This window comes from Hylobates moloch, unplaced genomic scaffold (assembly GCF_009828535.3).
Source record: "Hylobates moloch isolate HMO894 unplaced genomic scaffold, HMol_V3 SCAFFOLD_2, whole genome shotgun sequence".
NCBI classification, from domain to species: Eukaryota; Metazoa; Chordata; class Mammalia; order Primates; family Hylobatidae; genus Hylobates; species Hylobates moloch.
This window is the reverse complement of record NW_026652277.1, coordinates 134,595,591-134,667,679: the sequence shown is the minus strand read 5'-3', so window position 1 is coordinate 134,667,679 and position 72,089 is coordinate 134,595,591. Positions and strand designations below refer to the sequence as shown.

The 72,089-nt window shown below is 36.3% G+C and overlaps 1 protein-coding gene across 3 annotated transcripts; it reads left to right on the top strand.

Moving 5' to 3' along the window:
* The first annotated feature begins 35,944 nt into the window (after positions 1 to 35,944).
* On the top strand, positions 35,945 to 66,864 carry GPRC6A (G protein-coupled receptor class C group 6 member A). 3 transcript variants are annotated; one of them, XM_032165586.1, is made up of 6 exons: positions 35,945 to 36,208; positions 49,008 to 49,311; positions 51,672 to 52,508; positions 58,085 to 58,297; positions 63,102 to 63,225; positions 65,693 to 66,864. In XM_032165586.1, the coding sequence occupies exons 1-6, from the start codon at positions 36,015 to 36,017 to the stop codon at positions 66,805 to 66,807; spliced, it is 2,787 nt and encodes a 928-aa protein (XP_032021477.1). In that variant the 5' UTR covers positions 35,945 to 36,014; the 3' UTR covers positions 66,808 to 66,864. The 3 variants fall into 3 exon arrangements, with proteins under 3 accessions (XP_032021477.1, XP_032021493.1, XP_032021486.1); XM_032165602.1 differs by having other exon boundaries at positions 35,971 to 36,208; positions 51,672 to 51,983; XM_032165595.1 differs by lacking the exon at positions 58,085 to 58,297 and having other exon boundaries at positions 35,971 to 36,208.
* Positions 66,865 to 72,089: the final 5,225 nt, after the last annotated feature.

The window sequence follows — 72,089 nt, the reverse complement described above, 5'->3', positions numbered from 1 at the left end:
GCAGTTCATCAAATGCGTGAAATGAATATTAGCAACAGAGTATCATATTTTATAAATTTCTCATATTTGTACAAGGAAAATTGTCCTTTAGAATATGTGAGGGAAGAGAATGTTTCCCAGCCTAAGCCATGGTCTAAAATCTTAAGAGACAATAAAATTGGCCTTCGGCAAGGTTATAATTTAGCATTGGTTCCTTCAGAAGGGCAGTGTAAAGAAGAGAGTTGGGGGATTGGGTAAGGAGGAGCAGGTTGAAGGAGACAGTAATCACAATTCATCTGTTGTCTCAGCAGTATTTCCCTGGTATTTCAGATCACAACATGTAGAAAACGACAATGTTATATGCAGCACACTGGGACAAGCAGATGAGTCTGTTCACAAATACAAGCAAGTACACCAGATACTTTGTATGCCAGAAAGAGACTAAGTGGATCAATGCCATCCCCTTGGGGACACCTGTTGGGAAATTTCACCAGGCAACATCCATCATTCTGTGAATGTGTTTATCACTAAATGCTTTCAGAATTGCTTGGGCATTGGTTTTACTTTCTCTACTTTGTAGAGTGGAGGGGCTAGTACCAGAAGTTGCTGAGTCATTCTGCAGCTTCTTTTAAAGAACATGAGATACGTTATTTTCATTTCCACAGTCAATTAGTGAACACGATTTAATGAAGATGATATTGCATGTAGAATTTTTTCTTGATTGTTGTATCAGAAAGCACATGCAATTCACCTGTATTGTCTTTTCAGTTAACAATCTACAATGCTGTGAAGTGAAATTTCAATTTTGATGACTCCACATAAAATAAGAAAAAATATAAGTGCAAAATAAATAGAACAGTGATAGATAGAATCCACTTTTATTTATCCTTAGATGACAATTGTTTGCTAATCATGTTTACATTAAAAAAAAAAAAAAAACAAGCAGGCTGGGCGCAGTGGCTCACACCTGTAATCCCAGCACTTTGGGAGGCCTAGGCAGGCAGATCAGTTGAGCTCAGGAGTGGAAGACCAGCCTGGGCAACATGGTGAAAGCCTATCTCTATTAAAAATACAAAAATTGGCCAGGTGTTGTGGTGGGCGCCTGTAATCCCAGCTGCTCGGAGACTGACGTAGGAGAATCGCTTGGGCCCTGGAGGTGGAGGTTGCAGCAGTGAGCTGAGATCATGCCACTGCACTCCAGCCTGGGCAACAGAGCAAGTCTCTAACTCAAAAAAAAAAAAAAAATAGAAAGAAAGAAAGAAAAAAGAAAAATAAGCAAACATGCAATCCAGGTAAAATTAAAATAAAATAAAATAAAGATGATGGCAATTAGAAGCAGAGACATCAAAAGATGGCTTTGACACTAAATTTTAAAAATCAAAATCACTAAATGTACCAAGTGTATTAGTCCGTTTTCATGCTGCTAATAAAGACATACCCAAGACTGGATAATTTAAAAAGAAAAGAGGTTTAATTGACTCACAGGTCAGCATAGCTGGAGAAGCCTCAGGAAACTTAATAATCATGGTGGAAGGGGAAACAAACACATCGTTCTTCACATGGCAGCAGGAAGGAGAAGTGCCAAGCAAAGGGGGAAAACCCCTTATAAAACCGTAAGATCTCATGAGAACTCACTCACTATCACGAGAACAGCATGGGGGTAACTGCCTATGATTCAATTATCTCCCACTGGTCCCTCCCATGACATGTGAAGATTATGGGAACTACAATTCCACATGAGATTTGGGTGAGGACAAAGCCAAACCGTATCACCAAGTTACTAATATTTCAGATAAAAAGGCTTCTTGATTATTCTCCCAAATTCTGAAGAACTAAAAATGTGGGTTTCCATATATAATTCAAAATATGATGAATTTTAGCCATATATCTTTCAGTATTAATTGGATGCATCAAAATATTACAAAATAAATCAGAAAATATATAACTTTGAAAATCATATGTCAACTTTTAAAAAAATTAAATGGCACACAGAGCTAAAAGTAAACTGTAATAACATTTACACTAACATGGGAAGCAAATAATTTGATTACACATTTGGGGTTGATCTATTTGTAATTTCTATTTACTCACATTTCCAGAAACTTCAATCACTGACAAGTAGGAAAACATAAAATCAGATGTAAAACCAAAGTACATATTAAGTCTATTCACAAACTTGCAGCAAATGCAAACTAAGCTTCAATTTTATGAGGTGAAACACTTCATCCTTAAAGCTTACCTGTTATCACTACTGATTTATTACTTCAATCACATAAAATATGTGGCTGATTATTTGTTTATAACCATGAGTTAATTTTGAAGGAACACATGAGAGAGATGTATGTCAATTGGTCCCTATAGAGATAATATGTAAATTATCAAGGTTATATAACTTACTGGTTGATCACATAAGGAAAATTAAACTAATTGAAAATTCTCCTATGATGAGTTTCCATTAAATACTCTATGGATTGCCAGCTGCCTTCAACATTCACTTACTAGTAGATGTAAAAGTACTCAGGAAAACTCTACAAAATAAAGAAATTGTAATGGTTGATGCAGGAAGTGATTAAGGTAAAAATGAGGATTGTAGGGTCATGATCATGGTAAGGATAATTTCTATTTTGACTCTGTTCCAGTGTATTGATAATTACAAGCCTATGAAGATAAAAAGTAAGTCTGTACTGCCAACAATAAACGTATGTTAGAATTCCAATAATTTCTTCATCCACCTTGATGTGAATGAATCCAAATGGTTTAAGCTAGAGTAATTACTGATCATGAAAGCTTTTGGAAATATGAATCCAAGTCATATATAATAAAATTCTGAGTTTTAGAGTTATGATTGTAAAATGCCCTTTTCAAACTCATGACCTTCCCATATTTTATCAAGATCACTCCATCAGGGAATGGAAGGATATGATCTCTTCATTGCTTCATTCAGTAAGCCCCAGGCATGTTATGCTCACTGGGTGGGTAGCTTTGTAGAAAACTCCAGAGGAAGTAAAGCTCTCTCTCCCTGTCAGGGATACACTTTAACACTTGCAGTGAAAGGACACATGCAGACTTGCTGAGGAAGCAGTCTGACTCGTCTCACCCAAACAAGCAATCTCTTCCCTACAGTGGCTTCGTGATGTCCAAAGAGACCTGGAAACTCATATTTACCTGTGTTTAGTCCTGTGTTTCAGCAGGAAAACAAGAAATGCTGAAGAGAATATGGAGAATGAGAGAAAAGTAAACAGAATAAACAAAAACTAAGCATCTGATATATTTGAATGCAAATTCAAGACCCAGAGGATATAACCAAGACAAACTGAAAAAAGTCTAATTTAGCATAATTGGAAAAAACACATGGTGGAATAAAAGCACATGAATCTTATGACAGCTAGAATGGAGGTGTAAGTTCTTCAGAAATGAAAGGATAAATACAAAGCATTTATCAATTTCTATGTCATTAACAGTATGTAACACTTTGCTCAGAACTGGTGCTCAATATTCAATATAGGAATTAATGACTCTATTAGGTTTTAATAATAATATATCATATAGGAAACATTTATTATGTTATGTATTTTAGGTACTATGTTAAGTATTTTATATGTTACAGTTTTTTTGTTCTCACTGATTCTATGAGGTAGATGTGGATATGATCTTTTACTGACGAAGAAACTGATACTCCAAAAATTTAAGTAACTTGCCCAATTTTCCATGGTTAGGAAATAAAGAGCCAAAACCAAACCCAGCCTTGCTTGGTTTAAAGTTTCCTGTTCTTATGCAGTATAACGCCAACCTTGTTAGACTTCCCACCCAATATATTGGCCAAGTCTCTGTCTCCTACTTGCTTGGACCAGTGGTTCTAATCCCTATCAACTCATATCCACATACCCCTTTTTATAATAAATACTAGGTAGATAAGCTGTTTATCTTACTTGGGATTAATTATTCAGTTTACTATGTATTGTCAAGGAAGAAAGGAACATAAGAAAAATGGGGGAGGAAAGTTGAAGAACAGCCACAGTTCTCTTTCTTCTTTTTTTGCATAAGAATGTACACACCAAGAAAATGTCTTAATTCAGGGAGTAAGGCAATGGGAGGGAGGGTCGTATAATTCTTCCTTGAGTATCAAATTTTCCAACTATTCTCTTCATGAAAGGAATAACAACAGACTAAAGTGAAGAAATACAGAATTATACCAAAAACTAAAAAATCAAATAGGAAGAACTTATTCCAGGGATGATGAATTAGGTAATTCAAATAAACCTTTCCACTGAGAACAAGTAGAAAAGCTAAAACAAGACAAAACAAAATTTTTAAAGCTTTAGAAAAATCTCTTTAAATACACTGGAGACCTTACAATATAGTGAAGACAATTTGAATAAGATTCAAGGGAAGAAGCAACCCAGAGAAGAAAGCTCAACTTTTAGAGCTGCTTCTTCCCCAGGGATGTCTAATGGTTGAAGAAGAGATGCCTGACAGCTGGATAATGTACTGACAGTATCACAAAACTCAGTGAACACAAACTAAAGTTCAGATCCTACTGAAGAAAGAAGTTCCTGACAAAGAGGCTTGTTGTGGTACAGTAGAAGATCCATTTCCCCTAAAGAAATGGTAAACTGAAAATAGGCCCCAGAAGAAACTGAAGGTCAATTTCAGATACTCTCAGATCATAAATTTGAATTATTTGAATTGCTGCTATTTATTGCTATCCAACTACCAAAGACAAAGTTAAATCCCTTCTAGGGGAAGAAAACATTACCCTAGGCCTCAATTATTTCTAAAATAAAATTTTCTTATACAATAACTGGCATTCCACTAAAATAAATCTGGATATCACAAGGAAATAAGAAAGTATAATTTTAAAAACCACAAGAACAAAGGCAACTGAAACAAATTCACAGAAGATGCAGAAAGAGAGTAATCAGACACTTAAAATTACCATGTTTAATATACTCAATAAGTAAAATACAAGATTGGTAACTTTTATTCTATAAAAAAGAAATAAGTAAAAATTCTAGAAATAAAAAATGCAATCAGTGAAATTAAGAATACAGCTGAAGATAGAATTAGTGAACTAGAAGGTAAACCACAAGAGACACAGCTGAAGATAGAATTAGTAAACTAGAAGGTAAATCAGGAAAATATCCAGACTGAATCAGTGAGAGACAAAAAAAAAAAAGGCAAAAATACAAGAATTAGGCTGAGATTGACTTAGTGTTCTCCAGAGAGATAGGAAAAATGGGATATACAAAAATATAGAAAGAAATTCACTGGGCTCACACAATTATGGAGGCTGACACGTTTCAAGATCTGCAGTCAGCAAGCTGGTAAACCAGGAAAGATTATGTTGTAATTCCAGTCCAAGACCAAAGGCCTGAGAACCAGGAAAGCCAAGGGTATAGTTATGGACCAAATGCTAGCAGTCTTGAGACTCAGAAAGAGCCAGTGCTTCAGTTTGAATCTGAGATAGGAAAAAAAAAACAATGTTCCAGCTCAAGGAAGCCAAACAGGAAGAGTTCCCTCTTATTCTCAAAAGCTAAACCTTTTTGTTTTACTCAGGTCCTCAACTGAATAGATAAGGGCTACTCACATTAGGGAAGGCAATCTGCTTTACTCTGTCTACCAATTCAAATGTTAGTCTCATCTATAAACACCCTCTCAGACACACCCAAAATAATGTTTGACCAAATATCTAAGCACCTATCTCCCAGTGAAGTTGGAGGAGGTATCACACTACCCAACTTCAAACTATACTGCAAGGCTACAGTAATTAAAACAGCATGGTACAGGTACAAAAACAGACACATAGACCAATAGAACAGACACATAGACCAATAGAACAGAATAGAGAACTCAGAAGTTTTAACTACTGTTCTATTGGTCTATGTGTCTGTTTTTGTACCTGTACCATGCTGTTTTAATTACTGTTATCCAAGAGGAAGAAAGAGAAAAAAATCAAAAGTAATATTTAAAAATATAATGGCTTCAGTACTTTCTAACAGTGACAAAAGATATAAAACCACAAATTCAAGAAGTGCTATAAAACTCAGGATAAATAAGAAAACTATAATATGTATCATGCAAACACAAATAATAAGGCAGGTGAAGAGCTTTAGATTAAAACAAAGGAGACTTTAGGATGGAATATTATCAGAGATAATGAGATATTTTATATTGATAAAAAGGTCAATTATTTAAGATTTAATATGTATGCATCTAATACAAAGGTTTAAAATTTATGAAGCAAAAACTTAAAAAAATTAAAGCAAAAAACAGAAAATCAATCATCAAAGTTGGAGATTTTAACATTCACATCTTTATGGTTGGAAGAATAAGTAGACAAAAAGTTATTACAGATATAGATGGTCTGAACAAAACTATTAGGCAACTTGGCCTAATTGATATTTACAAACACTACACCCAACAACTACAAACACACTCTTTTCAAGTGCATATGGAACATTTATCAAATATGCTGAGCTATTAAGAAACAATCTCAGTTTATTTTAAAAGGCTGAAATCATACAGATTAGTTCTCTCAATGAAATTAAACTTAAATTTGAAAACAGCAAGTTATCTTGAAAATTCTCATGTATTTAATAATTAAACAATATACTTCTAATGTGGGTCAAAGCAAAATAATTGCAAGAAAAAATATTTTGAACAGAATGATGATAAAAACATACTCTATTAAAATTTGATTTGGATCCAACTTTGAGGTATTTGGTTAAAGCAGTACTTAAAAGCAGATTTGTAGCTTTAAGTAATTAAACTATTGAAGAAAAAAAGTTTAAAATCAGTGATCTAAGTTACCATCTTAAGAAGTTAGCAAAAATTAACTCAAGATGGATTAAAGACTTAAATGTAAGACCTAAAACCATAAAAACCCTAGAAGAAAACCTAGGCAATACCATTCAGGACATAGGCATGGGCAAAGACTTCATGACTAAAACATCAAAAGCAATGGCAACAAAAGCCAAAATTGACAAGTGGGATCTAATTAAAGACCTTCTGCACAGCAAAAGAAACTATCATCAGAGTGAACAGGCAACCTACAGAAAGGGAGAAAATTTTTGCAATCTATCCGTCTGACAAAGGGCCAATATCCAGAATCTAAATTAAAGAATTTAAACTAATTTACAAGAAAAAACAAACAATCCCATCAAAAAGTGGGCAAAGGATGTTTTTGCAAAAGAAAACATTTACACAGCCAACAAACATACGAAAAAGAGCTCATCATCACTGATCATTAAAGAAATGCAAATCAAAACCACAATGAGATACTAAATCTCACACCAGTTAGAATGGCGATCATTAAAAAGTCAGGAAACAACAGATGCTGGGGAGGATGTGGAGAAATAGGAACGCTTTTACACTGTTGGTGGGAGTGTAAATTAGTTCAACCTTTGTGGAAGACAATGTGGTGATTCCTCAAGGATCTAGAACTAGAAATACATATGTAACAAATCTGCACATTGTGCACATGTACCCTAAAACTTAAAGTATAATAATAATAAAAAAAGAAAAAAAAAGAAATACAATGTGACCCAGCAATCCCATTACTGGATATACACCCGAAGAATTATAAATTATTCTACTGTAAAGACACATGTACACATATGGTTTATTGCAGCACTGTTCGTAATAGCAAAGACTTGGAGCCAATCAAAATGCCCATCAATGATAGACTGGGTAAAGAAAATGTGACACATATACACCAAGGAATACTATGCAGCCATAAAAAAGGATGAGTTCATGTCCTTTGCAGGGACATGGATGGAGCTGGAAACCATCATTCTCACAAACACTGGAACAGAAAACCAAACACTGCATGTTCTCACTCATAAGTGGGAGTTGAACAATGAGAACATATGGACACAGGAAGGGGAACATTACACACCAGGGCCTGTTGGTGGGTTGGGGGATAGAATTAGGAGAAATACCTAATGTAGATGACAGGTTGATGGGTGCAGCAAACCACCATGGGACGTGTTTACCTATGTTACAAACCTGCATGTTCTGCACATGTACCCCAGAACTTAAAAGTATAATAATAAAAAAAGAAATTAGCAAAAGAAAAGCATATTAAAGCCAAGCAAGTGACAGGAAAAACAAAATAAATAGAAGAGAAAAAATCATTTCAATAAAAAAATTAAAGAATAGTTGAAATGTTGGTTCTTTGAAAAGAGTAAAATTATAAACTTCTAGCAAGGCAAGAATTATTTTAATAAGTAAGCTGAAACATAAATTATTAATATCAAGTATAAAAGAGAGGACATCATTATAGATTCTAGATATAAGAAATGGTGAATAAGGACAATTTATGAACAACTTTTGGCTAATAAATTTAAAAACCTGGATGAAATGAATAATTTCATCAAAACAACTTGTTAACACTGATTAGATACAAAATCAAAAATAAAAATAGCCTTATTTTATTTTTAAAAATTAAAATCACAATCAAAACTTTTCTACGAAGAAAACATCAGGTCTGAATGGTTTCATTAGTGACTTCCATTAAATATTTCAGAAAGAAATAATACCATTCTTACACAAATTTTCAGAAAAAGGACATGGGAATACGTTCTATATTAGTCTGTTCTCATACTGCTATAAAGAACTACCTGAGATTGGATAATTTATGAAGAGGCTTAATTGACTCACAGTTCTACAGGCTTAACAGGAAGCATGACTGGGAGGCCTCAGGAAACTTACAATCATGGCATAAGGTAAAGGGGAAGCAAGCACGTCTTTTTTTTTTTCCACTTTTTTTTTCTTTTTTTTTGAGACAGTGTCTTGCTCTGTCGCCCAGGCTGGAGTGCAGTGGTGCGATCTTGGCTCACTGCAAGCTCCACCTACCGGGTTCCCACCATTCTCCTGCCCCAGCCTCCCGAGTAGCTGGGACTACAGGCACCTGCCACCATGCCCAGCTAATTTTTTGTATTTTTAGTAGAGATGGGGTTTCACCATGTTAGCCAGGATGGTCTCGATCTCCTGATGTCGTGATCCGCCTGCCTCGGCCTCGCAAAGTGCTGGGATTACAGGTGTGAGCCACCGCACCTGGCCCCAACTTTTGTTTTAAGTTCAGGGGTACATGTGTAGAATGTGCAGGTTTGTTACATAGGTAAACATGTGCCATGGTGGTTTGCTGCACAGATCATCCCATCACCTATGGATTAAGCCCAGCATCCATTAGCTATTCTTCTTGGTGCTCTCCTCCTTCCCCATACCCTCTGACAGGCCCCAGTGTGTTGTTTCCTGCCATGTGTCCATGCCTTCTAATCATTCAGCTCCCACTTATAATTGAGAACATGTGGTATTTGGTTTTCTGTTCCTGTGTGAGTTTGCTGAGGGTAATGGCTTCCAGCTCCATCTGCATCCCTGCAAAGAACATGATCTCATTCCTTTTTATGTCTGCATAGTATTCCATGGTATATATGTACCATATTTCCTTTATCCAGTCTATCATTGATGGGCATTTAGGTTGATTCCATGTCTTTCCTATTGTGAAGAGTGCTGCAATGAACATACACATGCATGTGTCTTTTTGTTAGACTAATTTATATTCCTTTGGGGATATACACAGTAATGGGATTGCTGGGTCAAATGGTATTTCTACCTCTAGGTCTTTGAGGAATCACCACACTCTCTTCCACTATAGGTGAACTAATTTACATTCTCACCAACAGTGCAAAAGTATTCCTTTTTCTCCACAACCTCACTAGCATCTGTTGTTTTTTTGACTTTTTAATAACAGCCATTCAGCTGGTGTGAGATGATATCTTATTATAGTTTTAATTTGCATTTCTCTAATGAGCAGTGTTGAGCTTTCTTTCATATGTTCGATGGCCACATATGTCCTCTTTTGAGAAGTGTCTGTTCATGTCCTTTGCCCACTTTTTAATGTGGTTGGTTGTGTTTTTCTTGTAAGTTTGTTTAAGTACCTTGTGGATGCTAGATGTTAGACCTTTGTCAGATGGATAGATTGTAAAAAGTATCTCCCATTCTGTAGGTTGTCTGTTCACTCTGATTATAGTTTCTTTTGCTGTGCAGAAGTTCTTTAGTTTAATTAGGTCCCATTTGTCAATTTTGGCTTTTGTTGCAATTGTTTTTGGCGTTTTCATCATGAAATCTTTGCCCATGACTGTGTCCTGAATAGTATTACCTAGATTTTCCTCTACAGTTTTTATAGTTTGGGGATTTACATTTAAGTCTTTAATCCACCTTGAGTTAATTTTTGTATAGTGTGTGAGGAAAGGGTCCAGTTTCAATTTTCTGTATGTGGCTAGCCAGTTCTCCCAGCACCATTTATTAAATAGGGAATCCTTTCCCCATTGTTTGTTTTTGTCGGGTGTTGAAAATAAGATGGTTGTAGGTGTGCAATCTTACTTCTGAGTTCTCTATTCTGTTCTATTGGTCTATGTGTCTGTTTTTGTACCTGTACCATGCTGTTTTAATTACTGTAGCCTTGCAGTATAGTTTGAAGTTGGGTAGTGTGATGCCTCCTCCAGCTTTTTTTTTTTTTACTTTTTTTTGCTTTTTTTTTGGCTTGGGTTTGTCTTGGTTATTCAGGCTCTTTTTGGGTTCCATATGAAATTCAAAATAGTTTCTTCTAATTCTGTGAAGAATGTCAATGGTAGTTTAATGGGAATAGCATTGAGTCTATAAATTACTTTGGGCAGCATAGCCATTTTCACAATATTGATTCTTTCTATCCATGAGCATAGAATGTTTTTCCATTTGTTTGTGTCCACTCTGATTTCCTTCATTAGTAGTTTTCCTTGAAGAGGTCCCTCACTTCTCTTGTTAGCTGCATTCCTAGGTATTTTATTCTCTTTTTAGCAATTGTGAATGGGAGTTCATTTATAATTTGGTTCTTGGCTTGCCTGTTGTTTGTGTGTAGGAATTCTAGTGATTTTTGCACACTGATTTTGTATCCTGAGACTTTGCTGAAGTGTTTGTCAGCTTTAGAGGCCTGTGGACTGAGACAAATGGGTTTTCTAGATATAGGATCATGTCATCTGCAAACAACGGTAGTTTGAATTCCGGTCTTCCTATCTGAATACCCTTTATTTTGTTCTCTTGCCTGATTGCCCTGGCCAGAACTTCCAATACTACGTTGAATAAGAGTGGTGAGAGAGGGAATCCTTGTCTTGTGCCTGTATTCAAGGGGAATGTTTTCAGCTTTTATTAGCTATGGGTTTGTCATATATGGCTCTTGTTATTTTGAGGTATGTTCCTTCAATATCTAGTTTATTGAGAGTTTTTAACATAAGGGATGTTGATTTTTATTGAAGAACTTTTCTGCATCTATTGAAATAATCATGTGTTTTTTGTCTTTAGTTCTGTTTATGGGATGAATCACATTTATCGATTTCGATATGTTGAACCAACCTGGCATCCTAAGGGGATAAAGCTTACTTAATCATGGTGGATAAGATTTTTGATGTCCTGCTGGATTTGGTTTGCTAGTATTTTATTGAGGATTTTTTTTTTGAGATGGAGTCTCACTCTGTCCCCCAGGCTGGAGTGCAGTGGCATGATCTCAGCTCACTGCAACCTCTGCCTCCCAGGTTCAAGTGATTCTTCTGCCTCAGCATCCTGAGTAGCTGGGATAATAGGTACTCACCACCATGCCTGGCTAATTTTTTTGTATTTTTAGTAGAAATGGGGTTTCGCCATGTTGGCCAAGCTGGTCTCGAACTCCTGACCTCAAGAAATCCACATGCTTTGATCTCCCAAAGTGCTGGGATTACAGATATGAGCCACTACACCCATCCTTTATTGAGGATTTTTGCATCAATGTCCATCAGCAATACTGGCCTGAAGTTTTATTTTATTGTTGTATCTCTGCCAGGTTTTGGTATCAGGATGATGCTGGCCTCATAGAATGAGTTAGGGAGAAATTCCTCCTTTTCAGTTTTTTGGAATTGTTTCAGTAGAAATGATACCAGCTTTTCTTTGTACCTCTGGTAGAATTCAACTGTAAATCCATTTGGTCCTGTGCATTTTTTTCTTGGTAGGCTATTTATTACTGCCTCAATTTTAGAACTCATTATTCATCTATTCAGGGATTCATTTTATTCCTGGTTCAGTCTTGGGAGGGTGTGTGTGTCTAGGAATTTATCCATTTTTTTCTAGATTTTTTTTTAGTTCATGTGCATCCCAGAGATTCTGGTATGTTGTATCTTTGTTCTCACTAGTTTCAAATAACTTCTTGATTTCTGCCTTAATTTTATTATTTACCCAAGTCATTCAGGAGCAGGTTGTTCAATTTTCATGTAGTTGTGTGGTTTTTAGTAAGCTTCTTAATCTTCAGTTCTGATTTGATTGCACTGTGGTCTGAGAGACTGTTATGATTTCAGTTCTTTCACATTTGCTGAGGAGTGTTGTACTTCTGATTATGTGGTCAATTTTAGAGTAAGTGCCATGTGGCAATGAGAAGAATCTATGTTTTGATGTTTTGGAATGGAGAATTCTGTAGATGTCTATCAGGTCCACTTGATCCAGAGCTGAATTCAGGTCCCGAATATCTTTGTTAATTTTTTGTCTTGATGGTCTGTGTAATATTATCAGTGGGGTGTTAAAGTCTCCCAATATTATTGCATGTGAGTCTAATCTTTTTAAAGGTCTCTACAAACTTGCTTTATGAATCTGGGTGCTCCAGTATTGGGTGCATATATATTTAGGATAGTTAGCTCTTCTTGTTGAATTGAACCTTTTGTCATTATGTAATGCCCTCTTTGTCTTCTTTGATATTTGTTGATTTAAAGTCTGTTTTGTCAGAAACTAGGCTTGCAACCCCTGCTTTTTGCTGTTTTCCATTTGCCTGGTAAATTTTCCGCCATCCCTTTATTTTGACCGTATGTGTGTCTTTGCATATGAGATGGATCTCTTGAAGACAACATACCAATAAGTCTTGGTTCTTTATCCAGTTTGCCATTCTGTGCCTTTTAATTGGGGCATTTTGCCCATTTACATTTAAGGTTAGTATTGTTATGTGTGGATTTATTCCTGTCATAATGATGCTAACTTGTTATTTCAGCAATCATGTCTTACCACAGTGGAGCAGGAAAGAGAGAGCAAGGGGGGAACTGCCACATACTCTTAAACCATCATATCTCATGAGATCTCACTCACTGTCACAAAAACAGCATAGGGAGGACTGTCCCATGATCCAATCAGCTCCCAACAGGTCCCTCTCCTAACACATGGGGATTACAATTTGACATGAGTATTGGGTTGGGACACAGAGCAAACCATATCATTCAGCCCCTGGCACCTTTCAAATCTCATGTCCTTCTCACATTCCAAAATAAATTATGCCTTGTCAACAATTTCCCAAAGTCTTAACTCATTCCAGCATTAACTCAAAAGTCCAAGTCCAAAGTCTCATATGAGACAAGGGAAGTCCCTTCTACCTATGAGCCTGTAAAATCAAAAACAAGTTAGTTACTTCCAAGATGCAATGGGGGTACAGGCATTGGATAAATTCTCTAAATCTTCCTGTTCCAAATGGGAGAAATTGTCCAAAATAAAGGGGCTACAGGCCCCATGCAAGTCCAAAATCCAGCAGGACAATCATTAAGTCTCAAAGCTCTGAAATAATATGCTTTAACTGCATGTCTCACATCCAGGGCATGTTGATGCAAGGGTTGGGCTTCCAATGCCTTAGGCAGTTCCACTCCTGTGGCTCTGCAGGGTACAGACCTCACAGCTGCTTTCATGGGCTGGCATTGAGTGCCTGCAGCTTTTCTAGGCACATGGTGCAAGCTGTTGGTGGATCTATCATTTTGGGATCTGGAGGCTCATGGCCCTTTTCTCACAGGTACACAAGGCAGTGTCCCAGTGGGGACTCTGTGTGGGGGCTCCAACCCCACATTTCTTCTCCTCATTGTCTTAGTAGAGGTTCTCCATGAGGGCTCTGTCTCTGCAGCAGACTTCTGCCTGGACATCCAGGCATTTCCATACATCTTCTAAAATCTAGGTGGAGGCTCCCAAACTCTTGCTTTTTCTGCACTTGCAGGCCCAACACCATATGGAAGTCACCAAGGCTTGGAGCTTGCACTTTCTGAAGCAACAGCCTGAGCTGTTCCTTGGCCCCTCATAGCCACAGCTGGAGCTGGAGCAGCTGGGACACAGAGCACCATGTCCCAAGGCTGCACAGAGCAGTAGGGCCATGGGCCTGGCCCACAAAATCAGTTTTTCCTCCTAAGGCCTCCAGGCCTGTGAGGGGAGGGGGTGCCATGAAGATCTCTGAAGTGTCCTGAAAACATTTTCCCCATTGTCTTGGTGATTAACTTTTGGCTCTTCTTTACTTAGGCAAATTTCTGCAGCCAGCAGCTTTAATTTCTTTCCAGAAAATGGGTTTTTCTATTCTACTACATGGTCAGGCTGCAAAGTTTCCAAACTTTTATGCTTCCCTTTAAAACATAAGTTCCAATTTCAGTCCATATGTTAACCCATATAACTGTATGCTATTACAAACAGCCAGGTCACCCTTGAATGCTTTGCTACTTAGTGTTTTCTTCCACCACTGTATTAGTCAGGGTTCTCCAGAGGGAGAGAACTGATAGGATATATGTATATATGAACTAGAGTTTATTAAGGAGAATTGACTCACATAATCACATGGTGAAGTCCCACAATAGGCCGTCTGCAAGCTGAGGAGCAAGGAAGCCACTAGTGGCTCAGTCCAAGTCCCAAAGCCTCAAAAGTAGGGAAGCCAACAGTGCAGGCTTCAGCCACAGACTGAGAGCCCCTGGCAAACCACTAGTGTCAGCCCAAGACTCCAAAGGCCAAAGAACCTGGAATCTGATGTTCAAAAGCAGGAGACATCCAGCACAAAAGAAAGATGAAAACCGGAAGACTCAGTAAGCCAGTTTATTCTACCTTCTTCCACCTGCTTTTTCTAGCCAAGCTGGCAGCCAGTTGGATAGTGCCCACCCACACTGAGAGTGAATCTTCCTCTCCCAGTCCACTGACTCAAATGTTAATCTCCTCTGGCAACACCCTCACAGGCACACTCAGAAATAATACTTTGCATCCTTCAATCCAATCAAGTTGACACTTAATATTAACCATCACAGCCAGATACCCTAAATCATCCCTCTCAAGTTCAAAGTTCCACAGATGTAGTATGGGGCAAAATGCCACCAGTCTCTTTGCTAAAGCATAGCAAGAGTGACCTTTACTCCAGTTCCCAATAAGTTCCTCATCTCCATCTGAGGCCACCTAAGCCTGGACTTCATTGTCTATGTCACTATCAGCATTTTGGTCAAAGCCATTCAACAAGTCTCTAGAAAGTTCTGAACTTTTCCACATTTTCCTATCTTCTTTTGAGCCCTCCAAACTATTCCAACCTCTACCCATTACCCAGCTCCAAAGCTGCTTCCACATTTTCAGTTGCCTTTATAGCAGTGTCCCACTCCCAGTACCAATTTTATGTATTAGTCCATTATCACACTGCTATAAAGAACTACCTGAATCCAGGTAATTCATGAAGAAAAGAGGTTAAATTGACTCACAGTTCTGCAGGTTTAACAGGAAGCATGACTGGGAGAAATTTCTAAGCCTCAGGAAACTTACAATCATGACAAAAGGCAAAGGGGAAGCAAGGCACATCTTACCATGGCATAGAAGGAGAGAGAGAGCAAGGAGGGAACTACCACACACTTTTAAACCATCAGATCTTGTAAGAACTCTTGTTCTTGTGAGATCCAATCACCTCCTACCAGGTCTCTCCCATGACACGTAAGGATTACAATTTGACACGAGATTTGAGTGGGGACACAGAACCAAACCATATCAATTTCCAACTCATTTTATGAAGTCAGCATAACCCACCTGTCAAAAACTGACAAAGACATTACAAGAAAAGCAAATTACAGAATATCACTTATGAGCATAGATGCAAAAAATCTCAACAAAATGGATACAACAATATATTTAAAGGATAATACATTATGCAATACCATAATTTTCTAAAATTAATCAATATAATGTATCACATTAATACAATAAAGAAAAGTCAGCACCTCAATAAACATAGAAAAGGCATTTGACATAATTCACCAACCACTCATGTAAAAGCACTCAGCAGACTAGAAAAAGAAGGAAATTTAATAGGGCTCTGTGTCAGGCTTTTCTTGCACTGCTATAAAGAAATACCAGAGACAGGGTAATTTATAAAGAAATGAGGTTTAATTGGCTCAAGGTTCTGCAGGCTTTACAGGAAGCATGGTGCTGGCATCTGCTCAGCTTCTAAAGAGGCCTCAGGAAGCTTATAATCATGGTGGAAGACAAAGGGGGAGCAGGAATGTCACACGGCAAAAGCAGAAGCAAGGAGAGAGAGTGGAGCAGGGGGAGGTGCCACACTCTTTTAAATGACCAGATCTTGCCAGAACTCACTATCACAAAGACAGCACCAAGACATGAGAGATCCACCCCAATGATCCAAACATCTCCCACCAGACCCCGCCTCCAGCATTGGGGATTACAATTAAGCATGAGATTTGGGTGGGAACAAATATTGAAACCATATCAGGCTCTAAAAGGAAGGCTGTTACAAAATTAATGAATGAAAATAAGCTGAAACAATGCTTTGTCTATTGTCTCACCCCAAAAATTGCACTGGTGAAGTTTATTCTTGCCTTTCATTTTGGGTTTACAAGCAGTCACAAAGATGATGATGTTGATGACAATGACATTAACAACAACAATGATGGTGACTGTATTTTGTTTAGAAAATTCTTTTGTTCTCAGGATTCAATGACTTGATTACAATGTCTGGTCCAAATGAATACAGCAAAGAAGAAATTTTACATTTATAGAATTCAGGTGAGCTAAGGTTAAACATATCTTTCTCTAAAACTGAAGTAAACTGACTTCTCGAGGCCCCATATCTGCTCAGGAGTGATAATGCAACCTTATTAATTCAAGGTAAATGCAGCTATTCAAATATTCAACGAATATTACTGAGCACTTACTATGTGTCAGGCATTTGGGATTCATTGAACAAAACAGAAAACAATCTGGCCTTTGGGGAGCTGATATTTTAGCCCAGACAATTAGATAACATTATGAATGAATAAATTATACAACAGGTTAAAAAGACATGAATATGGAATAAAGTCAAAATTATTTTCCCACACGATAAGTGGGATCAAGAGTGCTTGGGGGTGGGAATGCCAGGAGGCCAAAATAATGGTGTTAATGAAGGTCATCAGTTTAGGCCTCGTTGAGAAGGTGACGTTTGAGCAAATACTGAAGGGAGGGGAAGGGGTTCACCAAGTGGCTATGTAGATGCACAGTGCTAGAAAATGGAACATATTATTTCAAGTTACCAGTAGGTGGGGACGTTGAATAATATTTTTCTAGATTTTCACAAGCCTTGTTCCTAACAACAAGAAAAAAATGTGGGCCTGTGAGCAAATATCTATCCTATTATACAATCTCTTTTTTAATAGAAAAATTTCTCAAATATCATAAATAACTTTTTATGTGTTTCAAAATAACTGTTAAAATGATTGGATTCAGCCTAGAATGTGAAATCTAGAACTTTTGGAGGGAGGTCCCCTCACCACACAGGGTCAACACTTAGCGTTTTGCTTCTGAGCTGCTTAGGGGGCTTTAAATCTCATCTAAACTTTGGACTCAATGCTTTCAGAGTGAACTACAGATTATAAATGATGGATAAGTGCCTAACCCACACACTTCAAGTATGAGAGAGAGGCTGATTCTACTTATTCTTCTACTATTAATAAAGTTATTAAGCAACTACTGATGGATATCTGGTGCTAAAACAGGTGTTTTCCATACTAGGCCTCATTTAATCTTCATAGCAGCTCTAGGAGGTCAGCATTATCAACTATATTTTACAGATAAGGGAACTGACAAATTAAGTTACTTGACTGTGTTCATTTGACTAGTAAGTGATAAAGGCAGAATTTGAGCCCAGCCTTGGCTAACTCATGTTTTGATGCTCATCTGCCTATTATCAAAATTCATTTTCTAAGTTTTAAAGGAGGAACTAACTTAAAAATGTGCATTGCTGGTTTAGCACTTTCTGCTAAAGCTAAACATACCTCAATTTAAGGTATCCAATTGATGGCCAGCGTATATTTTGTCCTAGGAGTCAATTCTGACTCAGGAGCCTAGGGATCAAGTGAAACTAGCAAATATCTCCCTCAGTGCCAAAACTATAGCACCGCTCTCGAAATGCAGCTTCAGTTTCATTGTGAAGTTTTGCTAGCATTTATGGAAGTTGCCAGTTTAGCAACAAAAGAACTATGTTTTCCTAACTTATCTGTGAAGTTATGTTCTTGGACAAGTCATTCTCACCTAAAGATACACTGCTTTTCCCTGATGCTTTAGGGAATAACATGGAGAGGAATCTGAGAAAACAAGATACAGAGTGCTAGAAAATATTTTTAATACATGTGTCTAACGAAGAACTTGCATCCAAAATTATAAAAGTCTCTTTTAAGTTGATAAGAAAAAGAGACAAACTCTGTTTTTAAGGTAAAAACACTTAGAAAAGGCACTTCATGAAAAATATTTCCAAATGGCTAATCAGCATTTAGAAAGTTGTTCAATACTTTGTTCACCAGTAAAATGCACATTAAACTAATGAGATATCCACTGAAATGGCTAAAATGAAAAAGATGATGATACCAAGCACTAAAAAGGAAAAGAAACAATTGGGACTCTCATACATTACTAGAGAGACTGAAAATTTATACAACTATGTTGAAAACCAATTAGCACTTTCTACTAAAGCTAAACATACATTTACCTTTTGACCCATCAATTAAATTTTATCCCTTGAAAATATGTTGTAAAAATACACATATGTTTACCAAAATATATTATAAGAATATTCATAGAAGGATTATTTTTAGTATCCCAATCTAGAACAATCCAAATATCAGCCAATAGTATAATGGATAAATTAATGTGATATATTTTTACAATGGAATTCTATACAGCACTGAAAAAAATTAATTACAGTTTATATGACAAAATGGATAAACCTCATAAGCATATTGCTAAGCAAAAGAAACAAAATGCTCTATGAGTCTGTTTATATGTAATTTAAATCCAGATAAAACTCTATCTGATAAAAGTCAGAAGAGTAGCTATCCTTACTGGAAGGTAATGACTGGCAGTAGGCTTAGGGAGTCTTCCAGAGTGATGGCAATATTCTGTATCTTGATGTGAGTGTAGGTATACATATGCTTAATTTGTAAAAATTAATCAAGATGTTGTGCTGTTACCTGTACATATATCACACCACAATAAAAATAGTTAAATACATCTCCAGTTCAGCATAACATAGTAAAAATGGAAAATAAGATGAATGGAAAATATGAAATGTAACCTGAGAGAAACACTGTTTAGCTACAAAGAAACCAGAAAGACTAATGGTAAACTTGTCTTCAATATGCAATTGATAGCTTTCAAACCAACAGAGTAAAAGTGAAAAAATAAAGAAAACTTTATCATTTCAGTATGAGGCAGTAAAGGAGGGTGGCAAGCAAAGGAAAAAAAGAGATGGAAGTAATTTCAAATGTAGTAGGAATCACACTACAGGTAAATGGATTCATTTACCTATTAAAATCAGAGAATTTTGAAATCAGGTAGATTTTTAAAAAAAAAAACTCTAACTGTATGTGCTTACAAGACAATCCTAAAACAAAATGGAACACAAAAGTCAAAAATTATGGAGTAATATATACCAAGTAAGTGCTAGCCGGAAGAAAGCTGGCAGTATAATTTTAGTATCAGACAAAATAGGATTTAAGACAAAACATGACACTAGGGATAAAATGAAAAACCCACAAAGAGAATATAACTATCATAAACATGTATATGTACACCTAGTAATGTAGCTTGAAATATGTACAGCAAAACTGGCCAAATTTCAAAATGACATTAACAAATCCCCATTAGTGGATAGCTTTATTTTAACATAGTTTGTATACATATGATATACCTGCATAAATGTAAAGAAACTGTAAGTGCACAGTGCAATTAATTTTCATTTATCAAATTCTGTACCTGGCACCCAGATTGAGAAACAGATCATCAGCATTCCAGAATCCTCTTGTTCCCTTTCCAGTTACTAGAACTCAAGGGTAACCATTATCTCAAATTCTAACACTATAGGATGATTTTGATTGCTTTTTAACTTTATATAAGTGGAATAATATACTAAGCATTGTTTTGTGTTTAGCTTCTTTCCTTCAGCATTATGTTTGGGAGCTGTATCCAATTGTTGCATGTAGATATAGTTAGTATGGGTGAATATACCAAAATTTGTGTTTACATTCTACTGTTGATGGACATTGCAGTTGTTTCTAGTTTTGCATCTCACAAATTGAGCTACTATAAAGATTATTATAAGTGCCTTTTGGTGAAGTTACATGTATATTTCTGTTGGGAGGCTTTCCTAGGAGTCAAATTTCTGGGTAATAGGTGTATGCATGTGTTTAACGTTAGTACATACTGGCAAACAGCTTTGTGATGTTGTAGTAATTTATATTTCCCCCAGGAGTGAATGAGAAATCTGGCTGCTTTGAATCCTTACCAACAGTTTTTCTTTCTTTCTTTCTTTTCTATTTCTTCTTTATTTTATTTTATTTTATTTATTTATTTTTTTTTTTTGAGACAGAGTCTCCCTCTGTCGCCCAAGCTGGAGTGCAGTGGCATGATCTCGGTTCACTGCAACGTCTGCCTCCCGGGTTCAAGCAATTCTCCCACCTCAGCCTCCTAAGTAACTGGGATTATAGGAACCCGCCACCACACCTGGCTAATTTTTGTGTTTTTAGTAGAGACAGGGTTTCACCATGTTGGCCAGGCTTGTCTTGAACTCCTGACCTCAGGTGATCCACCCGCCTCAACCTCCCAAAGTGCTGGAATTACAGGTCCAGCCCCAGTACGTTTTCATTTTAACCATTCTGAAGCAAGCACTGGTATTTGTTGTTTTAACTTTTATTTCAGTAAATGAAGTTGCACCTCTTTTCATACGTCTATTGGTTCTTTGAATATCCTCTTATGTGAAGTTTCTTTAAAGTCTTTTGTCTATTTTCCTACTGGGTTGTCTGCTTTTTCCTAATGGATTTATAAGAGTTTTTTTAATTTTTATTCTAGATAGGAATACTTTGTAGGATATATCTAACCATGGGAGATTGATAGCTCAAGCAAAAGAACAAAAACAGTAAGAATAAATAATATTTAGGAGCATCATGATATGTATTTTTAAGCCTGACAAATACAGAATTTGCATCCTTTTTAAGCATACATAGGCTGTTTATAAAAATTGACCATATCACAAAGAAAGTCTTAATAATAGCTTTAAAAAATCAGTACTATACAGTACTGATTTATACTCATTATCAGTATATAATGAGATCAGATCATATTTTCTAGCTATTAAAATATAAATCAACAATAAAACACCAGTTTTTAAAAAATGCTCCCTTAGCGCCCTGTAATAAATGACCGGACTTGAAGCTACTTTGGAAATTAGGACTATAAAAGGTTTACCCATCATGATTATGGTTCTGTGAGAGGAAGCATGTGGGAAGACCAAAAGTAACTAGTGGAAAATCAGTGGCAGCACATCCATTTTCCAGGTTTGGGAAATGCTGCAGGCTATTGTCTTTCTAGGCTAAATAAAGGCTGAAATGTGAGAGCGCTAGAGAAAATAAATAAATAAATAAATAAATAAACAAATAAATAAATAATCTGACCACTCTTCTTAATTCAACCCAGTGTTTCACATTTTATTCATACATAAAAATTCTTTTATCAAAGGACAACTATTAACATCTTAAGGAACAGTTTGAAAAACTAACCTAGAGATTTTAATTCTTTGTCTCTTCCTCTTGTAGCTCACATAAAACGCTTTATCTGATTTTCCTGGTACCCAAACTAGGAAGTCATCAGAAGACTTTTGCTAGCATTCTGTCATTCTTTGACTCTGTAACTCATTAATGTTTTGTTTTTCTTATATCTCCTGGAGGATTTTTAAAGCGGAGTTAGGGGTTTTTTTTGCTTACTTTATGATCACGAGAAAATGCTTTCATCATCTTTTGTTTACTAAAGCAAAGTATAATGGTTTTAAACTAACCATGAAAGTTAAATGTAAAAATACACTAAAAGAAACAAAGTTCAAAAGTTGGAAAATGTTAATTATTACTCTTTTCTTGTTTTTTTCTTTACTGTCTTTGAAGACAAATGGGGGAAGCCTTTGATCATCTGTGTTTTCCAAAATACATATTTTCTGTTACTATTAGATAAACACAAAAACTGAACTATGAAGTTCAAACCAAATGTTTCAACCACACCTCATTAAAAACAATATTTACATACTTAGTAGGAGAAAAGAAAAACAATTTGCATTTTATCTTTTATCCTATTTTATCTTAGTATTCTAGGATAAATATATTAATAGTATAAAATACTGAGAAATAGTACACAGTTTTCTTGAAATTATGTCTACTTCAAATTTCAGTATATATAACCAACTAATTTGACTCCCTGAATCTGCTCCAGAATCTTTAGTATGTCTGTAGATGGAAATTAAGAAAGGAAAAAATATCTATAAATGTTAGAGCTGAAAATTTTTCTAGTAATTTTGGCAGGATAGACACTTGATCTGAATAAAAGCAGAACTAAAGATTCATCTTTACCTTTTGTAAAGTGTAAATTTTATTTATCTCATAGAAAGGTACATCTTAGTAGAAAAGTGATTTATAAATCATAAGTGCTTATTTCTAGGGAGTTAACAATTTGAAATTCCTTGGACAGAATAAGTATTAAATATTGCTTTAAGTATCAGATATTATTTTTTCAAGATCAATTTGTTCTACAAGTCTTTGTGGCACAGCTACTCATGGCCAAACAGGGTGTTTGGCACTTGGAGTTGTACTTGAATAAAAACTTCAAGGTATTCCAATTTAGTGGAAAACATAGATGGATGGCAAATTGATACAACAATATGCAACAGTTATTAACACATAACTGACTTCCACTTCTGGGAAGGAAGTGGTATAATATTTTTCAAGTGCTGAAAGAAAAGAACTATCAAGCCAGAATCATCTACCATGAAAATATTTTTCAAGAATGAAAGGACACTCAAGACATTCAGAATTGAAGGAAAACAGAATTTATCACAGCAGGCCTATCCTAACAAAATGACCAGAGGAAATTCTCCAAATAGAAAGGAATGATTTAAAAAAGTGTTTTAAAGGAAGCCAGGATTTGTTTTAATCAGATATGGTAAGACACACAGATACAGAAATGACTGTCATGAAGGAAGAAGTTTTTTATACTAACAGATTCCTAGAAACAGGAGGTTTGGCATGCTATGCAGGGCCACAATGGGAAATAATGCAGTCCATCAGTATGCAGAGGGAGATTGACTGGGGGTGAGCAGAACACGAGCTAGGAGCCTTTATTCTGGTTTCCAAGAGAAGGAAGGGGAGATGATGGGTAAGCAGGTGTAGAATTGGCTACTTTGCATAATTTCAGTGGGCTCTAGAGAATTGGAACTATTGCTAGCTGTCTGTTACCTGGCATTGGAATGATTAGGGCAGCCGGATAATGGCCCAGAGTGTGAGAGGCTGACAAAGTGCGTTGTTGGGGACATGGGCTCTGGTTTGGTTGGCTTGGATGTAAATGGTGAGTTTTTTACTATCGTTAGGAATTACCTAGCCCTGGGAGGGGCAGTCTCTCCAGGGTCAAGAAGGCCCCAAGATATCAATGTACAAAAATCAGGATAAAAAATATATAATTAACACAAGAAGAAATCCTGAAACACCAGGAAAGAAGAGAGGACAATGGAGAGTAAAAATGTCGGTAAATAAAACACATCATCATTTTTCTCTTGAGTTCTCTAAATTACAACTGACAGATGAAGCAAAAATTATAACATAGGCTGCTGTAAATTATACAAGCCCTGTGCATGTTTTGTTACATTTACACTAAGTACAGTCATGTATCATTTAACAACAGGGATATATTCTGAGAAATGCATCATTAGGTGATTGTATTGTGGTGTGAACATCATAGAGTGTATTCACACAAACCTAGATGGTATAGCCTACTACACACCTAGGCTATATTGTATAGTCTATTGCTCCTGAGTTACAATGCTGCCAACAATTGTAACGCCATTGGAAGTATTTGTGTATCTAAAGATATCTAAAGATAGAAAAAGTACAGTGAAAATAATTTATTATAATATTAGGAGACTGACACTGTCATATATGTAGTCCATTGTTGACAGAAGCATTATTCTGTGCATGACTATATTTCATTTCTTGAACATGCAAAATAAGTAGCTAAATCAGGGGACAATGTGTAAAAAGGCACAGAGGGTATGAAACACCTTCAATTTGGCTTCAGAATAGGGAAGCAAGGGGAGATCATCAGGGGATAAGTTGGAGGAGGATTGGGGTCTAGGTTGTGAAGAGTCATGCATGAGTCACTGAGGAACTGAAAGTTAGGAATTTTGTGGCTGAAGATGTCCAAGCAATGGGTAATGAATCATGCAGAAGAAATATGTGCTGAAATTTGTATTTTAGGTTTATTTTGGTGGGATGATACTAATAGCTTTATATGGGGTAACAATAACAATATAAACATTATTACTATACATTATGTTTTTAGGATCTAAATTTCAGAAATTTCAAATATTTCAAATGTTACAATATTAACCTGATAAATCCACAGTGACTCAAGCATCAGTCTGGAGGTGGCCATTTATATGACTAACAAATATTTAATTTATCCCCCACTACTTCACCAAAACTATTCTTGTCAAGGTTATCAATGTCCTGAACATTGCTAAATCCAGTGCTCGGTTTTTAGTGCTCATCTTATTTCACCTAAGCAGCATTTGACAATATAGATCAATCCTCGAAACTGTTCTTTATCTCCTGAGTCTTCTCCTACCTCACTGGTCGCTTCTGCTCATTCTTCTGCCTTTTCTATCCTCTGACAATGGAGTGTCTCAGGAGTCAGACTTTGGACCTCATCTCTTTAACATCTTCACTAATATTTGATGAGAAGATCTCTTCTAGTTCCATGGCCTTAACACCATATACATGATGATGATTTTTCATATTATATTTCTCACCCGAACTTCACTTCCGAACATTGCACTCATATATTCTATGGCCTTGACACCTTCATTTAAATTTGAATTATAGACATTTCAAACTGAAAGATCCAACATTGAAATTCTGGTATTTCTCACTCTAAATCTGCTATTTCTGCATTCTTATTCTTCCGAAGTAATTGCAACTTGGTGCTTCCAGTTGCTCAGAATGAAAATTTGTAGTCATCCTTGACTCCTCATTTTTTTCTTATGTCCCATGTGCATTATGTCAGCAAATCCCGTTGGCTCCATTTTTTAAAATATATTCAGATTTTGCCTACTTCTCACTTCCTTTACTACTACCAGCCTTATCAGAGCCAACATCATCTCGCCTGAATTATTGCAAGAGTTACCAAGTAGCCTGCAATCTATTCTCAACAGAGACAAAATAATCTTTAAAAATCTAAATCAGAATATATCATTCTACTAGTCAAAATCTTCCAGTGACTTCCAATTTCAGAGTAAAAACCAAAGTCCTGAAAAAGCCCTTATGATATGGCTGTCAGCTCTCTAATATTTCTCACACTATGCTCCCCTTGCTCCCTTTACTCCAAATCACCCATCCCTGTGCTATTCTGCTGGGCTCCCTCTTCAGGCTGTTGCACTCATCTCTGCCTGGATCACTTTTACTTCCCACATCCACATGCTTCCTTCCTTCACCTTCTCTAAGTCTTTGCTTACATATCTTCTTCTTCTTTTTTTAAAAAAAAATTTTTATTATACTTTAAGTTCCAGGGTACATGTGCACAACGTGCAGGTTTGTTACATATGTATACATGTGCCATGTTGGTGTGCTGCACTCATTAACTCGTCATTAACATTAGGTATATCTCCTAATGCTATCCCTCCCCCCTCCCCTCACCCCAAAACAGGCCCCAGTGTGTGATGTTCCCCTTCCTGTGTCCAAGTGTTCTCATTGTTCAATTCCCACCTATGAGTGAGAACATGCAGTGTTTGGTTTTTTGTCCTTGTGATAGTTTGCTGAGAATGATGGTTTCCAGCTTCATCCATGTCCCTACAAAGGACATGAACTCATCATTTTTATGGCTGAATAGTATTCCATGGTGTATATGTGCCACATTTTCTTAATCCAGTCTATCGTTGTTAGACATTTGGGTTGGTTCCAAGTCTTTGCTATTGTGAATAGTGCCGCAATAAACGCATGTGTGCATGTGTCTTTATAGCAGCATGATTTATAATCCTTTGGGTATACCCAGTAATGGGATGGGTGGGTCAAATGGTATTTCTAGTTCTAGATCCCTGAGGAATCGCCACACTGTCTTCCACAATGTTTGAACTAGTTTACAGTCCCATCAACAGTGTAAAAGTGTTCCTATTTCTCCATATCCTCTCCAGCATCTATTGTTTCCTGACTTTTTAATGATTGCCATTCTAACTGGTGTGAGATGGTATCTCATTGTGGTTTTGATTTGCATTTCTTTGATGGCCAGTGATGATGAGCATTTTTTCATGTGCCTGTTGGCTGCATAAATGTCTTCTTTTGAGAAATGTCTGTTCATATCCTTCACCCACTTGTTGATGGGGTTGTTTTTTTCTTATAAATTTGTTTGAGTTCTTAACAAGGCCTTTACTGACCAACTTGCTTGACTAAAATTTCAACCCTACTCTAGAACTTCCTATGCCCTTCACTGCTTTATTATTTTTCAAAATCTTCTTAATACCTTCTAAGATATTACAAAACATATATTTTTGTCATTGCCTGCCTTCTCTATTAGAATGTAAACTTTATGAGTTTTTTTCCACCCTATTTTGTTCACCTCTGTTTTTTCAGCACTAAGAACAATGCCTAACACGTAGTAGACATTTAGTAAGTATTTGATGAAAAAATGAATATATCATAGGCATGGTTTAATATGCCTCTTCAGCAAGAAAAGAAAGCATCTATAGGCAAATGAAAAGTAACTTTGATCAACTGCCAGGTAATTATCTGAGGCTAATTTAGATAAAGTAAGCAATTCTCACGATAGAATTGCTGATATAAATGATCCAAGTTCTCTCCATACTTTCCTAAAGCATTGAATTACTACATAATCAGTTTACCTCTGACCGTACCACAAGAAATTTGATAATAGCACAAGAATATCCATGATTCAACCTCATTTCTTGTTTCCAACTTGTATTTTCTACTTTAACAATTTAAAGGATTATACACATTTATTTCTACAGTATTTGAGGACAAATCGATGGATTCAGTTAAACAAAACTACTGTTGATTGAAGAATCTAATCAACCAGAATTCTATACAGCAATCCTAGGTAAATTTGTTATCTTTTTAAATTGATTATCTCTACACTGTCTTTTCTAATCATAATAGAGAGGGTTTTCTATGTGTTTTTTTTTAAAGAGTTCTATTATCTCTTCCTACAAGTAAGTTTTCAAAGGAAACTCTCGATGATTGTTGGTCGACTGAAGCAGCTACATCATCAATAATTCACCAAGCTGGTCAAACCATAGTTGTCTGTGTTTGTTTAAGGGATTAAATCTGTTGATTGCCTAAAATCTCAGGGAAGAAGACCTGATATTGTCTCTCACACAATGTCCTATTGCCCACTCAAAATTGCCAACCTCTTATTTTTCCTTACATTAAGTAGAAATCTATAATGGCATGTACTCCTATTCCTGAACAACCTCTTACAATCTTTTCACTGATAGCCTATTCCTTATGAAAGAATTTCTGAATCTGTTGTCTAATTACTTTTCATTTGAGTTGGCCTGTTTCTTGCTACTGAACAGAACCTAAAGTGGCATGTGTAGTGTGTATAAAAGGTTATTTATCCTTAAAACATAAACATGCCACACTCACAACATGAACTGTGAACCTGAGGATGATGGGATATGTCTGTTGAAAACAAATAACAAGTAAGTAGTGGGAAGTCTTTCGGGCTTACAGTCAGGCAGGTGCTGACTATATTGTCTCATTAGGAGAGGAGAGCAAAGAATGGATAAATAGGAAAGCAGGTGTTACCAATTCTCCCAAACAAATCCTCATTCTGACAGCACAAACTGGAGAAAACCAATGTGGACTTGGAGTTTCTGCTTTTAGCTTCTGAGTGTTCCTCACCAACATTCAGCTTTCAGAGCTGTTCCAGGTATTGCAGGTTTCCTGAAGCTACATTCACCCGGCTAAGAAAAGCAGTCTAAGCTGTAATCACTCATGTCTGTGCTATTTCAATGTACTCGTTCGTTCATGTAACAACTAGCTATTGAATGTCTACCATTCATAGGTTCTGTTTAAGATGCTGGATATATTTTAGTAAATATGTGCATATAATCTCTGTCCTTATAGAGCTTTAAAATAATGGAGGAGGTAGACAATACACAAAAAACTAACAATGATAGATATTGATAAATGCTGTGAAGAAAATGAGCACGTTTTCTGAGGAAAGTCACATTGAAGCCAAAATCAAACACAAGAAGGCTAAAAATACTCTGGTATTAACATTTGCAGGATTAAAAAAAATATTTATGTGTCCTCAACTTTGAGTCCAACACGGTAATCTGGGTTTCTTGCCAATTTAAGCATTTGTTGTATATGGAATGTTCTATCACAGATTGTGGGGATCTAGGGGCACAGTTTGTGATTTCTGAAGAAAGTTTATTTTATATATCCTATATTATTTATTTACTACATAGAAAAGACAGCTAAGTTAGTTGTTGACTTGCACTATGTGTATATAAATCAGAAAACTGATTGAAAAGTGAGAAATTCAATCAGCTAATTTTTGTATCAACGGCACTAAAAGTAGTGATTTGGCGGACTTATTTTCCATTGAATTTATACTTTAGCTTGATATCAAAATGGCTTTTAAGCTTATGCAACTTGCTATAAAAAAGACTGTAACCTTTTGTTATTTTTTAATGACTACCGAAAATATAGTTGCAATATGAGAGATTCAGTCAATACCCAAAAAGAAGATGCGGCAATGATTAAACACTAAGCTGAGTAACTGGTAGATACTTTGGGATTTTGGGGGTGGTGGGGTTGCTTATTTTACAATTAGTGCTGAGTTGGATGAAAGAAGTAATTTTTATGACTAGTACTGAATATCAGGGCTAAGAAAGAGGATGATGGAATACCATGTTGCCATTCTATATGAGACAATGAAAGGCAGAGCTGGAGAGTATCCTAAAAGATTACAGCTCTTCCCTGAAGTGGGGGGAACATATATGTGTATATTAAATACATACAGTTGACCCTTGGACAATGCAGGGGTTAGAGATGCTGCGCCTTCCCTGTACAAAGTACCCCAGAACTTAACTACTAATAGCCTGTTGTTGACTGGAAGCCTTACCAATAACCTAAGCAATCGATTAACACATATTTCATATATGTATTGTGTGCTGTATTCTTACAATAAAATAAATAAATGAAATGTTAGTAAGAAAATCATAAGGAAGAAAAAATATATTTCTGTTCATCAAGTGGAAATGAATCATCATAAAGGCCTTCATTCTTGTCACCTTCACTTTGAGTAAGCTGAGAAGAAGGAGGAAAAGGAGGGGTTGGTCTTACTGTCTCAGGGGTAGCAGAGGCAGAAGAAAATTCATGTACCCATGTAGTTCAAACCCATGTTGTCCAAGGGCGAATTGTGTGTATATATATATATATATATATATACACCTATATATTTATATATAGGTATATAGGTATATATATATATCTTCAATTTACAACAAAGTATTTTAATAACAATTCATTTTTTGTATGATTGTAGAAAATAATTTTTTGTTGCAGCACTATTCACAATAGCAAAGACATGGAATCAACCAAATGCCCATCAATGATAGACTGCATAAAGAAAATATGGTACATAGACACCATGGAATACTATGCAGCCATAAAAAGGAACAAGGTAATGTTATTTGCAGAGGCATGGATGGAGATGGAAGCCATCATCCTCAGCAAACTAACACAGGAACAGGAAACCAAACACTGCATGTTCTCACTTATAAGTAGGAGCTAAACAATGAGAACACATAGGCACAGAGAGGGGAACTACACACACTGGGGCCTATAGGGCAGATCAGGGGAGGGGAGAGCATCAGGATAAATAGTTCATGCATGCTGGGCTTAATACGTAGGTGATGGGTTGATAGGTGCAGCAAACCACCATGGCACATGTTTACCTATGTAACAAAGCTGCATGTCCTGCACATGTATCCTGGAATTTAAAATTAAATTACATTTTTTTTTTTATTATACTTTAGGGTTTTAGGGTACATGTGCACAATGCGCAGGTTTGTTACATATGTATCCATGTGCCATGTTGATTTCCTGCACCCATTAACTCGTCATTTAGCATTAGGTGTATCTCCTAATGCTGTCCCTCCCCCCTCCCCCCACCCCACAACAGTCCCCGGAGTGTGATGTTCCCTTTTTAAAAATAGAAAATAGCTTTGAAAAGTGAACACTTGGCCTCTTCTGTACTAATAAAACCTTATAGATTATTACTACTGCTTAACTTCACCAGAAAATTGCCATCTTCACTATTTCATGGTAAGGTAAGCAGATCTGGTCTTAGGGTAGTGATCTAGCTGAGTTCTGCACTTGGATGGAAAAGAATTGACTGGTGGGCAATAATACATTGTTAGCAATCTTTTCACTGATGGTATTAAATGGTGATGTGTACCAGGTACATGAAGTTGTTGGTGGGAGATTAGTGAGGATTATTTGAGTTACAAACAGGTAACAACAAAGGCAGGATCATTATTTCAGAAAACATTCCTGTGTTTCCTGGGAAGCAGAGCTCAAATCTGTTCTAATAGATTTAACAGTGTTCTAATAAAACAGACAGTAGTTCTTCACATTTCTGGGGCTAAATGACCCTTTGATAATCTGATGAATAACTGAATGTTCTCCCCAGAAAAATCTATATACACATGTTCACTCAAAACTTTTATACAATTTCAAAAGATTCACAGACTCTCATGAAGTCCATCCATAGACCTCCTAGGGTACCCTAAGTAAGATAAAATGCTGTATGTTGCCCATTAAAGAAAATTAATTACCTAATGTTAAAACTACATATTAAATAAGAAATGCTGGGGGGGGGGGGGATTTCAATTACAGACCAGGGTACAGCAGGAGAAGAAAATGGAGCGGGATGAAGTAGAGTGTTGCAGAGATCAATGATAGTTCAATATTAAATAGTGCAGTGATGGAATAATAAGCCAGCTGGGCAAGTACGGGGAAACAGGGCACCTGGTGAGGGAAAGGATACAAGAGGACCAAAATCTGACTTGGTTATTTTATGACCTTGTTAAGGACCAATCTTTCTCTTTTTTGCATATTTGAAATTCAGCTAAATGAAATAGCTTTCTTAGCTATGTTTCCAGTGGTCCCCGTGGGGATTTAGGCTTTTGCTTGTAATTTTACCTCTAGAAGAGGTTTTATTGAACTCTTTATTTAAGGTGCAGTGATATCCCTCTAGCATTCAATACTTATTAAGCAATATGAATTGATATTTTTATTTTCTTGAGTAAATGATAATAGCAACAGACTGTAAAAGCTGCTGATCATATCTAGTGAGAACTATAGCTTGGATTCATTTTCTGGGGCTCATCCATCTACTATGAGCTCATTGATGATTTGTTAAGATGATCAAACTGAGCAATATATTTGTAATGTAATTAAATGCATACATACACAAGTAAATAATAACATTATAATAAGTAACATGTAATTGCAAGACATTTAAAGAGTCTTCAAACTCATACATGTTTGTTAAACTTTCTGGACAACTGAAGTTGTCCTCATAAAAAAGCCTGCCATTTGAACTGTGAGATACACAAAGAAGTTAAAACTTTTATCTCAATCTTTAAAAAGCTTCAATCTAGTTGAAGAGGTAATAGTAAGCACATGAAAAACTAGAAAATAATGGAAGGATTACATAAGCTGGTAAGCTAGCAGTACAAGAGATGCCAGTTGAACGTGCCTAATCGTGGGATTCACGGCTCAGTGCTTATGGTTGTTTTTAAGGGTAAAATATCTCCTGTTGTGACTTCTTGATAAGGAATTATTGAGAAACAGAGGCACAGCACAAGCAGAAAAAAATGCATTCAAATTTAATGTTGATGAAATAAAACGGAATTGGATAATTGTGTTTTGAATACCTGATTGTTTTAGCTAAGTATATTTTTGTTCATGCTGCCCTGAAAAACAAAAGGAAACTGAAGTAGTTTGACAATATGGAATGATGGGCCAGAAGTCATTCTTAAGTTCTGTTTATTTTCCCCCTAGGCTGTAGATATTGGCATCTACCCTCATAACATTGGTGTTGGCTTCTTTCCTTCCAGAGGCCAACACTCTGACCTGTTCCATCAGGCTGACTCCGTGTGCAGCGGCACAGTCAGGTGTCTGCCTAGTGTGGACCAAGGATCCCCCGTGAGCCCCTGCCACACTCTATCTCCCTCGAACCTTCTTGCAGACAACTGAAATTCCATTGTTTTAAATTTATTCCTTTAATCTTGAAGACATTTCTGTTTTAAAATTCTTATTGCAGATGCAAATAGCACTGAAAATAATTTTGTAGTGTCATTGTTAAGATGAAACTCAATGAAGTGTAAAAGACAGGTGTGCAATTGAGGAGGGTGAGTGGGAAGCTGGAATAACAGAAGGGAAAAATAAAATGTTAAAATAAAATAAGACATGTGTCAAACCTCACTCTCTTGAGGGCTTTCTTGAGTGCGAATGTGGTATTCCCTGCCCCTGCTCCCGGAGTATCATTTCCAGCCTGATCCCATCTTCACTGCAGCCTTTCATCACTGGGGAAGCCATCCCATCTTCAGTGCTACAAACTCACCATTTTAGAATAAAGTATCTTTAATAATTGATTGTATTTTCCTACTATGCTTGTCCAACCAGGATAATGGTATCTTTATGAGAATTACTTGGGGAGTGATACTTTCTTACTTCCCTCTAAGTTATTTTAACCAGATACCCCTCCAGGTAAGGCTAGTTACAAAGAAATAATAGAATCTTGAGATCAAAAGGAGCAATAAACTAGTACTGTCAGTAATTCATATCTCAAAAATTTTTAAGAGGTTTTACCTTCCAGAAATAATTACTTAAGATAAAAATCATAATCTTTTGGAATAGAAGTAGTTATTGTTGTCATTTATAAGGATTTTTTAAATAGAAACAAATGTAGTAACTGTACATTCTAAATTATGGCTAAAAGTTCTATCCCTAATAATAGAAACTACAAGAGTGACAATAATGTTTCCAGTGGAATTCTAAAGTAATTAACATATTCTATATCTTCCTTCAAGTTTAACTTACCAACAGATTTGCATTCCAACATGACAACAACCAGCTAGTAGTACTATTATAAAAGTCATTTCTACCATGCATTTAATGCTTGAGAAAAATCTTTGAACAATGATTTAGCCAGCTGTAGAAAGCACTACAAATTTGGCTGGGTGCGATGGCTCATGCCTGTAATCCCAGCACTCTGGGAGGCCGAGGTGGGTGGATCACCTGAGGTCAGGAGTTCGAGACCAGCCTGGTCAACATGGTGAAACCCTGTCTCTACTAAAAATACAAAAAATTAGCTGGGAGTGGTGGCACACACTGTTAATCCCAGCTACTCGGGAAGGTGAGGCAGGAAAATAGCTTGAACCTAGGAGGTGAAGTTGCAGTGAAACGAGATCATGCCATTACACTCCAGCCTGGGCAAAAGAGCAAAACTCCATCAAAAAAAAAAAAAAAAAGAAAGAAAGAAAGAAAGAAAGAAAGAAAGAAAGAAAGAAAGAAAGAAAGAAAGAAAGAAACCACTACAAATTTAGGAAATGATAACTTTCAGTTTAGTTTTGGGAAGGGAAAGAAGGGAAAGGAACTAATTATTCAGTGCGTACCAGAGTACAGAAGCTTTGCAAATCAAACCAGCTTATCTCACAACATATTCGTTAGATAGAGTATCTTAACTCTTTTATACATGAGAAAATTATTTTCAGAGAAGTTAAGTAACTCATTCAGCGTCACATAGCTAAGTAGTGGGCAGAGCAACCCAGGTCTATCCGATTCCAAAGTTTGGGCCCTTTCTGCCACATGATACTTCATTTTACAGCACAAAAGTCTTTTTAGATGTTTTGTTTTCCTACCTTCAGAGGCTCCTTTAAAGACATAGTTCTTCAAACTTAGATTATATTTATTAAAATTTAAAAAGTGCCTCATGTTTACATTTCATCAGATTACAAAGACCCTAAATATTGTTAAAATTGCAACCTAAAAGACATTATTGGCATACCTTTTGTCATTGATTTTTCAAATAAATGTCCTCTGAACAAGGTATCTTCAGAATCACTCTGAGTTGCTTAATACTTACTATAATTTTACTGGGAATTATCTGGATTTCCCATTTTTTAGTTTAGTTTTCCCAAAATCATTTTTGAACTTGTAATTACGTAAGACCTTTGAGGTTATCTGAGCAAAATAACTAAATTCATGAAAATATAAATCCATCCGATACCATACACATACATATATACCAATAAATAATAAGATTAAGATGAGTAAAATGTAATTGCTAAATATTTCAAGAGTCTTCAAACTCATGTATGTTTGCTAAACTTTCTGGGCAACTGAAGTTAACCAGTTTTCATTCTAACAGAAAATCCTGCCATTAGTAAAAATGGTAAGACTTAATAAAACATTTGAAGCTGCATGATGAGCTGTGACTTCTCCACTCCTCAGTTGGCATAACCCCACAGGACTATGGAATCTAATGCTAATTTGGATAATGAAAAAATGCCACAGTGGCCATTGTACTCTTTTATTTTTTGAAATTTCTTTAAATGTATCTGCCACTGCACTCTAGCCTGGGAGACAGAACGAGACTCTATCTCAAAAAAAAATAAAAAATAAAAAAATGTATCTGCTGCCCATCAAACAAACTAGATATATTGGATTTGAAACTGCTTGCCCATGAGATATCATTTTTAATAAAACATTTTTAAAAGACCGATTTTATTAAATAAATTTTAAAACTTTAAACTTTTTCTTAATGGTGACTACATTATTGAGGTTTCTCTATCCTCTGTTAAATTCCAAAAGACACCCATCAAATTATGTTAGTTCAGAGATTCCTAAGTACTTAAGAATATGTAGCCTGAAATTAGTCCCAAATTTATTAAAATATAGCACCCACAATAGTGGAAATGTCAATGATCTGTATCTTGTTCAAAGCAAAATACTGTATCGGACAAGTTTCATCTTGTTTTTAGTTTTACCCATCTTCACAAAAGCTACATATTTCTAACACAGGGAAAGTGGAAGTGACAAATACCTAATGTGGAAGTGACAAATACCTAAATTTAACTGAATTTCATTTTTTAAATAGAGCTTTTCAGGAAAAATAAAAGCAGGATGGTTTTTTTCTAAAAACCTGATAAACTATATTGAATTATTTGTGCCTTGAATGTGATACCTTTTTGAAATGCAGAACTGTCTATTTCTAAAGGGGAAAAACTTTTCCAAACTGCTTCTTCTTGAAAGTTCTACATTCTGCTTCAAAAGAAATGCCAACGTGACTCAGGGCCTTTGACATATCACTCACTAGAGTAAAAAAGTACCATTACAGTGAAACTTGTGTTTATAATTCTATCAGCTTTTACATCACATGACTGCTATCACATTATCTCTAACACTGGAGTGTTAAAAACTCTATGTTCTTATTGGTGAAATAACTGTTTTGACTATCATCAAGTATCTGAATACTGAGGGTTTCTGGCCCTTGACACTGTCCTATACCTTATAAGGTGTTTACAGGTGAAATAGGAATCTTGTTGGCACTCCGTGCACTTAATGATTCCTAAGAACTCACATGAACTGAGCAAATGAGATAGAAACATGGCATTCTTAATTATACTAATTACCTGCTTTGTGATTATTCTTGCTACTTCACAGCCTTGCCAGACCCCTGATGACTTTGTGGCTGCCACTTCTCCAGGACATATCATAATTGGAGGTTTGTTTGCTATTCATGAAAAAATGTTGTCCTCAGAAGACTATCCCAGACGACCACAAATCCAGAAGTGTGTTGGGTGAGTAAATCTCAAAAAACACATTTAGATTTCAAGATTGTCATGAGACTAGGACATATAAACTGTTGACTTGTATTAATATCTAAATCATTTTAAAAAGTAAACTCATATATATTTTTTAAGTTGCATATGGTTAATCTTGCAATCCTTTAAAAGAGAGCTGTAACAACCCTATATGTATAAATGAAACAACCTCCAAATGCAGAGGATATGCATGCTTTTCATTAATATATTAATTTAGATTTTGCCTTTAAAAAAACAATGCCTGAAGTCACTTGAAAAGACATTGTGGCCTATTTTTCACTACAAGCATACATAACCCACATGTATTTCTATCACACACAACATGTATTTTGTTTTAAACACAGATCTATTATTTAATGCTTTGTTTAAAATAGACTATAGTTGAATTTTTTTCTTACTAACATTTTTTTTCAACACTGCATTCATTTCATTCCAGAAATAGTCTAACTCTTTCCTGATAAATTAAGACCCTCCTCAACTCAAAGTGCTCCTTCCTCCTGGATGAACACTTTGTGTCATGAGAGCTTACCTATGAGAAAGACATTTCACTGGCACAGTATAATGTAGAAAAGTAAAGCTGGGTGGAAGGTGTTGCAAATGGATTTTCCTTAAGGAGAACAGGATATTCTAATTCTCATTTCAGTTTTGGGACAAGCTAATTTTGTAAACTTACGTAGATCACTTAAACTCTGAGTTCCAGTTTCACTGTTGTGTATATTTTCTCATCTGTAAAACAAAGGCCTGCATAACCTCTAAGGACACAGGCAGCATCAGCTGCTGTTGCTATGGAATGTGCTCTTCATGCTTCCTTCCAACTATAAAATTCTCATTCTATTTTTATGTTTCTGTGTCTAAGTTTAATCTTGTTTTTTCTCTTACCTTTCTTTCTTTATCAACGAAGTATTTCCCAAGCCCTCTGAGAATACTTTTAGATAAAATGTGATCCCCTGTCACACTAAGATTTCTTGGCATTCTCCCTAAAATTTGGGCACTTTTAACTATTGTCATCGTAATCATTGATTAACAGGAATACCAGAGAATGGTAAAAAAAAAAAAAAATTAATAATTAATGAAGATTTTCAGCGCACTACGTTGGCACACAAAGAATGACTGCAGAGTTGAGGCCCACAATTGCAGGCCAACAATTAAGGATGGAAAACACTAAATAGTTATTTGACCAAATAAGGAAATTTCCTATTTTAAAAAATCACTCCATTGAAAATCTCTAACCTTTTTGTCACTCATCAAGAGAAATGGTACTCACTCAACATTGCACAACTGCTTATTAATTGCCTACATTACCTGTACCCTATTATAGGCACTGGCACACCAACATGAATACACCAAGGAGGTTCCAACTGTAATGGAGCTTACATGTGGTGGACTCTGAAAATATTATACAATTTAATGTCAGACAACCTATTCGTTTGCCCTTTTTCTCTTCTATGTTTCTTTTTTTAATTGATACATATTAGATACATATTAGTTTACAGATTTATGAGGTACATGTGGTATTTTGTTATATGCTTAGAATGTGTAATGATCAAGTCAGGCTTTTTGAGGTGTCCACCACTTTGAGTATTGTCACTTCTATATGTTGGGAACAATTCAAGTCCTCTCTTCTAGCTATGTTGAAATATACAATACATTGTTGCTAACTAGAGTGACTGCTGTCAAACGATTGAACTTCTATCTTTTATCTAACTATATGTTTATACCCACTAACCTACCTCTCTTTATCCCCTCTCCTACCCACCCAACTTCCCATCCTCTAGTACTTTTATAATGTCAGCTCTCTACCTTTATGATATCAATGTTTTTAGCTCCCACATATGAGTGAGAACATATGACATTCGTCTTTCTGTGCCTTAGTTATTTCACTTAACATAATGGACTCCAGTTTCATCCATGTTGCTGCAAATGATATGATTTTATTCTTTTATTATGGCTGAGTAGTATTCTGTTGTGTATATATACCATATTTTCTTTATCTATTCTTCTATTGATGGACACAAGTTGATTCTATATCTTTGCTATTGCAAATAGTGTTATGGTAAGCATGTGAGTGCAGGTATCCCTTTAGTATACTGATTTCCTTTTCTTTGAATAGATACCCAATAGTAGGATTACTGGACTACATTTATCATTTTTAGATTTTTGAGAAATATCCATACTGTTTCCCATAGGGGTTGTACTAATTTACATTTTCTCCAACCGTATAGATGAGTTCCCTCTTCCACATGTCCTTGCCAGCATCTGTTTTCGTTTTTGTTTTTGTTTTGTTTTTGTCTTTTTAGTAATAGCTATTCTAACTGGGGTAAGATAATATCTCATTGTGGTTTCAATTTGCATTTCTTTGATGATTAGTGATGCTGAGCATTTTTTATATACCAGTTGGTCATTTATATCTTCTTTTAAGAATCATCTGTTCGTGTTCTTTGACCACTTGTTAATGAGATTTTGCTTTTTTATTGTTGAGTTTTTCAATTTCATGTATATTCTGGATATTAGTCTTTTGTTGGATGAATAGTTTGCAATTACCTTCTCCCATTCAGTGGTTGTCTCTTCATTCTTGATGGTTTCCTTTCCTGTATATTTTTATTTTAATATACTACCATTTGTCTATTTTTCTTTAGTTGTCTGTGCTTTTCAGGTCTTACCCACAAAATCTTTGCCTAGACTGATGTCCTTAAGTGTTTTCCCTATGTTTTCTTCTAATAGTTTTGTAATTTGGGATCTTATGTTTAAGTTCTTAATCTACCTAGGTTGATTTTTGTATACAGTGAGAGAAAGGAGTCCAGTTTTATTCTTCTGCATATGGATATCCAATTTTCCCTGTACAATTTGTTGAAGTCCTTTCCCCTGAATAGGTTCTTGCCTCCTTTGTCAAAAATCAGTTGGCAATAAATATGTGGATTTATTTTTTAGTTGTCTATTCTGTTTCCCATGATCTATGTATCTATTTTTATACCATGTTGTTTTGGTTACTATAACCTTGTGATATAATTTTGTCAGGTAGTTTGATGCCTCCAGTTTTGTTCATTTTGCTCAGGAGTGCTGTGGCTATTCTGGCTTTTTGTTGTTGTTCCATATGAATTTTAGGATTTTTAAAATATCTGTGAAAAATGATGTTGATATTTAATAGGGATTGCATTGACTCCATATGTTGCTTTGGGCATTATGGTCATTTTAACACTATTATTTTTTCTGATCCTTGAGCATGAGATGTCTCTCCATTTATTTGTGTTCTCTTCAATTACTTTCATCAGTGTTCCATGGTTTTCATTGTAGAGATCTTTCCCCTCCTTGGTTAAATTTATTCCTATGTATTTTTTGTAGCTATTGTAAATAGGATTGCTTTCTTGATTTCTTTTTCAGCTATTTCACTACTGGTGTACAAAAATCCTATTGATATTGTATCCTGCAACTTTACTGAATTTGTTTATAAGCTCTAAGTGGTTTTTTGTGGAGTCTTTTGGTATTTCTAAATATGAGATAATGTCAACTGCAAAGATGGACAATTTGACTTCCTCTATTTCAGTGTGTATGCCATTTGTTTCTTTCTCTTGCCTGATTGCTTTGGCCAGGACTTCCAATACTATGTTGAATAAGAGTGGTGAAAGTGGGCATCCTTGTCTTGCTCCACTTCTTAGAGAAAAGGCTTTCCACTTTCCCCAGTTGGTATGATGTTAACTATGGGTTTGTCATATATGGCCTTTATTAATTTGAAGTATGTTCCATCTGTGCCTAGTTTGTTGAGAGTTTTTATCATGAAAGGTGTTGTATTTTATCAAATATTTTTTCTACATCTATTGAGATGATCACATAGTTTTTGTCCTTCATCCTGTTGATGTGATGTATTACATTTATTGATTTGTGTATGTTAAACTATCCTTGCATGGTTGATATTACACTTAATCATGGTGTATTATCTTTGTGATGCACTGTTGAACTCTATTTGCTAGTATTTTTTGAGGATTTTTGCATGTATGTTCATCAGAGATATTGGTCTATGGTTTTCTTTTTTTATTGTGTCCTTATCTAGTTGTGGCATTAGGGTAATGCTGGCCTCATAGAATGAGTTAGAGAGAATTCCATCCTCTTGAATTTTTTGGAGTAGTTTGAAGAAGATTACTGTTATTTCTTCTTTATATGTTTGGTAGAATTCAGCAGCAATCCATCTGGTCCTGACCTATTATTTATTGGGGACATTTTATTACTGATTTAATCTTGCTATTTGTTATTGGTCTGCTCAGGTTTTCTATTTCTTCCTGATTTAATCTTGGTAGACTGCATGTTTCCAAGAATTTTCACATTTCCTCTAGGTTTTTCCATTTGTTAGCATATAATTGTTCCTAATAGTCTCTGATAATCTTTTGTATTTCTGTGGTATCAGTTGTAATGTCTCCTTTTTCCTCTCTGATTTTGTTTATTTGGATCTTTTCTTTTTTCAGTTAGTCTAGCTAATGATTTATGAATTTTATCTTTTTGAAGAATCAACTTTTCATTTTATTGATCCTTTGTATTTTTTTTAGTCTCTATTTCATTTAGCTCTGCTAGATCTTTATTATTTCTTTCCTTCTACTAATTTTGGATTTCATGTTTTTTTGCTTTTCTAGTTCCTTAAGGTACATTCTTAGGTTATTTGAAATCTTTCTACTTTTTTGTTGTAGGTGTTCATTGCTATTTACTTCCTTCTTAGTACTGCTTTTGGTGTATCCCACTGGCTTTGGTATGTTATTGATATGGTTTGGATCTGTGTCTTTGCCCAAATCTCATATCAAATTATAATCCCTAATGTTGGAGGTGGAACCTGGTAGGAGGTGATTGGATCATGGGAGCAGTTTCTTATGAATGGCTTAACACCATCCCCCTAGTGCTGTTATTATGATACAGTTCTCATAAGATCTGGTTGTTTAAAAGTGTGTAGCATATCCCCTCTCTCTTTCTTCCTCCTAATCTGGCCATGTAAGGTGCCAGCTCCCCCTTTGCCTTCTGCCATGATCATAAGTTTCCTGAGGCCTCCCAAGTTGCTAAGCAGATGTCAGCATCATGCTTCCTGTGCAGCCAACAGAACCATGAGCCAATTAAACCTCTTTTCTTTATAAATTACTCAGTCTCAGGTATTTTTTAGTCAATGCAAGAATGGGCTAATACAGAAAATTGGTACCAGAGAGGTGGGGCATTGCTATAACGATACCTGAAAATGTGGAGGCAGCTCTGGAACTGGGCAATGGCCAGTGGTTGGAACAATTTGGAGGGCTCCAAGGAGATAGGAAGATGAAGGAAAGTTTGGAACTTCCTAGAGACTTCTTAAATTGTTGTGACCAAAATGATGATGGTGATATATATGGACAATGGAGTTCAGGCTGAAGAGGTCTCAAATGGAGATGAGGAACTTATTAGGAACTGGAGTAAGGGTTATCTTTGCTATGCATTAACAAAGAACCTGGTGGCATTGTGCCCCTGCCCAGGGATCTGTGGAACTTTGAACTTGAGAGTGATGATTTAGGGTACCTGGCAGAAGAAATTTCTAAGCAGCAAAGCAGTCAAGAAGTTGCCTGGCTGCTTTTAATAGCCTAGCTCATATGTGTGAGCAAGGAAATGATGTAAAACTGGAACTTATATTTAAAAGGGAAGGAGAGTGTAAAAGTTTGGAAAATTTGCAGCCCAGCCACATGTTAGAAAAAACAAAACAAAAAACAAACAAACAAACAAAAATTTCTGGGAGAGGAATTGAAGCTGGCTGCAGAAATTTGCATTAAATAAAGAGAAGTTGAATGTTAATAGCCAAGACAATGAGAAGACTTCAAAGGTATTTCAGAGACCTCCATGGCAGCCCCTCCCATCACAGGCCCAGAGGCCTAGGAGGGAAGAATGATTTCTTGAGCTGAGACCAGGGCCCTGCTGCTTCTTGTGTCCCAGCCACTCCAGCTTCAGCTTGTACCAGTGTCCCCTGGATGTGAGACATGGAGTTAAAAGAGATTATTTTGGAGCATTAAGATGTAATGATTGCCCTGCTGGGTTTGGGACTTGTATGGGGCCTGTAGGCCCTTTACTTTGGCCAATTTCTCCCTTTTCAAATAGGAGTATTTACCAAATGCCTGTACTCTCATTGTGTCTTAGAAGTAACTAATTTATTTTTTATTTTGCAGGCTCATAGGCAGAAGGGACTACTCAGATGAGACTTTCGACTTTGGACTTTTGAGTTAATGCTAGAATTAGTTAAGACATTGGGAGACCGGTGAGAAGGAATGATTGTATTCTGCAATGTGAGAAGGACATGAGATTTGGGAGGAGCAAGGGATGGAATATAAAAATGTGTTACATCTTCCCTCTCTCTTTCTTCCTTTTGCTCTGGCCATGTGAGGTGCTAATGCCCCCCTTTGCCTTCCACCTTGATTGTATATGTCCTGAGACCTCCCAAGAAACTGAACAGATGCCAGCATTATGCTTCCAGTACAGCCTGCAGGACCATGAGCCAATTAAACCTCTTTTCTTTATAAACTACCCAGTATCAGCTATTTCCTTATAGCAATGTGAGAAGGGACTAATACATTCGTGTTTCCATTTTCATTTGTTTTAATAAGATTTTTTTATTTCCATCTTAATTTCTTCATTAATCCAATGGTTATTCAGAAGCATGTGGTTTAATTTCTGCTGATTTGTATAGTTTCCAAAGTTCCTCTTGTTATTATTTCTAATTTTAGTTCATTGCAGCCTGAGAATATATTTGATCTAATTTTTATTTTTGTAAATTTGTTAAGACTTGTTTTATGGCCTAATATATGGCCTCATCTGGAGAATGTTCCATGCACTGATGAGAAGAATGTGTATTCTACAGTTGTTGGATAAAATGTTCTGTAAATGTCTGTTAGGTCCCCTTGGTCTAAAGTTCAATTTAAGTCCTTTTCTTGAGATGAAGTCACACTCTGTTGCCCAGGCTGGAGTGCAGTGGTGCAATCTTGGCTCACTGCAACCTCCACTTCCTGGGTTCAAGCAATCCTTCCCACCTCAGCCTCCCAAGTAGCCGGGATTACAGGTGTGTACCACCATGTCTAGCTAATTTTTGTATTTTTAGTAGAGATGGGGTTTCATCATGTTGGCCAGGCTGCTCTTAAACTCCTGACCTCAAGTGATCCACCCTCCTCAGCCTCCCAAAGTGCTGGGATTACAGGGGTGAGCTACCATGCCTGGTCATAAGTTTGTTATATTTTTGCTGATTTTCTGTCTAGATGATCTGCCTAATGCTCAGTAGGGTGTTAAAATTTCCCACTATTATTGTATTGCAGTCTCTCTCTTTTTAGATTTAGTAATTTTTGCTTTATGAATCTGGGTGCTTCAGTGTTGGTTGCATATAAATTTTAAATTATTTCCTCTTCCTGGATTGATTCCTTATCATTATATAATGACCTTCTTTTACTTTTTCTACTATGTTTGGCTTACAGTGTGTTTTATCTGATATAAATATAGCTACTTCTGCTCACTTTTGGTTTTTGTTTGCATGGGATATCTTTTTCTATCCCTTTACTTTCAGTCTATATGTGCTTTTATATGTAAAGTGCAGTTCTTGTAAGTTGCATATAATTGGATCATGCTTTTTTAATTTATACAGTCAGTCTATATCTCTTTTTTTCTTTTTTTATTATACTTTAAGTTCTAGGGTACATGTGCCCAATGTGCAGTTTTGAAAGGTATACATGTGCCATGTTGGTTTGCTGCACCCATCAACTCATCATTTACATTAGGTATTTCTCCTAATGCAATCCCTCCCCCAGCCCCCCACCACATGACAAGCCCCAGTGTGTGATGTTCCCTGCCCTGTGTCCAAGTGATCTCATTGCTCAATTCCCACCTATGAGTGAGAACATGCAGTGTTTGGTTTTCTGTCCTTGTGACAGTTTGCTGAGAATGATCTTTTCCAGCTTCATCCATGTCCCTACAAAGGACATGAACTCATCCTTTTTATGGCTGCATAGTATTCCATGGTGTATATGTGCCACATTTTTTTTATCTAGTCTATTATTGATGGACATTTGGGTTGGTTGCAAGTCTTTGCTATTGTGAATAGTGCCTCAATAAACATACGTGTGCTTGTGTCTTTATAGTAGCATGATTTATAATCCTTTGGGTATATACCCAGTAATGAGATTGCTAGGTCAAATGATAATTCTAGTTCTAGATCCTTGAGGAATCGCCACACTGTCTTCCACAATGGTTGAACCAATTTACACTCCCACCAGCAGTATAAAAGAGTTCCTATTTATCCACATCCTCTCTAGCATCTGTTGTTTCCTGACTTTTTAAAGATCTCCATTCTAGCTGGTGTGAGATGGTATCTCATTGTGGTTTTGATTTGCTTTTCTCTGATGACCAGTAATGATGAGCATTTTTTCACGTGTCTGTTGGCTGCATATATGTCTTCTTTTGAGAAGTGTCTGTTCATATCCTTTGCCCACTTTTTGATGGGATTGTTTGTTTTTTCTTGTAAATTTGTTTGAGTTCTTTGTAGATTCTAGATATTAGTCCTTTGTCAGGTGGGTAGATTGCAATAATTTTATCCCATTCTGTAGGTTGCCTGTTCACTCTAATGGTGGTTTCTTTTGCTGTGCAGAAGCTCTTTAGTTTAATTAGATCCCATTTGTCTATTTTGGCTTTTGTTGCCATTGCTTTTGGTGTTTTAGTCATGAAGTCCTTGCCCATACCTATGTCCTGAATGGTATTGCCTAGGTTTTCTTCTAGGGATTTTATGGTTTTGGGTCTAACATGTAAGTCTTTAATCCATCTTGAATTAATTTTTGTATAAGATGTAAGGAAGGGATCCAGTTTCAGCTTTCTACATATGGCTAGCCAGTTTTCCCAGCACCATTTATTAAACAGGGAATCCTTTCCCCGTTTCTTATTTTTATCAGATTTGTCAAAGATCAGATGGTTGTAGATGTGTGGCATTATTTCTGAGGGCTCTATTCTGTTCCATTGGTCTATATGTCTGTTTTGATACCAGTACCATGCTGTTTTGGTTACTGTAACCTTGTAGTATAGTTTGAAGTCAGGTAGCGTGATGCCTCCAGCTTTGTTCTTTTGGCTTAGGATTGTCTTGGCAATGCGGGCTCTTTTTTGGTTCCTTATGAACTTTAAAGTAGGTTTTTCCAATTCTGTGAAGAAAGTCCTTGGTAGCTTGATGGGGATGGCATTGAATCTATAAATTACCTTGGGCAGTATGACCATTTTCACGATATTGATGCTTCCTATCCATGAGCATGGAATATTCTTCCATTTGTTTGTATCCTCTTTTATTTCATTGAGCAGTGGTTTGTAGTTCTCCTTGAAGAGTTCCTTCACGTCCCTTGTAAGTTGGATTCCTAGGTATTTTATTCTCTTTGTAGCAATTGTGAATGGGAGTTCACTCATGATTTGGCTTTCTGTTTGTCTGTTAATGGTGTATAAGAATGCTTGTGATTTTTGCACACTGATTTTGTATTCTGAGACTTTGCTGAAGTTGCTTATCAGCTTAAGGAGATTTTTGGCTGAGATGATGGGGTTTTCTAAACATACAATCACGTCATCTGCCAACAGGGACAATTTGGCTTCCTCATTTCCTAATTGAATAGTCTTTCTTTCTTTCTCCTGCCTGATTGCCCTGGCCAGAACTTCCAACACTATGTTGAATAGGAGTGGTGAGAGAGGGCATCCTTGTCTTGTGCCAGTTTTCAAAGGGAATGCTTCCAGTATTTGCCCATTTAGTATGATATTGACAGCCAGTCTATATCTCTTAAGAGGGGAATTTAATCCTTTTAAATTCAAGGTTAATATTGACATATGAGGCTTTGTTCCTGTCATGCTGTTGCTTACTCTTTGTTTTATATATTCTATGTTCCTTTATTTTTCTCATTTTTGTCATTGTGGTTTGGTAGATGAATATCTGTAGTAGTATCATTTGAGTCCTTCGTCTTTTTTACCATTGTTTTACACTTTCTTGTGTTTTCACCATGATATGCATCATTATTTTACTTCCAGGTATAGAACTCCCTTGAGCATTTGTAGGGCCAGTCTAGTAGTGCTGAATTCCCTCAGCTTTTGTTTCTCTAGGAACAACTTTATTTCTCCTCTATTTATGAAGGATAAGTTTTCTGGATATAGTATCCTTGGCTGGCAGGGTTTTTTCCTCAACACTTTAAATATATCATCTCATTCTCTTCTGGCCTATAGGGTTTCTGCTGAGATATCCTCTGTTAGTATAATGGGATTTCCTTTAGAGGTGACTAAATTCTTTTCTCACTGTTTTTAGAATTCTTTCTTTGTCATTGACTTTAGACATTTTGACTATAATATGCTGTGGAGAATTTGTGCATTGTATCCGTTTAGGGATTGCTGGGCCTCTTGTATCTGGATGTCTAAACATCTTGCTGGATGTGGAAAGTTTTTATCTATTATTTTGTTACATAAGTTTAACTATTTCAATATCTCTTTACCTTCTGGGATATCAATAATTTGTATATTTGGTCACTTTATGGTGTTCCATATAACATGAAGGCTTTGTTTAGCTTTTTAAAATTTTTTTTCCTTTATATTTTCATGGCTGGGTTATTTCAAAAGTTGAACCTGAACTATCTTCAGGTTCAGAGGTTCTTTTGCCTGCTTGAACTAATCTATTTTTGAAGCTTTCAAATGTGTTATGTTGTTCATTCAATGAATTGTTCAGTTGCAGAATTTCTGTTTGATTCTTTTATGACATCTATGTCTTTGGTAAACTTCTCATTCATATCCTGAATTGTTTTTCAGATTTCTTTGTATTGTTTTTCAGAATTATCTTGTATCTCACTATCCTTCTTTAGAATCTGTAATTTGGATTCTTTTTCTGGAATTTCATTAATTGCTTTTTGATTGAGATCTGTTTCTGGAGAATTATTGTGTATTTTTTAAAAAATGTATTTAAATTTTTTTTCTTAAAGACCAGTATGATAGTATATCTTCCTTTAAAAATGTCATTTTTCTGGCTTTTTCATGTTTCCTGTGTTCTTATGTTAATATATGTACATCTGATGTTTCAGTTGCTTCTTCCAATTTTTAAAAATTTGTTTTTGTACGGGGAGAACGTTTCCTAAGGATGAATGGATAGTGTTGGTTGGGCAGGGTCCTTTGGCTTTTATTCTGGTTGCAGTAGTAGTGTAGTTTCTTTGATTTCTTTGGCCATGACTAGCATAAGTGCCATCTGACATTTCCTCAGTGGCCTAGGGTACAGTTATTAGTGGGGGCTATGATGCAGTTTTGCTGGTGACTGGGATGCCAAGTAAGCGTCTCTGAGCCCAAGTGGTGTTAGCAATGGGCTAAGTATGCCCATCCTTGTGTCCCAGGGCAGTATACACTGGCACCAGTGTTAGGTCAAACCAGGCCAATTCTTGGGCCTCCAGGTGCCTTACTCAAATACTGGTAGTGGAAGCCATGGAATCAGCAGGTTGGTGATTTCTTGGGCTCTTGGGACACTTGTGTGGCATGCATGATGGCAATGGCAGTGACAGGATGACCCTCTGAGTCCTGAGTGGTGCTTGCTAATGTTGGTTGTGCCAATGATGAGCTGGGCTTACTTCTCCTTTTTAATTGAAATTGTAATGTTAAAATTAAAATTTTAATTAAATTAAAATTTCTTTATTAAATTTAAAATTTTAATAAAGAGGGATATTATTGTTCAGGGTTTTGATATTATAGTTTCTTTTTAGTTCATTATGTTTTGATAAATTAAGCTATTTGAATATTACCATTTGTCATTGCAAGCCATGGTTCACAATGACAAATAGTAATCTTCAAATAGTTTAACTTATTAATATATTTTTATTATTATTTACTTTATTCTTTTAGGGAGGGAAGAAGAGTATCTGGCCAAGAAGCAACAAGTGCAAAATTGGAATGTCCAAAGAATAGTAAAAAATTTAATCTGGCTATATCAGTGAAGCAGAAGGAAACATAGTAAGAGATGCGTTTGTAGAGATAGAACCATCTAAACATGGTTCACAATGACAAATAGTAATATTCAAATAGTTTAATTATCAAAACTTAATGAACTAAAAAGAAGCTAGAATATCAAACCCTGAACAATAATATCCCCCTTTATTCATTTTAAAAATATGTATTGAACCCTTATTATATATTAGGCACTATTTGTAATATCTTGTATATAGTGGTAGATGAAATAAACTTAACAGTAAATCTGTAATCAGACAACTCAATGCTCTGGAATAATCACAAATCAAGATGTATAAAAAATGTCCTCTGAATGTGGAAATAGCTATGCCTCAGAACTAAAATAAGGCACTTTATCTAGGAGCAGGCTGTTAGGCTTTAACCAAAGCTGTTTAAATGTAATTCTTAAGAGTCTTATTTATCTGGCTTCCAGTCACACAGATTAGAATCAGAAAACTAAAAGACAGGTTTATGAGTCTAAAAAGCAAGCATTTTGACAGCAATAAAATGCTGATCTCTAACTACAAAAAGGAACAAAAATCAAACACATCTTCATATTGCAGTGTTCAAAATGATCAAAAAATTCATCAAGAAAAGGTTAAATCCTGTAGCATAGACTCCTTTTAAGAAACTGGGTTCTTATATTACCCTTCATAAATATTTTCATGAAAAATTGTTTTTAAATAAAATTTAGATCCTTTAAGAGATAAGCTTCAGTAATCCAGAAATTGTTATGAGGAGATGTAGGCAAAATGAGATACGGCATGTCCATAGAAGAGTTATGTTCTGATTTCAAAAAATACTTGTTTCCCAACAGCTTTGAAATATCAGTCTTTCTTCAAACTCTTGCCATGATACACAGCATTGAGATGATCAACAATTCAACACTATTATCTGGAGTCAAACTGGGGTATGAAATCTATGACACTTGTACAGAAGTCACAGTGGCAATGGCAGCCACTCTGAGGTTTCTTTCTAAATTCAACTGCTCCAGAGAAACTGTGGAGTTTAAGTGTGACTATTCCAGCTACATGCCAAGAGTTAAGGCTGTCATAGGTTCTGGGTACTCAGAAATAACTATGGCTGTCTCCAGGATGTTGAATTTACAGCTCATGCCACAGGTAGGTTTTGTGCTACCTCCATACATTGCTTTTTATCACATTTGTTATTATGAAAGGATCAGGGAAACCTGAGGAAACTAGTTAGGGAGTCACTTTTACTTTAACTTTTCTTTCTCTTTAGTTAAAGAAAGGATGCACACCATTACAGAGAGTATAGTGAAAAAGTACCAAGGGAGTAATTATCCCTCAGTCTATCTGGTCTAGTTTCTGACCGTTTTCAGCTTGATTTGTATAAGACACAAACATCTTCAGGCCTAAACTGCCTTGTTTCTAAAATAACGTCAGTCACATGCTATGAAGAAACTGAAGAGACTGAGGAGTAAGGAGATATAGAGGTCAAGGAAGACTTCTTGAGGAAGTGACATTTAGTCTCAAGCTTGAGTGAGGAGTGTGAAGGGAGGATGAGGGAGGGGCGAAAGAGTATCTGAGAAAGCAGCAAGTGCAAAGTTGGAATGCCCAAAGAATAGCAAAAAGGCCAATCTGGCTAGATCAGTTGAAGCAAAAGGAAACATAGTAAGAGATGCTTTTGTAGAGACAGGCAAAGCCCGGGTCATGTAGCATCTTGTAAGCCCTGGGACGGTTTGTGTGTTGTTCTGAATATGATGGGAAGGTTTTGAGCAAAGACTGTAGAACTATTTATCTCCCTGGAATGCAAGCCAATAACCAGAAAGTAAGCAAAAAGTTCTCTGAAAAAAACAAATCAGATGTCAGAGCACTGTGTACTAAGTTCTTGAACATTACTCAGAGCCAATTAAGTCTCTTTGGCTTTCATTTTGAAATCGCACTACTTTGTAACTCTCTATGTCACTGATTTCTAATCTTAAGGAAGAAGAGAAGCCAAAAGTTAGAAAAGAAAAAGGCTTATATTCAGATGATTAAGAAGTGACCATCTGATAGAAGTGAGCAGACAGAAAATATATATATATAACATAATGAATGTGTATAAGAATTCAAAATATATAACATTTTGGAGGTAGAGTAAATAAATACATATACAAATAAAGACTATTAGCATTCCATTATATTATAGCCTAGTGACGTTGGTAATAAAAAATTTAATCCAAAATGATTAAACAAAAAGAACTATTTATCAAATACATCAAAGATAAAGCTTTGGCTTAAAATTTCTAGACTATGTATGATACTAGTTAGGTGGTACGTAAGGAAAGCAGACTTTTTTAACAACCGGCTAATGCAAAAATGCAATTTATGTAATAGACAGCAGAAAAGGTAAGGGGACATTCCATGGGTAACACTAATTTTAAGAAAGCTCAGCTCTTAACAATGTGGCTGAGCATAGCAACATCAGGTACTTGGAAGGGAACTTAGGTTTACTGAAAGTCCACCATGCGCTCGTATCTATTTAAATTTTCTTCTTTAATCTTAGCAAGAATCTTATAACTTTACAGTAAAGAAACATTAAATAACGTTCCCGAATTTATTGGAGTTGGGACTCTAACAGTTTATCTGGTTCCCAAGCCTATTGTCTTTCCACCATACCACATGGCAGCTGCAAGTAGTTAAAAAAAAAAAGAAGAAGAAGAAGAAGAAGAAGAAGAAGAAAAGAAGAAAAAGAAAAAAAAAAAGAAATACTGAACAAGTGACATGTTACTATTGCAGCTATAGAAGGTAATAATTCACCAAAGCTATGAATCAGGCAAAACTTTGTGTACATTAAGTAGGTCTTCCAAAAATGCTGATACTTATTTGACTAGATCAGGAGTCAGAAAATCACAGCCTGCAGACCAAATGTGGTTCTCATGCTCTTGAGCTTTCAAGCTAAAAATAGTTTTTACATTTCTAAAAGGTTGTAACAAAAAAATAGATATGACAGAGACTATACATGACCAAAAAGCTTAAAATATTTTATATCTCGTTCTTTACAGGAAAATTTTGCTGACCCCTGGACAAGATGATTATTTGACTGATTAACTTTACCTAGAATAAATTCACCCAAATTATGAATTAGACAAGATTTTGCACACACTGATGTTCCAAACTGCATTTTGCTTATATGATGGACTGCATTTTTCCTGTATTTACCTCTAAGTATTTAAACAATATCCACTCTTGGCCCCTGGCCAGAGATACAAGATAGATATAGAAGAATATAGAGGTGTAAACGGAAAATGAGATAGAGCCTGAATTCTCAGAGGGCCTATACTAAACAAAATATGAAATAATTAGAAAGCCATGATTCTAAACCGTCATCAGGGGCTAAGTAAGGAGAAGGATGAAAAAGACTAGAGAATTTGAAGAAAGTCATGAAAACTTACAGCAATCAAAGAAAGGAACACCTACTGTGAACAGTCACCTGGAGTTCATCAACACCATAACTAAAATATTCTGTCTATTTCCAGGTGGGTTATGAATCAACTGCAGAAATCCTGAGTGACAAAATTCGCTTTCCTTCATTTCTACGGACTGTGCCCAGTGACTTCCATCAAATTAAAGCAATGGCTCACCTGATTCAGAAATCTGGTTGGAACTGGATTGGCATCATAACCACAGATGATGACTATGGACGATTGGCTCTTAACACTTTTATAATTCAGGCTGAAGCAAATAACGTGTGCATAGCCTTCAAAGAGGTTCTTCCAGCCTTTCTTTCAGATAATACCATTGAAGTCAGAATCAATAAGACACTGGAGAAAATCATTTTAGAAGCCCAGGTTAATGTCATTGTGGTATTTCTGAGGCAATTCCATGTTTTTGATCTCTTCAATAAAGCCATTGAAATGAATATAAATAAGATGTGGATTGCTAGTGATAACTGGTCAACTGCCACCAAGATTACTACCATTCCTAATGTTAAAAAGATTGGCAAAGTTGTAGGGTTTGCGTTTAGAAGAGGGAATATATCCTCTTTCCATTCCTTTCTTCAAAATCTGCACTTGCTTCCCAGTGACAGTAACAAACTCTTACACGAATATGCCGTGCATTTATCTGCCTGCGCATATGTCAAGTACACTGATTTCAGTCAATGCATTTTCAATCATTCTCAAAGGACTTTGGCCTACAAGGCTAACAAGGCTATAGAAAGGAACTTCGTCATGAGAAATGACTTCCTCCGGGACTATGCTGAGCCAGGACTCATTCATAGTATTCAGCTTGCAGTGTTTGCCCTTGGTTATGCCATCCGGGATCTGTGTCAAGCTCGTGACTGTCAGAACCCCAACGCCTTTCAACCATGGGAGGTACTAACTCACACATCCAAGAAAAACTCTCCTACCATCATTTTCCCCATTTCCTCCCTTGTTTTAATTTGCAAAGATTTACATTAATTGTTCTTAATCCTATTCTTTTTATAAATAGACACTTTCACTGTTTAAATAACCTGCATTTCTATCATAGTGCCTTACTCTTGAAGATAATAGAGTTGTGTTTTATCTTCACTTCCTACTCTGACCCACCAAAGTTGTATTCTTTTATTTCTCACGAAACTTCTTTTGATGATGCTATTTTCCTTGAGTCATATAAATTATCGCTTTTAAATGCTCTTTAAAAACACAAGAGTTAGAGCAGACATGTTTAATAATCCTTTTGTTTTTTACTAAATATGGTGGATGAGGAAACTAAAGCTGGGAAGTACCAGAAATACAACTGCAGCCTGGGTCTTCTGACTCCACCTTCCTTCCTTGCTTTTCACTGTCTTTGGTGGTTTATAATCCCAACATCTATAGTTAAGACTCTCAGTTAGGATGGAGGTACAGTAAATAAATACATATACACATAAAGACTCTAATGGTCTTTATGTGTATATATATACACATAAAGGACTTGGACTCCAGTCTTCTTCAAAGGAATGTTGTTAGGTCAATTATGATATTCCAGGTTTAAAAAAACCAGTAATTGCATGTAAAAGGACTTTTTCCCTTTCTTCTCTTTGATTAGTTTGGGGAAACTTAAAATTTAACATGCCTTCATTTAGTGAGAATTTTCCACTGTGCTTTTTCAAATGCCCTTGAACAAGGCATTGAAAAGTAAATTGCTTCTTTTAATAATGATGTTTTACTTATTAGAAATAAATTTCTCAATAATATGTATTCAAAGACAAACTTGTATGTCCTGAGGCAGAATCATGTTACAAAATATATATATTTTAAATTTGTAAGAGAAAAGAAGGTAAAAGAAGTAAGGCAATTCTTCTGATCATACAAGTGGGTATCTAGAACAAGTTTTTTCTACTTTTGTCATTTTTTTTTTTTTACTTTAAACACCCAAAACTACCATCTCCGAGGTCTGATATGACCAGTTAACATTTGGGAGGATCATGCAATGGTGGGAGAGTATTTTAAATTGCTCACTTTTAAACTGCTTTTCACCTTATAAATACAAAGCCAAAAATCTAACAAGGAGGTAAAACCTTGTTAGGACCTTTTCTCAAGTGCAAATGCTATTTTAATATATATATAGTTATGTCTGATGACTTTAAGACACCTATATGAAAGCATTCCCTTTGTAGTATAAAACTTTAAGAATGGTGGTAAAAACCATAAATTATCTTTTTTAGATCATCGTTATTCACTATATTCCAAGTTCAGTACAATGTTTTCTAATATATTTCAAGGCTTTTGGCCTGGTGCACTGCAGAAAAACAGTTTTAATTTTTTAAATTAGACTACAATAATAATACCACCACATAGAATTTTAGAAATAAGAGATTGAGAAGCAGAAATAGAGAACAGTCGTGGAGACAGATGACATAAAGTGGAGCAGGGGGCGGTTATATAAAGAAACTCATAAGGACAAAGAAATGCAAATAGCAAGAGTTATTCACCCCCTGAAGATCTGGGGAAAAAATAAAGAAAGTATTTTAAATTAGGAATAAGTCTCAAACACTTTGAGGATAAGATTTGAGAAGAAATTATCTAAGCAGAGTCTCCTAAAATGTTTTATTTAAACACTAGGAGCCTGGAGGTATTCTTTTTGCCCTCAGAGCTGTTAATCTAGAAACAAACAGAAACAGATTAGAAAGGAAGAACAGGGGGATGCCTTGCTCCTTAGATCATGACATGAGTGAGCCACATCAAGTCAGTGCTAGAGTCAGTAAGACAAATAATACAAAGAGTTATCCTTTTATAAAGAAATCTCTGTAGACTTAAATTTTAAAGATCAGCAACATTTAGGGTCCCTAGTCAATGATACATTCTTAAGGATTACTTTGTACCCTAGCAAAATTCACTAATATTTAAATAGCACTTTCTAAATGATTTTAGATTCAAATAATTTTAAAGGGGTTAATTTTTCCCAGTGTTTGAGGATAGCACTTATTTTGGCCCTATATGTGGTCATATCTGTGAGTCATACTCAGGGACAGTACAGTCGTGCTTGTTTTACTTCAGCAGATTTTTAATGTTCCTCAATGTGTGTGGAGGATACCACCTCCTTGCTGTGACTAGACTAGTGATTTTGGGGGTTTTTTTTGTTTTCCTTTACTTCTGATGATATATAAGGTAGTAAGTGATGTATGAGAGATGAAAGAATGTCTAATAGTTTAACTTCTATTCATATATTTACTTAGCAAATGTTTGGTGTCTCAATGTTTCAAGCAGTGTGTTGAGTGGTGAAGATATTACGGAGAACAGGACAGAATTCCTTCCCTAAAGGAATTATCTGTCCATTGATGTATACAATCAAACAATTAAGGAGCTGATTACAATGCTGGATGGTGCATTATAGTGTTTCACATAAACACAAGATGGCAGGGAAGTACATAAGTGAGACAGCTAATCCAGTATTAACAATTCAGAGAACATTCTCCAAAAAACATGACCTCTATGTGAATGCAAGGAAGGGTAGCAGTTAGCCAGAACAGAAATATTCCAGCAAAGTCCCAGAAAAGGGAGAAAAGAAAGCACAGCATCTTCAGGAAGCAGGAAATCATAGCATATGACTGGAGTCTTGCATGAGAGCTGTAATGAACTAACTGAATGAGTTAGTGAAAGACATATTATTAGAGTCTTGTCCATCAGGGCATCTCAAACTTTGATGTGCAGTTGACTTTCCTGGGAATCTTATTATCATGTTAATTCGGTGGTTCCACAGTGGGATTGAAAAGTCTACATTATTAACAATGTCCCAGATGATGCTGATACTGCTAGTATAGGGACATCCCCTTAAATGGAAATGTTGCAAACTATGTTCAAAGGTTTGAACTTGACAGAGGATAGGGCAGCTAATTAAAGACATTTTCAGGCAGGAGAGTGATATGATACTTTTTCCATCCAAGATGAATTGATTAGAGGGACACAAGACTGAAGGAAGAAAGACCAATTTTGTAAATCAGACATAAAATAAGAATGCCTACAGGTATGACAATAAGGATGAAAAGATGTATACACGGATATTTAAGAGGGAGGATGAAGAGCATTTGGAGATCGATTGAATGTAAATGATGACAGAGAGCATCAAAAATGTTGCAGATGATTCCAATATGGGACAACTGGTGTCATTTGTCAAGCTGGAAACATAGAGAAAAGTGGAGGTCTGGTGGCAGTAAGAAATATTTAGCATTCCATTTTGGAGATGTTGAATTTGATGAATTTATGAGACATGTATTAGTAAGTGTAGCAAGGTAGTTGCATATTAGTCCAGAAGACAAGAGAGACATGAGAGCAATTTTGGCATGGTAAGATAATAATAATTTTTAAAACATATGGTTCTAGATACTGATATACACCACCTCTAATCTTTATAAAATATAGTAGGCCAACAGGACTCATCTTCCTTAAATTCCATCTTGAAGAAGTGGTAAGAAGTGTTTCTAGTGACCAAGACTTGTCAGAGTTTAGAAATGGAGGAAACCTTAACAGTAAAGACCTGTCCCATGGTGATTCACACAGTTAGCAATGAAGCTGCTGCCCCAGCCTTAGATCAATGTGTTTTCTGCTTCACAATGGAAAACTTCACAAAAGCAGATACAGTTTGGGCATCAGGACACAGATGCAAGGATGTTTCCTCTGCTCTTCTCTAACTTAGCCATGAAGATACCTTTTTCCACAGTAACCTTACTTATGGAGGTACAGCAAGCATCAGCACAGTTGGGACAATGGAAAACAATATCAACCATATCACTTTAATTGGTGTGATTCCTGGCCATGTGTGCTTAAAAACTGAGCATTATCATACACAGGTCTGAATAAGATAATAATTGAAATGCAAATCCCATTCTCTAAATTTTGTAGTGTCAATTAATAGTGAATTTCAGAGTCTCCATGAAAATTTTTTTAAATGATGTGAAAAAGCAGTTAACAGCTTAATAACTGGAGTGTTAATGTTTAAGATTTACCTTACTTCAAAGCAGATGTTTTATTATATTTAATGAGTAATGGAAATACTGTTGTATTTGCTTCCACCCTGTTTCCTGTAAGAACAAGCATAAAATTGTGGAAGTTTATTTACATTATACAATTTCATGATTATTTACAGAACAAATACATGTCAGAACTTTAGCCTATAAAGCCTAATTAAGCACAGGAAAAAGGAGGTAGAAATTATAGTTCAAACACTTGTGTGGAAGAGGATGTGCTCCCTAAAGAACTGAGTTACTGGGGTTTACATGTATATACTGCTTAAGGAAAGAACAGAAGAAACAAACCAGTCAACAGATAGAAGTGAGAACATTGGAGGTAGGCCCTTGCATATTCTTTAATTTTGTTCTCTCCTCTTTTTTTTCTTCCAGGCAATTGCTAGAATAAAATTTTGTTAGTGAATTCCACCATGTTAGATCTGATATCCTGCTTCTTTAAAGTAACACTAATTAATTGATATCCATTAAAAGAGCTAAGAAATCTGTGGGGACATAAATACACACACGTAGAGATTCTGCTAAAGTAACATTTCTCATTGACATTACTATCATAACTAATCTATTTACTTGAAAATATAACTTATTTTTTATATTCTATTGACAAAAAACTGAAACACTCATAAAAAGTTAACTCTAAGGAAATAGAATAATTGTCTTCAAATAGAATAATTTCTGCCTTATTCTATAGATTTTATACCCAACAAAAGCCACATAGAACCGTAGATTTAGATAATAAATGGGCCATTATGAAAGCATTCGGAGAGGATATTTACTTCGTGTACTTAATGGTGAAGCCAGAACAGCAGCCTGTTTCCCTACCTTCCAGCCTATTGCTCTTCCACTACAGCACAACCTCAATATGGCTACCCCATTTGTAAACAAAATATTTTTTTGTCCTAACTCTATAGTATACAAGTTCTCACTGTACAAATTGGGTAGCAAGACAGGTAATTTATCCTTATATTTCTTTCTTCTCAAGTTAAAAAATAAATCATTTTGTGAATTAGTTTTGAAATATAATTTAGAGATCACTTTACTACATACTCAATCGTTGAAACAAACTTAAGAACCATTGGAGATAATAAGATAGAAAGTAATTGTACCTGTCAAGATTGCATTGATGAGAGATGGAACCAGAGTTAGATCCCAGGTGTCTATACCAGGGGACCTATTCTAAAATTCTGTAGGATAAATGAAGATACTTAGAAACAACCATCTATAGAAATTAACTTGCTTTCCCAAATTTATATAGCAAAAGTTGGGCGGAAATGAGGCTAGAACCCAAGTGAAATTCATTCTCAAATTGTTGTCAGATAGTTAAGAATTCTCCAACCAGTGATTTATAATCTTTTTTCCCTCATTTTTAAGTGTTATGCTTTATAAGGCAGTGTTATCATTAGAATAACAGATACATTTGCAACATTTATTTTAAGCGCTTATTTCTGTTTTTATTTTTTATAGTTACTTGGTGTGCTAAAAAATGTGACATTCACTGATGGATGGAATTCATTTCATTTTGATGCTCATGGGGATTTAAATACTGGATATGATGTTGTGCTCTGGAAGGAGATCAATGGACACATGACTGTCACTAAGATGGCAGAATATGACCTACAGAATGATGTCTTCATCATCCGAGATCAGGAAACAAAAAATGAGTTCAGGAATCTTAAGGTAATCTTGTTGTAGGCCATTTTGTAGCACTCAAAGCAATTGGTACCTCAACTGCAAAAGTCCCTGGCCCCCTCTCTTCATCATACTCATCTGGCCAAACACAATCCCTGTTAATCAAATTTCTGCCTAATCAGCGTAGCTCCTATGTAGCTGAAGTTGGCAAAAGAGGAAAGAAACAGAAAGAAAAAGAAAAGAAAGAAAGACAGAGAGAGAGAGAGAGAAGGAGGGAGGGAGGGAGCAAGGGAGGGAGGGAGGGAGAGACAGAGAGAAAGAAAGGAAAGAAAGAAAGAAAGAAAAGAAAGAAAGAAAGAAAGAAAGAAAGAAAGAAAGAAAGAAAGAAAGAGAAAAGAAAGAGAGAGAGAAGGAGGGAGGGAGGGAGCGAGGGAGGGAGAGACAGAAAGAAAGGAAAGAAAGAAAGAAAGAAAGAAAGAAAGAAAGAAAGAAAGAAAGAGAAAGAAGAGAGAGACCACACAAGTGGTCCTGTAAAACGTAGTGCTTCCGGAAGGAAGGAAGGAAGGAAGGAAGGAAGGAAGGAAGGAAGGGAGGGAGGGAGGAAGGGAGGGAGGAAGGGAGGAAGGGAGGAAGAGAGACAGAAAGAAGGAAGGAAGGAAGGAAGGGAGGGAGGAAGGGAGGAAGAGAGACAGAAAGAAGGAAGGAAGGAAGGAGAGAGAGAAAGGAAAAGAAAGAAAGAAAGAAAGAAAGAAAGAAAGAAAGAAAGAAAGAAAAAAGAAAGAAAGAAAGAAAGAAAGAAAGAAAGAAAGAAAGAAAGAAAGAAAAAGAAAGGAAGAAAGAGAAAGAAAGAAAGAAAGAAAGAAAGAGAAAGAAAGAAAGAAAAGAAAAGAAAAAGAAAAGAGAAAAGAAAAGAGAGGGAGGGAGGGGAAGGGAGGGCAGGGGAGATTGCTGACTAGTCTCATTTTAAATTCATGATCTCTAGCCTCCAGTGGGCTCTTAATGCTGCAGGGCAATCAGATTATTGCCCTAGTTCATGAACTCACCTTCCTAGATGGCTATTTTATGCCTTCTCTTCTCTCCTCTGAGATCAGTACATCTTTCTTGTTCTCATTTCGGTTAACTCTATTTTCTGTTCTAACAAAACTGAAACATCAGAAGAGAATTCCAGTGGCCCCTGCCACCACATCTGTGCCAGTACCCGTGCCTTCCATCTGGCACTATAGACAGACTGTCTGTGCTCCTAGCCAAGGTCAGCTCCTCCACTTCACCTCTAGGTCCCAACCTCTTTCACTTATTCAAAGACATTACTTGGTAATTTTATACCCTCTCTCCTTTATTCTCAATCATTCTTTCTTCTACATTATACACTTAATGAGATAAATAGGTCGTTATTTCTCTCATCTTAAAACAAACAAACAAAGAACCTCTGTTGTTCCCCCAAGTCTTTCTTTGTATACTCTATTTCTCTTTACAGTAAAACTCCCTGAAACAGTTGAATACATTTAATGGCCGCAGTTTCTCTCCTCTCATACTCTTTTGAATCCTCTTCAATCCATTGAAATTGTTTCTGTCTAGCTCACCAAAGTTAATAAAGCTAAATATTATCATATATCACTTACCAGCTAATTATTCTCCCCTCAATGAAATATTCTATTTGTTTGCTTCCATGACACTACATTTCTTTGATTTTCTTCCTGTGTATCTGGCCACTAATTCTCTGTCTCCTTTGCTAGTTCCTCTTCATTCACACTACCTCTAATCATTCAGGTGCCCAGGGCTCAGAACTGCTCCTCTCCGCACCTTTCCTTAGTGATCTTATCCAGGTTTGGGGCTTTAAATGGTATCATTATATGGGAGACTGATGACTACTCGATTTTTATCTTCTGATTTCTAACCCAAATAAATATACAACTGCCTAATTGACATCTCTACCTGGACGTGTAGCAGTCAACTTAAATCTCCAAAACAGAGCTGATATTGTCTCCCAACCTACTCAATAAATAGCAACCCCGTTCTCCTAGTTGCTCATGAGAAAACCTGCTGGGATTCTTGTCACCTCTTTTGGTCACACTCCATAACCAATGAGTTTTACTTTCAAAATGTGTCCAGAACCTGACCACTTTTTACTACCTACTCCGCTGCTGTTGCAATCACTTCTCACCTAGATTATTGTAGAAGGTTTTCTGCCTCCGCTCTTACTCCTTTGGTCTATTTCTTTTTTTTTTTTTTTCCCCAAGATGGATTCTTGCTCTGTCATCCAGGCTAGTATGCAGTGGCGCAATCTCGGCTCACTGCAACTTCCGCCTCCCAGGTTCAAGCATTTTGCTGGTCTCAGCCTCCCAAATAGTTGGGATTACAGGCGTGCGCCACCATGCCCAGTTAATTTTTGTATTTTTAGTAGAGACGAGGTTTAACCATGTTGACCAGGCTAGTCTTGAACTCCTGACCTCGTGATCCACCTGCCTTGGCCTCCTAAAGTGCTGGAATTACAGGCATAACCCACTGCGCCGGCCCCCTTCAGTCTGTTTTCAAAACAGAGACACAAGTGGTCCTGTAAAACGTAGTGCTCTGCTCGGAATCCTTTGATGACATCCTATTTCTCTGAGAGTAAAAGCCGTGTCTTTAAAAATTCTACATAACCTACCCCCAGTACCAACCTGACCTTATCTCCCACTCTCCCCTTACTCTACAGCCCTCCTGTGATCCCACAGGCTTTTCTGTCTTCCATGCATGCTTCCCTTCTCATAGCCCAAGGACTTTGCCCCTGCTATTTCCTTTGCCTATAATAATTTTCTCTGATGTTCATGTGGTTAATTTTCTTATTCCTTTCTGTCTTTTCTAACATGTCACCACCTCAGTGAGGTCTTCCCTGAACACCTTATTTAAAAATTGCAACATCAACCTAGTAGTTCTTAGTCACTGTCCTATTCTTATTTTTCTCTTTAGCACTTATAACTTTCTGTCATTCTGTACATTTTGCTTATTTTGACTCTGTCAGTCTTGTCAACTAGAACTTAAGTTCTATGAGCTAAATATTTGTGTTTCATTCCCCACTGTGGCTTCAACAATTAGAACAGTGCGTAACATATAGATAGGCACTTAACAAATATTTGGTGAATGAAATAATGAACACAGTAATGCTGTAAACCATTTTTCTTAATCTGATTTCCTCTGGCTGTAAAAGTTTTAGCAAAGCAAGATACTTCTTCCTTGAAAGACAGAAACGTAGCCATTCTTCTGTGTTCTCAAACTTTTGCTGTCATCATCTTCATCTTCCTTACCATTATACTCACAACTACATTATGAACCCAGCAGTCTGCTAAACACTGTAACTCACACTGAAACTTTTAAAACATGCTCTGATACATTTTCTTTTTGAATACAGAGATGGTTATTATTTTTGCAAGAAACACTGTTGTTATCAATACTTATCTCCAGACTCTGTAGGGAATTCACTTAATGAAGAGAAGGTGACAGAATGACAGGTAATTATGTGAGGCTCTTAGTGACTAAATGGAAGAGGCTGACCACTACAAACAGAGAGACAAGTCTTCCTTTGTGACAGAGACACCTATAATTATTTCAAGGATACACTAAAAACCAATGATATCTGAAATCATTTAGGTCAGATTTCCGGATTTGTCAATTTGCAGGCTAGTTGGGGTATTGACATTTCTGGTAAGTCACCAGAACTCATAGTACAAAACATCATATAATCCTAAATCGATTGAAATCTAAAGTAATCAGTGCAAGATTTTAGACTGTCTTTGCTCTTGATGCAGAGGGAGAGAGGGGACCCTAACAATGCCGGGCTTTATCTCGTAGTTAAATCCTTTTGTGTCCTCTGAGCCACGCTCCAGGAGAGTAGATACTTTAAAAGTTTGCCCTGGGAAATTCACAAGGCATATATACTGCCTGCTGAAAACCCAGGTCAGCAATAACTGGAGAGAAGAAGAAAACCAGTGCTTGCAGACCCACGGCCTACTGAATCTTTTCTTTTCTCTCTCAGACAGATCATTTGCATCTTCCAGAGAAAGACTGGTTAGCTTAGTACTTCAATTGTGTTCCAGAGTAGGAAATAATGGATAAGAGAATCTTGAGAAAGACTCACTTAACCATTCTGCTGTGCTCCAAGGGTAAAAGTGACATGACAAAGCAGATTTCTCTCACAAGATATGCCATGAGAAAGGGACTATGAATGGAGAATGATAACATAGCTGAAATGCAAAGAATTACTAGCTAGGGTTCCATAAAAGTGGAACGCTGCATGTGATTCAAATTGTGACATGCAAATTATAACTTGAATTCGCAAGATTATTTAAATAGTATATATTTAGGGCTGTCTTTTAAATCTAATATTCTAATATTAAATTAGAGTATTAAATTTTAAATTTTATTTTAAACTCAAAATGTTTCTTTTTTTTATTTTTTAGAGTTAGGACATGCTCCTTGACAGCATGATAAGAACTTTCTTTTAAAGAGTACAAAAATCTAGCCATTTGCTATTTTCTTATCTAGTGGAACCCTTCATTCAACATAGGATTGAAACTTTCCAAACCATTGTTATTTTCTTTAGTTCTAGTACTATACATTTCTCCCTCTACTAGGGACTTTCTGAAAGGGCTAACTACCATAATTTGCTTACAGAAGTTATTAACACGACAAAAACTGTGTTCTTCATAAAGCAGCTTCTCCATCTTAAAAGCCTGTTTACATTTCCCAAGATGGCAAAAGATTCTATAATCTTATGAAAAAAGACCAAAATAGTATTTAGTAAATATATCTTTAAATTAAGCCAAGGATAATTCTTTTTACAAATTTACTTGTGATTTTTTTTTCACTTTTAATATAGCAAATTCAATCTAAATGCTCCAAGGAATGCAGTCCTGGGCAAATGAAGAAAACTACAAGAAGTCAACACATCTGTTGCTACGAATGTGAGAACTGTCCTGAAAATCACTACAGTAATCAGACGGGTAATTACAGTCACTCCACATGGACAGTGATACACCTGAATCATTCCTCTTAGGCTTTTTTTTTTCTTTGCATGAATTTTATTTTGGTTTGTTTTTTCATTTGAAAAACTTTAAAAAGCTTCCCATGCTCCTGTGAAATTAAATTCCAGTGAAATTTCATTTTATCTTGGAATTTGCTCTATTATATCAACAGGTACACAGCCAATAAATAATAGAGACGTAAAAGTTACTTTACTTTCAAGGGAAAATGTTATCACTTCGCTCATATTTTCTAAAGTATGCAACTCTTAAAGTGATGCAAGTTCTCTGTCAATTTTGTCCACGTATCCCTATACAGATGTGCTCGGCTTGTAACTAAGGTACAAAAAAGTACAAATAAGTAAATGTTGAATTAACTAAACATAATAGAAACCCAAAGGCACCTGGAGTTAAGAAACAGGTGTGCACATCCTGGCAATCTTATTATTTCTACCAAGAAGCAAAAGTTAAACCTAAAAGAAACTTCTTCTGTGAGACAAGGGACCAACTAATGACAGGGATGAGATGCTAGTAACTGACTGCCAACCCTATCTTTAAAAATTTCACAAGATGAAAGCAAAATACACAAATTAAACTACAAGAGTGAGGTCAGCAGCCTTAGGAGCCTAAAAAGAAACTATGAGCACTTTCCCTGGAGTTAAGCCTAATTTAAAAGTATCAGATTTCGTTGTTTATTAGAGCATTCCCATTCATCTTGTAGAAAAGCTGAGAACTCTGGAACTGGAATAGTCCCCAAATGCCTATTCCTTTTGCTTATTGGCTTCAAGGAGAGAAGTATACCAATGAAAATATTCCAAGATTCATGTTCTGTTATTGTGTCACAAAAAAATGCCATTTATTCCAACCTGAGAGTATCAGAACTTTATGTGTATCTGCATTTTATTATCTCACATTTAAAATTTTCCCATTCCTTGGTATGTTTAATAATGTTTATATTAGTGGAATTGAGCATTTAAATGATCAATAAATAAAAATACTATACCACTGCCTGAAAAATTAGATAATTAGGGAGGGAGTTTTTCAGGCAACATGGTAACTAGCAACTACCTTCCAAGTGAGAGAAATAAAAACACCAAGGAGTATGTAACATTTATTTTCCATAAAGATGTATGGTACTCTTTAAAGGCTGTATCTGGGTTTTCTTTTGGTAACCAGGGTGAGTCGCTTCCAAGAACAAATGGAGAAATGTAGAAGACTGAAGACAACTTGGAGGATAAGCTAGGAGTTAGGAAAGCCTAAAAGGATACCATCTGCTGCTCCTCTCTATGTCTCTAACACACAGCTCTCATACCTAGATGAGGCCAGTAAATATCCACTGGATGAATGAAATGACAGACACTAGCAACTGTGGTCGGGCAAACAGAAAAGAACAGATATTTTTAGGGGAATAGAGTTTGGAAAGAGGAGGAGGCTGGAAGGGTCATGAAGTTTATAAACAGAAATACAACCTTACTTTGAGGTTAATAAAGAAGAGAACACAAAATTTTAAAGAGTTGTACAGGCACTGTGGGGTGTAATCAGATGAATGCCCTGACAGAGGCCCTTTGGTTGCAGCTGGGACTCACCAACTTTGGGTGGCTGGAATGGGGAGCAAATGTAATATCACTTCTAGAGACACAACTCTAACATCAACTATTTGTGCTGCCCTGCAGCCAGAATCAGCATAAAAACTTTTCAAAGTTATCACTTACAGTGTGAGAGGCTCCCATTTACCCACTACTTGGAGAAAAAAATGAACTTTAATTCTTCCTCAATTGCCATCGATTACAATTTTGCATTATCTCACTTTTAGAAAGAGACTTCAAGCTTTTAGAGTGACCTAGCCATATTGCCTCTGCTTTTAAAAGAATTGCACCCTTATTCACGATAGCAACTCCCGTACATTGAGGGTCTACTATGTGTAATGGTCTGTGTGAAGCATTTTACATTTATTATCTCATTGAGTACGGCATCCCAATAAGGCAGAGCCTTTTCATTTTATTATTTTTTGAGATATGGGAGATTCTGAAATAGGCTCAGAAAGTTCAGTTAGTTTGTTCAAGTTTACAGGAATTGTAAGTGGAAGAGATAAGAAAAGCTACGTCTGATTCCAAAACCTTATTCTTAAGAGTGCTGGAACCATCATCTATAATAGCAAATGCATAAGAAGCTAGCATCTATTCTGAGTATATTCATTTCCTAAACATTCACAATCCAGCTGGCTTTTTTTCTTTCTCTTTTCTCTTTCTTTTCCTTTTTCCTCACTTTTACCCTTTCTCTCTCACTTTCTCTGAGTTTAAGCATGTTTTATTTTAATAAGTAACCAATGTAACAATCATCTATATTCTCTAGTCAGAACTATTACAGAAGATGAGTCTCATTTGTAGTGTTGTGGACTATCACCTAGTTTAAATGTTGACAATGTAACTGTGTCTCCTCTGTCTTTTAGATATGCCTCACTGCCTTTTATGCAACAACAAAACTCACTGGGCCCCTGTTAGGAGCACTATGTGCTTTGAAAAGGAAGTGGAATATCTCAACTGGAATGACTCCTTGGCCATCCTGCTCCTGATCCTCTCCCTACTGGGAATCATATTTGTTCTGGTTGTTGGCATAATATTTACAAGAAACCTGAACACACCTGTTGTGAAATCATCTGGGGGATTAAGAGTCTGCTATGTGATCCTTCTCTGTCATTTCCTCAATTTTGCCAGCACGAGCTTTTTCATTGGAGAACCACAAGACTTCACATGTAAAACCAGGCAGACACTGTTTGGAGTGAGCTTTACTCTCTGCATCTCCTGCATTTTGATGAAGTCCCTGAAAATTTTGCTAGCCTTCAACTTTGATCCCAAATTGCAGAAATTTCTGAAGTGCCTCTATAAACCGATCCTTATTATCTTCATTTGCACGGGCATCCAGGTTGTCATTTGCACACTCTGGCTAATCTTTGCAGCACCTACTGTAGAGGTGAATGTCTCCTTGCCCAGAGTCATCATCCTGGAGTGTGAGGAGGGATCCATACTTGCATTTGGCACCATGCTGGGCTACATTGCCATCCTGGCCTTCATTTGCTTCATATTTGCTTTCAAAGGCAGGAAATTACCTGAGAATTACAATGAAGCCAAATTCATTACATTTGGCATGCTCATTTACTTCATAGCTTGGATCACATTCATCCCTATCTATGCTACCACATTTGGCAAGTATGTACCAGCTGTGGAGATTATTGTCATATTAATATCTAACTATGGAATCCTCTGTTGCACATTCTTCCCCAAATGCTATGTTATTATTTGTAAGCAAGAGATTAACACAAAGTCTGCCTTTCTCAAGATGATCTACAGTTATTCTTCCCATAGTGTGAGCAGCATTGCCATGAGTCCTGCTTCACTGGACTCCATGAACGGCAATGTCACAATGACCAATCCCAGCTCTAGTGGCAAGTCTGCAACCTGGCAGAAAAGCAAAGATCTTCAGGCACAAGCATTTGCACAGATATGCAGGGAAAATGCCATAAGTGTATCTAAAACTTTGCCTCGAAAAAGAATTTCAAGTATATGAATAAGCCTTAGGAGATGCCACATTCCGGAATAAAATATTACCAGGGTCTTTGCATCTAAGACATGCATTTACTTTCCCAGCAAATATGTCATATATATTTCCTTGCCACCATCTTTACCAAGTTTTAGTTGAACAGTCACTCTGTTCAATCACCTATTTAACAAATAGAATTGAGCTTTCAGCCTGAAACTCCCTTCATTTCCTACCTTTTTCACTGGTCTCCATCTTTACCTGCTTCCTCTTAGGCACATCGTTAAAGACTTCTCTTCTATTCAAAGTTGTCCCATAATGTGTCATCCTTACTCCATTCCCGACCCCCTCTTCTCAAATCTCTTTGGATCCTCCTCTCTTGAGTATTTTTACTTTTCTTCCACTGTTCAGTGTAGTTGAACAAGCACTTGAGCAATTACTATGAACCAGGTGATATGCTAAATAACAAGGTACAAAAGCAGCAAGGTGTCATTGCTGATCTCAAGGAGCTCAAAATCCAAGGAAAAACAGGCACATATCAACATCTTCAATCAGTGTGAGGAAGTCTATGATTATAATGTATATAGAGCATTACAGTGGTATAGAGAAATGGCACTCAACCACACTGGGAGAGGATGGGAGGGCTTAAGAGAAGACTTTAAATAAAGAGTATGATGTTTAGGTGAAACCCTGAAAGATGAGTAGGAGTTAGCTAATTAGAAAAAGCACACAAAGATATTCTAGATAAAGGAGGAAAGTGGGAGCAACAACAGAAAGTGCGACAAGAAGGTGCATTCAGGGAATTGTCATCATTTTGGTATTACTGGAGAGGAAGCCTCTTTGGTATGTAGAGGTTAGGTCATGAGAGAATGCCACCCATTGGAGTTTCTCGCTAACGAGCATGGGTCTTTGTCCTGTGGGCAGTGGGTAGCCATTAAAGTGTCTGGCACAGAAGGCACAAGTAGCTCAAAGTCCCCAGAATGATCACTCTGATACAAGGTGGAGGATGGAGTCTAGTCAAGAGAGGATTAGGATCTGTACCAGGGAATAGAAAGGGGGATATGTATGTGAATTCAAGCTATATAGAAGGCGGTAATTTATTTGAAGTGGTTGATGAAGGATGAGTTACAGGCTTCTAGTCTGGTTTATTGAAAGGTGGTATGGAATATAGGAGGAAGAAGCAGCTTAGAGTAGAAGATGGAATGTTGAATTTGAGATGCCTGGAAGAACTTTAAGATGTATCAAAAATATCCACATAAACATAAGACCGTGAGCTCAAGGGATGGTGGTCAGGGCTGGTGATAAGGATTTCGATGCCATGTTCACATTGCTCCCATCTGTATAAAACATAAATACACGAAATAACACTGTGCCAAATTTTTACTTTTTCCTTATCTGTCAGCCTCTTTCTTCCTCCATCTCATAATAGACTGCTTAGAGGAAGAATTGTCATTATTGACTTGTGACCTATTAGTTCTCAGTTCATTTAAAATCTGGCTTCTAGTTCACGTCTGATGAAATAGTTCATGGAAAGTTTACCTGTTACTCTTTATCTCTCAAATTTGATAATTATTTTAAGTGTTTATCTCCCTTGAATCTTAATTATATTTCTGATCTAACTCTTCCTCATTGAAATTCCCCTTCCTGGTTCCCTCTATAATTTATAAAGGCTTCAGTGAGTCAAACTCTTAAGTCTGATGCAAAGGCTCTTCTGATTCTACTCTGATACCCTGGCCATTGCATTTTAGTCTCTTTGGCAGATTTGTCTTCCTCCACTGGACTATTAAATGTGAGTATTTCCCAGAGTTTCATCCTCAACCTACATCTGTTTTCCTGTAACACACTCTCTTGCTACAATATTACCCAGCTAGGTGTCTTAACTTTGACCCAAATGACTCCCCAAACCATATCTCTGGCCCAGGTCACTCTCCAACCAATCTGGCTGCTTGTCTCCCCTCACACTTCAAAGTCAATATGCATAAAATTTAACCTATATTTTCCTTCTCCTTACTCCTCCTCCTCCTGTTTTTCATTTCTCAGTATGTAATAGTACCACCTTTGCGCTAGTTAAGCCCCTGGGATGCATCCTTGACTCTGCTGCCTGCTTCACTGTCCTACACCTTTAATTTATCACCTGTATTTATTTTCTAACACCTACATTTTCTCAAAACATTGCCATAATCTGTATCCCTGTCATCGTTTCCTTAATCCTGGTCTTCATCACCTCCTTTATAGATTGTTGCAATAGCCTTCTCATTTGACTCTGACCTCAAATGTTTTACTCTAAATATAGAGGAGGTATTGCTAAACCTTCTATTCACTTCCACTAGATCTCTTTCTACAGTAAAAATCTCTTCATGTTACTAAATTATTTAAAAATCTATAATAAGTCAAAACTCCTTATCTTGATACCCAGGCTCTTCAAGTCCAGCACCAACTTCTACTCCTTCCTGCTTAGTGAAGCATGCTTCAGAATTGGCAAACTGCTGTGATTGTTGGTGATTGTTCATCCCCATACCATGCTGTTTCAGGCCTCGGAGCCTGGGCTCTTCCCTCTGCCTTGATGGCCTCTCCACTTCTTGTCTTTCTGAAACACTCTAGCTAAATCCACTAGACACAACTCAACTATCTCCTCTTCTATGAAGCCTTTTTTCCTGCTCCTGTTATAGCACATATTACCTTTTATTGCATTTACTTGCTTTTATCTTAATTTGTTTAACACTTACTGAGTCCCAATACATACCAGGCATAATTCTATGCACAGGGATTATTAAAAAGTTTTTTCTAAAAAAAAAAAAGGCAAGTTCTCTGCCCTCAAAGAGTTTACATTCCAGTGTTTTCACCATTTTGCAGTGAGGAGTCAATTCTTTAGTAATAATTCTCTCAACTGCTCTTTCCTCTCTAGGACTACTACTGTCACCACAACTAATATCACCCCAATTCAGGCTCTTACAACTTCACATCTCTGCTGTTGAAATATCCCAAACTAGTTACCTACCTTATGATTTGCTGTCTAATACATAGAATACATCATTACAGAATCCATCTTTCTCAAATTCATTCCAATACTATCAAGCTCCTCTTCAGAAAAATTTAATAACTTCCCGTTGTCCTTAGAGTTAAATTGAATTTTCCTGCCTTGCTAAGCAAGACCTTCTGCAGCCTTGCTTCAACACAAATTGAATGTTTTTTTAAAAAAAAGATATTAATTTTAGTTCTCTGTTTATCCTAGATTTAGTCATATATGATACAGTGATAATGTCTTGTAAAAATTGTTAAGGAGAGAAAATATTCTGATGTACATGAAAATGTTAAGAAATGATTATTCTGTTTGTGATTTCATTGACTCACTGGTTTGTTGATATGAAAATAATTTCTCCTATTGACATGAGAGCAAAGTTGCAGGATAGTTTTCATATTCTTAAGTGTCGTCTCCCAAAATAAAAATCACAGCACTGTTGTGCCAATAGAACAATAAAAGAAATATTGTTTCATAAGAGTTGTGAGTTTACTACAATTACATAACTTTCAACAATTATTCTGGAGGAAAAAATCTTACTTAATCTAAGAAATTAAGTTTTAAATTCCTTGAAGCCAAAACTACATCCTTGTCATCATTTGAAAAACACAAGTAAGAGAATGACTATTTTACTTTTCCTCTTTTTTTTTTTTTTTTTTTTTCCTGAGACAAAGTCTTGCTCTTGTTGCCCAGGCTGGAGTGCAATGGTGCAATCTCAGCTCACTGCAACCTCTGCCTCCCAAATTCAAGCGATTCTCCTGCCTCAGCCTCCCGAGTAGCTGGGATTATAGGCACCTGCCACCAAGCCTGGCTAATTTTTGTGTTTTTAGTAGAGATGGGGTTTCACCATGTTGGCCAGGCTGGTCTCGAACTCCTGACCTCAGATGATCCGCCCACCTCAGCCTCCCGAAGTGCTGGGATTACAAGCATAAGCCACCGTGCCCAGCCTTTCTTTTAACTTTTGAGGCCCTTAAATTCAATTGGGTATACATTGAATAATTTCTAACTCTTTTTGGAATAAAAGGTTTCCTCCCCTTTTACTATAAAGGCTATACTTAAATATCATTTTTAAAATAAGAGAATAAAAATAAGTGAAAAAACTACCTATCATTCCAACTAATCAGCAATCCTTCATTATATAAGTATTCAACCCTTTAAAATTTGTCTTGATAACTCCAAATTGTTATTTAGATAGAAATTTTGTATTAGTCAAGACAAACTAATCTGGGCCAGGGTGGGGGTAAAGCATTTAGAATGCAGTGTCAGACTGACTCATATAGTTATCCCCTTACCCTACCCACAGGGACACACATAGTAAAACACTTTATTGCTAAAATGGAGAATGCACCATAGCCTTTATTGGCAGGATGAAATGAGAAGCAGGTCAACTTGGATTGTGACGATCTCAAGAGCAAGATCCACCTATAATTGTTATGATGTATCTGGATTTTGTACAAGGCCACACCAAAACTGGTACTCAATAAATATTGAATGAGTAACTTTTAACATTCTCATGAATAGTCTTGAAATCTTGTTTAACACAGTAACTCAATGACTTTTCCCGACCTTCCGTCTGATATTAGAATCTCCACATCTCTTAAACTGTCTCTAATCTAAACCCTCAAATAGGCCCCCACTGCCATTGTCAGCAAAATAAGACTTACAGGAAGTTAGAGTGGAAAACAATTAATACATAATCCTCAAAACTTGGGTGAAAGGAAGATGGAGCATAAGCTTGTAGACAATTAAACACAGGAGTGAAAAGTAGAACTTCCTTTGTGACATAGAAAGGAAAGGAGTATCTCCACGCCATACTTTTTTTTACCTTCTTGCCAGTTGCTATGCAAAAGTAGGGCAGCCATCTTGGACCATGAGATGAAATCTGCAAGGTGAAAAAGAGCAACAAGATGCAAGAGGACTTGATCCCCAACACTCTGGAGCTGCTTTTTCAGCCCTGCACCCCTTATGCTTAGAGCATATGGAACAAGAACAGCCTGATAAATTCACGTGTGGGCTTCCTGTCTATTTTAATGAGTGACCAAGCACAAAAACAATATGAAGAATGGGAGAATCAACATAGTAAGTAGATGTACTCACATTCAAGAGTCTCTTGTAGGAAAATCTCAAGTGAGTGAAATTTCTTATATTTATAACTTCTCTTAATTTTTCTAGCAACCTGGAAGTACATTTGCAGACAAAACTAGATTATCAGAAAATGAAATTTTCAGACCTAAAAACAAATGAATCAAATTCACATTTTTACATATAGCCATTGTTTCACATCTGTAAATAT

Excerpts from the sequence above, each read along its gene's own strand:
- GPRC6A (XM_032165586.1), top strand. The coding sequence starts at position 36,015 with ATGGCATTCTTAATTATACTAATTACCTGCTTTGTGATTATTCTTGCT. Across the intron at positions 52,509-58,084 it reads ACGCCTTTCAACCATGGGAG|TTACTTGGTGTGCTAAAAAA; the intron begins GTACTAACTCAC and ends TATTTTTTATAG. Across the intron at positions 58,298-63,101 it reads ATGAGTTCAGGAATCTTAAG|CAAATTCAATCTAAATGCTC; the intron begins GTAATCTTGTTG and ends CTTTTAATATAG.